This window comes from Eulemur rufifrons, chromosome 10 (assembly GCF_041146395.1).
Source record: "Eulemur rufifrons isolate Redbay chromosome 10, OSU_ERuf_1, whole genome shotgun sequence".
NCBI lineage: Eukaryota > Metazoa > Chordata > Mammalia > Primates > Lemuridae > Eulemur > Eulemur rufifrons.
Genome location: NC_090992.1, coordinates 35935415 through 36007146, shown reverse-complemented (window position 1 = coordinate 36007146; position 71732 = coordinate 35935415). Strand labels below are relative to the sequence as shown.

Sequence of the window (71732 nt, the reverse complement as noted above, 5' to 3'; positions counted from 1 at the left end):
ATTTCATCCCTAAATCTGTCCCAGGAAGGCTGCCATGTTATCCCTCTGGACCAAGAGAATCCGAGGGCCAGCACGACGCCGACATACTGGTGCGGCCGTGGAAGGGACTCCACCCTGGCACCCAGGTTCCCGGTCTGCGGAGCTCCCCAGGCCCTGCTCAACAGTGCTCATGCAAGTCCGGGCCAAGGAGGCCAGGACAGGAACCAGAATAGTTCCAGCCCCTGCCTGCGTGGAGCCTCCTGCTGCACCTGGGTCCCAGCCATCCCGAGTCAGCCCTGGCTCGACCTGCAGCCCGGTGCTGGGTTGTGGGGTCTGCCACTTGCTCTCCCTCCTTCCGGGCCAGGCTGGCTGGGCCCTGAGCTGCAGGGCTGGCCCTCACATGCTTCTTACTGCCCCAGGAGTGTCACTTAAAGGGGGATCATGATGTCAGCTATGTTGTAGCATTCCCCTGACGCCAATCAGAATTTCAAGAAGAAGAAATTGAATATTTCAATGATACACATGACGAGATCTTTAAAAGCCTAAAGTTATTAAAGGTTTTCAAACTATAGATGGAAAGGTCCCTTAAGAATTGTACAGGTTTAATTTTCTAATAAAGTAAATATCAGTGTCTATAACTATGTAAACAAAAAACACTTGCTTTCTTTAAGGAGAAAAATGTTCCTGTGACCACAAAATGAAAAAAAAAACCACTGTAGGTTTTACCCAGCTATGATTGGCCCATTTCTTGCTCTGACCTCATACAGCGCCATTGTTACCAAATTCCCAACCCCTATATAAGCCCCTGGCTGGGCCTAGGATTTTGGTCTTATTGCCCAGGAAGCTGTGTTTGGTGACCTGTGGACCTTGACCATAGCGCTACTGGTTTGTCTTCGTTAGTGAACATTGTCAGTGTAGTTAGTATAGTTAGTGTTGTTGGTTAGTTGTGTTAGCATAGGATAGTTAGTAGTTTGTTAGTTTTGTTTTCATATTATAGTTAGTATTGTTTGTTTTGTTACTGTATTATAGTTCGTATTGTTTGTTAGTAGCGTTAGTATAGCGTAGCTAATATTGTTTTTTATTAAGATAATATACTTAGTATTGTTCTTTTGTCGTGTTAGTATAATTAGTATTGTTACCCTATTTAATATTATCTATTATTGTCATTAGTGTAGTTAGTACTGTTCTTCGTACCCTCACCCTACTTAATACAGTCGAGAGTGTTCATTACTTAGGAAGCACAGTTAGCGTAGACTTAGCATGGAGTTGCCCGTGGAGCCTACCCAGGCCTTCATTTTATCCATGAAGCTGCATCATGGTTACAACATCATCAAGAAACTTGGCTGTGGCGCACATGGCCACGTGTTTCTGGCCGAGCACATTCCCACTAGGACCAAGGTGGCCATGAAATTGATGCTCAAGAATCTCTGCCCCAAGCTAGAAGGTGTCCTCACAGAGGTGAGGGCAATGAAGGCCCTGAAGCATCCGAACATTGTCAAGCTTCTAGATGTCATCGAGGATGAAGAGATCATCTGCTTGGTAATGGACTACGCCAGTGGCGGGGACCTTGAGGAGCATATAACGAGACACCAGGGCCTGAGCGAGGAGGAGGCCCGTCCCATATTCCGCCAGCTGCTGGCCGCGGTTCAGTACTGCCATGAGAACCACATTGTCCATCGCGACCTGAAGCCTGACAACTTTCTACTGGACGAGCAGGGGAACGTGAAACTAGCCGACTTCGGCCTCTCTGCGACTTTCAGCGAGGAGGATCACCTGGCCGAATTCTGCGGAACTCCTGAGTTTAGTGCCCCGGAAATGTACCTGTGTGAGGAATATGTGGGACCGGAGGTGGACGTGTGGAGCCTCGGTGTGGTCCTCTACTATATGCTATCTGGGAATGTGCCATTTCCTGGTGGCAACTGGAAGAAACTGAAAGATAATATCACGCAGGGAAGATATATACCACCTCATTTCCTTTCAGAGGACTTGAGGGCACTTTTGAGGAAGTTCTTCACAGTTAATGGCAAGTCGAGGCCCACCCTTGCTGAAATTCTGGATGATGTGTGGATCCAGGGTCAGAAGACACCAGAGACGACCCAGAAAGGACCAGTGCCTGCGAGTCCTCTAGGCAGTGGGCAGAGGGGTGCCAGTGATAGCATAGCCCCCCAGAACAGCCGTGTGGCCTGGCTATCCACCCACGGCAGCAGCAATGAAGAACAAGGAGGAGATTGCCCTCTCCGTGCTGGGCAGCCGCATTGGGAGACCGAGACCCCTCCCTCGGAAAAGGGCCAGGGCCGGAAGAGGCTTGCCAGGAGACTTGGCAATTTCCTATTGAGAATGTTCTGCATCCTGCTGCCCAGAGAGACCTGCTGCACGCGGTCGAACAAGGTGGTGCCAGTGCAAGAAGACAGCTGAAGCGGCTAAGGGCAAGTATCTGGGGCGGTCTAGCCACCCTTCCTGCATCTTATGTTATTTAATATGGTCTTGCTGACATTATTTTTAACAGGCAAGTCATAGATGTATACATGCATGCAGTACAATGTGAAGTTTAGGTGTATGTGCACTATGTGGAACGGTGACATGAAGCTAATTAACGTATCCGTCACCTCAGAAAGGCAAACGCAGTGTGACGTCACTTGCTGAACCTGCAAAGCTGACCTCATGGAAGCGGAGCAGCTTGATGGTGATGAGAGGCTGGGGGTGGCAGAGGGAGGGCACGGGTCGTTGGTCCCAGGCACAGAGTTTCAGACAGACGGAAGGGGGAGGCCCTGACATGTGCGGCACAGCAGGGTGCAAGAGTCAATGAGAATGTCCTGCACATTCCAGAATACCTGAGAGTCCCCTTCACATGTCCCCCTGCCTTTAGAATGGAGAGCAAGACGACCGACCCTGAGCTCCCCGGATCCCAACACAGAGCGGGAGCTCGGCCAGGCGTGGACTGACAGCTGACAGCTCCCAGCCACCGCTGTCACCCGAACCTGTGAGTGTGTCGCTTGCTCTCTGCTTCAGCATTGGCCGCCACCACCACCTCGTTTGCCTGTTTGCGGTGGGTCTTTTGGGCTGGCAGGAAGGGGTGTATTTTCAAGGTGACAGCGGCGAGTCTCCTGGTGAGCTTCTGCGGCCCGTGTTCAGAGGGAAGGTTGAGGTCTTCCCCTCAGGCCATCCAGCCTGGTGGGAGTCGGCTTCCCTGGATGTTTCCTGGGGACAGGTCCCTCCTCCTGGCTCTCTGCCTTGTCGGCAGGGCACCGTGCTAGGACAGAGACTCATGTGCAGGCAGTCACTGTGGTTTCCTGGTCTCCTCTGGCATCTGCTGCCCATTCACCCACATGCCCCTCATCACTGGAAGGAGCCTGGGCCTCTGCCGGGGGTCAAGGGTCAGTTCTCAACCTTGCAGGTGTGATGTTGCTTGAAGATTCCCCCAGTTCTCTCCATGCAGTGGCAGAGTCCTGGCTGTCATGGTGTAGAGGACTACCCAGCCTCTGTATGTCCACCGCTGGTCCCATGTAGTCCTCGTTGGGGAACTTCTAGGGCACAAAAACGAGGACTTCCACAAATGTGCCACTAAATGTGGCAAACCCAAAGTCGGCTAGTTTCATCTTGTCATTGTCATCAAGTAGGATGTTTTGGGGTTGTAGGATGTAATGTGGTTCTCGTGGCAATACTGCATGCAGCCGGGATTTTCTGTCATTCCGCAGCGGGTGTCTTCAGCCTCAGTGACATCCGCCCGCTTCAGGATGTTTGGATGAGTCAGGTGCCTCTGGCTTTGACCTCCATTTTGAGGAGTTCCAGGCTATGGAGGCTCTGATTGGACATTATTTTGATGGCCACCTTTGTCCCATCCATCGCTGCACCAGCCACTTTTCTTCAGGAGGGTGTCATTGTTTAGTGCCTCATTGAACAAGTCGCAGGTGGCACCCTGCTGCTTGGTCACGTCTATCCGTGCGAACTCTGCCCTAGCTGTGCTAGGTAACTAGCGAACACTGCCAGCTACACGACCTAGGCTGGGGACACTGACAATACTGCGATACCAGCTACATGAACCAGGCTAACAGTACCAATAATGCTAACTGTCCTGACAATACTGACTGCACTTGCTGTCGCTACTGACAGACAGTCGACTGTACTGTGCCAGCACCGCCAGCGAGCCGCACCGACTGTGCCGGGTGCCACTGCTGACAGACGGCACTGACTGTACTGTGCCAGCACCGCCAGCGAGCCGCACCGACTGTGCCGGGTGCCACTGCTGACAGACGGCACTGACTGTACTGTGCCAGCACCGCCAGCGAGCCGCACCGACTGTGCCAGGTGCCACTGCTGACAGACGGCACTGACTGTACTGTGCCAGCACCGCCAGCGAGCCGCACCGACTGTGCCGGGTGCCACTGCTGACAGACGGCACTGACTGTACTGTGCCAGCACCGCCAGCGAGCCGCACCGACTGTGCCGGGTGCCACTGCTGACAGACGGCACTGGCTGTACTGTGCCGGCACCGCCAGCGAGCCGCACCGACTGTGCCAGGTGCCACTGCTGACAGACGGCACTGACTGTACTGTGCCAGCACTGCTGACGACGACACTAACTGCACCGACCACACCAGCACTGCTGACTGACGAGGATGACACGGTGTTGCTGCGGTCAGACTGCCAGTTCTCCAGCACCTTCCTGATCCATAAGCACTGCTTACGGCTTTACTAACACCTACGCTCAGCCTAGGTCTTAGCAATTCTGTAACACTGGCTCTTTCTGATGTCAGAGCAGGGGAGGGGGAGGGGGAGACCCAGAGAGAGCCAGACAGCCCACTTCCTGGGGAACTTTTACTCCAGGGAGCCAGAGTTGCCATGGAGGCAGGGCTCAGTTCCCGTAGAAGGCTGTGGTCTTGTCATCTTCCTGCCTGGGACCTTTCTCAGTAACTCTGGCTCTGGTGAAAACCCTTTCCCAGTGGCAGCCGCCATTTGAAAAGCTTTTTCTGCTTTCTGGGCCGCTGTCAGTGCCGCCCTGTTTCCTCTCACCTCTCCCATCCCGGTTATCAAAGACCGTGAGGGCCAGGTTCAAAGTTCCGCTTGTGGAGCCTGAGGCCCCTTCTCAAGTTTTGGAGTTTGTGCCAAACAGTGGGGCTGACTGGGAGATGAAGTCCATCGCTAAGAGGCATTGTTCCTCCCTAGTGTCAGGATGTAGATTAGCAAAGAGGAGAATGATTTCAGACAGGAAAGGGGTGGCATTTCATGCTGGCTTCATCCATGTGGGCACCTGGTTTGCAATGCCTCTGACCCTGCAGCCTGCCAGAAAGGGGAGCAGGGGTGCAGGCGGGCGGGGAGTTCTGGAATGGCTGCTGCTCAGGTGAGGAAAATGGAGACAGAGAGGAAGCAGGAGGAAGGAGGGATCCCAAAGAGAAACATCGTCCAGACAGTGAGGCAGTGAGAGAGACGCAGAGGTCAGAAGTGACATGAGGCAGGCAGAGTGAAGACCAGGAAGTCTAACAAGTTTAAAGAAAGTCTGAAAGTAGAGGACGTTAGACTCTTCGCTGCCAGCGGTGATGGAAATTCAGGTAGCATCAGGCAGAGATTCATTCTTGGGCCAAATTTCCTGGTCCTTTAATTTACTGAACATTTGGGATGGGGCTCAATGAGTCCCAAAGTTCCAAGCGAACGTTGCCATGGTGGACGTTTTTAGGCATGGTCATGTGTTGCCAGAAGTCTGAGTGGGCAACCCCGACTCAGATGACCGTTGAAGGTCTGATCAGACATCTGGCGTCCCCGAAAATCTGAAGTGGGAGTGCTGGGTGTTTTCCTGGACTAAGGAAGCCAAACCAAACTGACAAGCCACCACTCTCCACATTGTGCCAGAGACCCAGTGACTCACCAAATCCCGAACCATTTGAGGGCACTGAGAGGGATGTCCTAGGAATTGCAGAGGAGGGAGCAGTGTCAAGACTGAAGCAGCTCTTCTTATATGAAGGAGAAATAAAGACCTTCTCAGACAAGCGAAGACCGAGGGAATTCATCAAGGCAAGACCTGCCCTCCAGGAAGGACTCAGGACAGCGTTACACACGGATCGGCACAATAAACACTCACCAGTGTAAAATCGTCCAAAAGGTGAAGGTCAAAGGCCAGGTACCACAGTGGCTCCAGAGAGAATACAAAGTTACAAAGTTCAACTCAACAGGATGAACAGGAATCTGCCCCACTTATCAATTCCTTCAATAAATGTGAATAGCTTGAAGTGCCCACTAGAGAGACACAGGCCGGCCGAATGGATAAATATGCACAAGCCAGGTATCTGCTGTCTTCAGGAAACACATCTAAGCCACCAGGATGCATTCAGTCTCAAGGTAAAGGGATGGAAAAACATATTCCACGTAAATGGAAGCCAAAAGAAAGCCAGCTTAGCAGTTCTGATTTCAGATAACTTAGTCTTCAACAAAAGTAATATAAGATAAAGATGGTCACTATATAACTGTGAAGGGTACAATTCAACAAGAAGACATAATAATTCTAAATATTTATACACCTAAGTCAACTGCAGCCAGATTCATAAACCAAATCCTGCTTGATCTAAACAAAATGATAAACAGCAGCACTGTAATAGCTGGGTACTTCAACACACCTCTGACAGAACAGGACAGATCCTCCAAACAGATAATAAAGAAACAATGGACTTAAACAGAACTCTAGAACAAATGGGCCTGACTGACAGTTACACCACATGCTACCTGACAACCACTGAATATACGTTTTTCTCATCAGCTCATGGGACATTCTCTAAGATTGATCGTATCCTAGGCCACAAAGCACGTCTCAACAAATTTAAAAAAACAGAAATCATGCCATGCATCTTCTCAGACCACAGTGGAGTAAATTTAGAAATCAACTCCAACATGAACTCTCATCTCTACACAAAGTCAAGCAAACTAAACAAGCTTCTGCTGAAAAATTCTTCAGTTAAAGGAGGAAATTAAGATGGAAATCAAAAGACTCTTTCAACTAAATGATAAAGAAGACACAAGTTGTCAAAGTCTGTGTGACATAGATAAAGCAGTCTTGAGGGGAAAACTTATACCCATAATTGCCTACATCCAAAAGACAGAAAGATCACAGATCAACAATTTGATGAATCATCTCAAAGGACTGGAAGAGGATGAGCAAAGCAACCCCAAACCAGGCAGAAGAAAAGAAATAACAGAGATCACAGCAGAACCAAATGACATCGATAATAAAAAAACTGCATGGAAGATTAATAAAACAAAGGGTGGGTTCTTTGAAAAGATAAACAAAATTGACAACATCTTGCTCGATTAATGAGAAGCAGAAAAGAAAGGACTCTAATCTCAATCAGAAATGAGAAAGGATAAATTACAACTATTGTCATGGAAATGCAAAATATCATCTATGAATACTATAAAAACCTCTATGCACATAAAGTTGAAAATGTGGAGGAAATGGACAAACTCTTAGAAACACACAGCCTCCCTAGGTTCCATCAGGAAGAAATAGAATTCCTGAACAGACCAACATCAAGTATCAAAATGGAAGCAGCAATAATTAACCTTCCTTAAAAGAAGATTCCCAGACCAGATGGTTTCACACAGGAATTGTACCAGACCTACAGAGAACTGGTACCTGGCCGGGCACGGTGGCTCACACCTGTAATCCCAGCACTCTGGGAAGCCAAGGCTGGAGCATCTCTAGAGGTGAGGAGTTTGAGACCAGCCTGAGCAAGAACAAGACCTGTCTCTACTGAAAAATAGAAAAAAATTATCCAGATAATTAAAAATAGAAACAAACAAAATTAGCCGAGCACATGTAGTCCCAGCTGCTTGGGAGGCTGAGGCAAGAGGATCGCTTGAGCCCAGGAGTTTGAGGTGAGTTAGGCTAATAATGCCAAGGCACTCTAGCCCTGGAAACAGGGTGGGACTGTGTCTCAAAAAAACAAAACAAAACAAAAAACAATAAGTGTCGGTGAAGATGTGGAGAAACTGGAATTCTTGTGTACTGGTGGAGGGAACGTACAATGGTGTCACTGCTACGGAAGATAGTATAGTCATTCCTGAGAAAATTAAATAGAATTACTCTGTGATCCAGCACTGCCACCTCTGGGTTTGGGATTCAATACCCAAAGGTATTGAAAGCACAGTCTCACAGAGGTATTTGTCCTCTCACGTTCATAGCCGTGTTCTTCACGACAGCCGAAAGGTGGAATCAACCCAAGTGTTCACCAGTGATGAATGGGTGAACCAAATGTGGTCCATACACACGGTGGACTATTAGTCGGCCTTACAAAGCAAGGAGATTCTGACGCATGCTACCACGTGGATGACCCTGGGGACATTGTGCTGAGTGAATACAACAGTCACAAAAGGTAAATACTGTCTAACTCCACTGATCTGAGGCATGCAGAGTAGTCAAATTCATGGGGACGGGAAGTAGAAGGGTGGTTGCCGGGGGGATGGGAATGAGGGAGTTACTGCTCCTTGGGGACAGAATTGCTGGATATGAGCTGAGCTGCGTGGATACACGGTGGCGATGCTTGCACAACGACGTGCGTGTCCTTCACGCCCCTGAACTCTACGTGTAAAAGTGCAAAAGTGGGAGATTTTTTTGCTATTTGTACTTTATGAGAATCAAATAAGGTTTTAAAAATTTAATAAAAACATGAATGGAAAATAAAAGCAGGGATGTAGTGAAACTGTTAGTAGCATTTTCAATTGATGGAACCACTTTGGGAAAGATATTTGGCAGTAACGATGTGCACCCCATGGCCTAGGAGTCTCATTATTGGGGATACACCAAAAAGAAATGCCCAAGTGTGTCCCTAAAAGGGAAGGTGCACAGATGTTCTTGGCCCTGTGCATCAGAGCCCCACACTGGAAGGGGCCGAAGCGTGCACAGTCGCAGGGGCAAACCCATTGCTCTGTGTTCACACATCGCCCAATGCACAGAAATGTGGGTAAAGGATGCACAGTGTGCAGCAAATGAGGAATCCCGTGAACAACACTGAGCGGAGGACGCCAGATACAGAGGAGCCTGTACCCAGTGATTCCCGTTGTAGAAAGTGCAGCATCAAGCAACACTGAGCCCTGCTGGTAGGAGTCAGGGTACTGGTTTCCCCGGGGCAGGGGGTAGGCATCAGATGGGGCTCCAGGAGATCTTGGGGTGCCGATAATCTGTTTCTTGATCTGGGTACAGGATACAGGATGTGTTCAATATGTGGGAAAAAATTATTGTCAATTTTATGTCTGTGTGAATTATACTGAAATTAAAAATCTTTAATTTAAAAACATCAGATTGCAGATCAAGCCCAGGATGAAAGAGGAACCCTCAGCCTGTCCTGCCTTCCCCAGCACAAGCAAGTTCACGGTGACCGTGTGGTCCTCTTGGTGTGGAGAGGCTGCCACCGGGTCTAGGCAGCGCAGCATCCTCAGGGTGACAGCCGAGGCCCAGGGCTCCAGCACGCTCCTGGTGAGCTACAAACAGGGCCACGTCCACCTGCGTGCCAGGATCACCGTCGGGGCCTACCTGCCCTCAAGGTGAGCCAGGGGCCCTGCCCTTCACCACCCACCCTGCCCAGTCCTTCCCTCATGGGAATTACTCACTTGCTCTGACAAATCTGTATGAAAACCCAATGGTTCAGAGGAGCTTTTGGCATAACTCCGTCTCCCTGTGATCTTCCGGCTGAAAGCAGGAACTGCTGCAGGAGGAGCAGAGCCTCCCCCACGGGGACAGTGGCTGCTGACATGCATGTGATCACGCGAGACAGCGCTTGGCAGGCGTGGCAGGGTGCTGACCTGCCAGGCTCTTCTGACGAAGGCAGGACTGTGGGCTCCAAAGGCTTCGAAATGTTTGCAACAGGGGTCAGAGCACAGGGGCGCTTCTGGCCCCCTCCAGAGTTACCCTTCCGAGTCCTTACAGGTCCGCAGCATTGGGACAGTGGCCTTTGGTGTGTTCGATTCCAGGCCCTCCCGGGACCTGCGTGCGGGGTGGATTCTGCCACTTGCCTGACGTCTGTGAATCCCTCTTCCCACCTGAGGAGGGAGGCAGTCGAGGCGTGTGTATCCGAGCACACGGCCTCAGCCTCCACACCGGCCTCCCGAGCCTGAGTCCAGGGCTGATGCACAGCCGCTCTGTACTCTGCTCATTTAACGTCTCTGGCCTCGCGTTCCCGCCTGTGAAATGGGGCTGGACAGCACCTGCCCCATAGGGTTGTGCTGAGGGTGAGCTGAGCTAACAAATGGAATGGGCTTAGCAAGCAGCGTGGGAGGGAGTCCGCGCTCAGCAAGGGTTAGTTAGTAAAACATGACTAAAAACAACTGGGCCTTCCTCCGAGGGTGGCTGTGAAGGCTTCGCAGAAGGGCCACACACAGTGGGCTGCTGAATGCACTTGTCACCGTGTTTGAACCCCGCCTCCTCCACAAGAGGCCAGAGCGGGTTAGTTGGTGGGGAGTTCCTGCTCCTGGAGGAGCCCCCACCCTCCCAGGCTGGGCCAGGCAGCCCTCGCATTTCCTGCCACCCAGGGTCAACCTCGCAGACAGCGCTGGTCCCTGTGGTTTGTAATATTCTTTTTCCCTCTCTCCCATCAGAAGCATGCTCAGTGACCTTAGGATCTTCCATCTCTGCCCCTCTAGCCCTGGGCATCGTGCCTGATACAGAGCAGACACCAACCAAGGGTGGTTTTGTTTGGAATGAATGAGTGAGGAAATGTGCCCAGGGTCACCCAGCCAGGCCTCAAACCGAGGCCTCCTGACCACCAGAGCAAACACAGCAAGTCTTGCAGGTGTCTGCCCTGTCCCTCCTGCTTCAGCCATCCAGTCACGCAGCACCTGTCTATGACACCTTCCTGGGCCAGTGCCTGCTCTAGGCCTGAGGTGCAGCAGAGCAGAAAACGCGCAGAAACCTGACATTCAAGCAGAGGGTGGGGCGAGAGAGGGTCCCTAAACCACCTAAAGAACTAACGTATTTTGTCTCTGCTGGCCATGGAGAAAGGAAAGCATTCAGGGGTGATGGGGGAGGCAGTTTAAAATGAGGAGGTCAAATCCCTTCCCTGAGAAGAGCGCTGGAGCAGGTGTGAGTGTTCTGAGAGCAGAGGGGAGGTGACAGAAATCCCCAAGAGGACAGCAGGCATTCTTGGGGACCCCCTGCCACACCTTCTAAGAGAAGGAGCATTTCACCAGGAGCCGGGGGGGTGCGGGGGGTTCTTCAGGGCCCTTCCTGGCTGCTGGGCTGGAGCAGCAGAGGCCAAGGCTTGAGCTGACTGTCATGAGCTGGGATGTAAGGTTGAGGAAATGGTAGACATGTCGCTTAGCAGGGTGGCTACCTGATTGGACAAATGATAGAGGAACATGAGCGTGGGTCTCATATCTTTTAGTTTTTATTTCTGCACAGATAGCAGTTGAGGTCAAGGTAATTTACAGAGAACAAAACCCAAAATGACAGGAGCTTAACCAGTAGACTAGTTTATTTGTCTGTCACACATGAGGTTTCATGCAGGGTTAGTCTGGCTGGTCTATATTCATAAGGGATCCGGGCTTCTGTCTTTCCACTTCATCATTTTATTATGTGGCCTGCATCCTTTAGGTCGCCCCCCCACTCCGCCCCCCGCCATGGTCCAAAATAGTTGCTGCAGCTCCAGCTGTCACATCTGGATTCCACATACCCTGAAGGGGAAAGCGCTCACCTCTCAGCTGACCTAGTTTCCTTTATTAGCGTTATCAGAAGTTTAGAAGAATAATTTCCACCTACATCTCATTGATCAGAAGTTTGCCCATTAGACACACTAGCTGCAAGAGAAACTGGGAAATATTTTCTCTGTGCAGTTTGCCATGCTATAAAAAACCGGGTGTCTTTGCCTAGGGAACAGGGGAGTGTGGGAACTTGGAGGGCAGCTGACAGTCACTGTTGCACCCTGTGTTTGCTAGTGCGTGCGTCAGTTCACTCTGCAGACAGTCGTGGACACTGTTGGGGCCAGGCCCAGGCTGGGAGACAGGATCTAGGGAGAGTCCCACCCTCTGCCCTGGGGGGCTGCCAGCCTGTGGGGAAGCAGGCTCTGGGACAGTGCAGTGAGCGTGGTGGAGGCCACGAGTCCCGGGGGGCAGGTGGAGGGTGAACAGAGTAGTAGCAGGAGAAGCCGGGGCAGGGCGCCTGGCTGGTGGGCACTCGAGGCCCGGTGTTGTGGCTGCTCCAGGGGGACAGCTGAGCCTGTGGGGGTTCCCCGCTGAGGGGCAGGAGGGTTCCGAGTGGTGTCGTAGGACTTGGGTGCTCTCCAGCAGCAGTGAGCAGCCGGTGCAGTCAGGGCAGCGCCAGTGTCAGCTCAGCACACCAGCCCCCTGCAGCTGGCGTGGGAGGTGGACAGGCGCGTCGTGAAAGTCACTGGAACACAAGCACTCGGGAGAGAGACCGTCTTCAGATCCCTCTGCAGGAGCTGCTGTGCCCTCCCCGGGCCAGACTACACCTGACCCCTCCGTCTGCTTGGCCACGGGGCACTCGTGCTTGCCAGACACCTGCTTCCCGCTGCAGTCACCGACCCCAGTCTGTCTGCTGCAGATGTGTGGCGTGCCTTGTACCACCTGTGGGTCACTGTGTGAGCCCGTAAGCCCATGAGTCTGGGGCCCAGCTGGCTCCTTCACTCCGTGGGTGTCCGTGTAGACTGTACACTCTGACCTGGAGGCTCTGGGCCAAGCGGGTGTGAGCGGGGCCCTCACCTCCGACTGTCCAGCCCCTCTGGCTCCGCCGTGTCATCTAGACGGAGTGTGAGTATCGCTGTGAAGAGGCGTGTAGGTTCTGCGTCTTTCAAACACCAGCTGCCGACACTGGGGGTCTCGGGGGTCAGGCCCAGTCTGCCGTTTCGCTACCCGGGACGCCACGTCCAGAGAGGAGAAGGCTTGTCTGAGGCGCGTGGGGCCCTCCCCTCTTCAGCTCTGCTGTGGGGACATTTGGGCTTTGACACCCACCGTGGGGCCGTCACAGTTCCTGAGTGTCCTCCAGCAGCATTGCTGATCACTGGTCACTGACCCGTCTCCTTGGCACAGGGTTCCAGGTCGCGTCTGTGCCTGGCAGGGAAGGGAATTAGACAGGAAGGTGGGAACCGCAGTCCTCCGGGTGTTAATTCCCGGACACGCAGCCCCTGCCCACAACTCTTTCCCTCCGGGCTGGCCACGGAAAAGTCTTTGGCGAGACGCGCGGTGGCCTGCTTTGCCCAGCAGAGTCTCGCTGGCTGTGAACAAGGGACGTGGGTAGGAGCAGGGGATCTGGGGCCAGAGCAGACCCAGGCCCCCCAGCTGGGCGAAGGTGGTTAAATGGCCCTGCTTTGCTCATCAAGATGAGCCCTCTGCACCACAGGGTGGCGCTGGGTGAGAGAGGACACAGAGGCCACCTGGAGGCAGGAGCGCTGAGCCCTACGGTGTGAATAGGGGCAGCAGGGCAGCCTCTGTGAGGGCCTGGGGACGACAGGGCCTGGTGCGCTGGAGGAGGGATGCCACTAGCCTGAAGGTGGGACTGGGGCCAGGCTGGGAAGGCGCGAATCCCAGGACAGACTCTGAGCCTGTGTTCTGCAGCGGCCTGAGCAACAGGGTAGTTCAATGCAGCGGGGACGTGATCGGGTCTGTGTCGTAGGAGTGACATCTGGCAGCTCTTTGAATGTTAATTAGGATGAGCCAGTCTCTAAAGTGACCTCATGTGACCAGTATTTAAAACAGTGTCCTAGCAGGTGGTTTCTATTGTGCTTCCCACATCGCAGCTGGGAAAAGTAAGGTTTGGGGATGTTCCTGGGGTTCAGCCCAGGCTGTGGGATCAGACGCTCAGGCTCTGCTTTGCTGCCCTCCCCGCCCTGTCCCCAAGCCCTGTGGTCAGAGAGGGAAGGGACAGACCCCAGGAACGATGAGGCCTAATTCAGCCTGCGTTCCCAGGGCAGAGTCTGCTCTGGGTGTGAGAGAGAATGGCACAGTGGTGGCTTTCAGGGTTTGGACCACCCCGTGTGTCTCCCATCCGGAATCTCCTTTGAGTAGTCCCTTGCCTGCCCGGGCCTCTGCTTGCCCATCCTGGCACGGGCGACCCTCCCACCTCGCTGGGGTATGGAAGGAGCAGGCGGGCACTCCACCGGGAAAGGAGCTTTGCACACCCAGTGCCTCTGGGCAGCTCAGGTGTTGTAACCTGCGTTCCCACCAAAGCACCGGGGCGGCCTTCCTGGGGGTGCTGAGGTGCCTGGGGTGGAGGGTGGTGCGGACTGGGACAGGTGAGGGCAGAGGGAAGGACAGCACCTGCCTGGGTGGGGGGTCTGGGTGGAGGTTCCCGTCCTGGCACTGTTGGCACTTGGAGCCAGTTTCTGTGGGGCCATCCTGTGTATCGTGGGGATGTCAGCAGTGTCACTGCCCTCTACCCGCTAGGTGACAGAGGCAACACCCCTCTCAGTAGTGACAGTGAGAAATGTCTCCCAGTGTGGCTGAAGGACCCCTGGTGGGGAAGGGGGTTCTCATCCCCCATTAGGAGCCACGGTCTGGACGCAGAGCCGGCTTGGGCTGGGCTGGCGGGGCACGTACCGGGCGGCCGTGGTGGAGATTGTCACTCACTCACTTCCTCAGCACAGCCCTGAGCCCACAGCGCAGCCGCCGGCTTCAGCGTACACTGCGTGGTCAGCAGTGGCTGTGACCAGTGCTGGGCGTGATGAAGGCTTCTCACCTTTGCTTCTTGCAGGTTCCAGTCTCCAGCCACCGTGACCCCCTGGGGGACCTGGCCGCCTACGACCAGCAGGGACGCCGATTCGACAACTTCAGCTCTCTGAGCATCCACTGGGAGTCCACCAGGCCGCTGCTGGCCAGCATTGAGCTTGACCACCCACGTGGTTGGTGTCCCAGGACGATGGGAGTGGCCAAAAGAAGCTGCATGGTGAGCAGGCTGGCGAGCACGATGGCCCGGGGCAGGAGGACAGAGACCAGGGAACCATGGCCAGACAAGAAGTGTGCCAGGGCAGGCTGGTGCCCGTCGGGAGCTCAGCTGTCTGGGACTCCCCTTCATCCAGAAGTAAAATGTAGGGCACACTGTGAGCTCCTGCTCTTTTTCAGTCCTGCACGGACACTGAGGTAACAGGGACAGGCTCAGGCCCCACGGCAGGGGAGTCTCCAGTGCCAGGGTGTGCAGCAGATCTTTCCAGCTCCATCACCTGTGCTACTTTATGCCTAGGTGCATCCGAAATCCCCGACAGCCAGAAGTTAAATCTCTTTCCCCAATTCATCGCAGCTGCTCCATGAAGCCTTGCTCAGGGCCTGTTGACTCTCATAGTACACACAATTTTGACCGACTCAGTTATTGGTTTTCAGATTTGAAACTGCAAATCAGAAGGAGGAAGGGGTTGCTTCATCGGTGGCGATGGGGAGACATCCAACATCATTTCCCTCTTCCTCGACTCAGTTTTGTGGCCATTTCAGTCCATGAGGCGTCGGGAACCACAGCCGTCACTGCCACCATGGCTGGCTACCAGCTGTCCCACCTCAGCACGGCCAGAGTGAAGCAGCAGGTATCTCCCAGGGCCCAGCGGTGGGAGAGGCCGTGGGCAAGGCCAGGAGATCTGATGCTGTCTGAATTCTGCCCAGATTCCACCTGGTGTCCACGTGTCCTGAGAGCCCTCACTGGCCACAGCCCTCAGTCCCCAACGTGCTCCCTGAACTGGGAGTGTGCTCACTGCCTCGGATCTCCCCTGCCCCACACCCCTTCCGTGTGGGCTCCTGGAGGGATCCACTGAGAACTCAGACGGACCCTGTCACCTCTGGGCTCCAGCATGCTCCTAGTCGCCCTCAGACCTTCAGGAGGAAGCTCTCCCCACGCCCCCGCCTTACAGACCACCCAGTGTGCCCGTGGGGGTCACACCATCAACGCACGGTCCCTGCTGCCGGGAACGCCCCCTCCCTCCTCTGACTCTCCTCCACTGGGTAACCTCTGTCCTTCCAGTCCCAGCTAAGATGTCAGCCCCTCCGGGGAGTGTCCCTAAGCCCTGGACACAGACTGGCTTTCTGCCCCAGATCCCAGAGACCTTGTCCCTCCTGCTGTCACAGCACAGAAACACGCCCCCAAACACGCTGCGCACACTGTTGCCACCATCAGTGGACACAGATCACCGCCCACTGGCCCACCCCTCTCAGCCCCAGCATCTCATGGGGGCTCCAGGCAGGGGTGTTGCTAGTGGGGCCCAAATGGGTGCATCTGAGGTAGGACTGTGAACGGTCCTTCCTGGACGACAGCCACCCCATGGTGGGGGGCGTCAGTGACCTTGTGTTTCGGACAAGGTAGAGGCAGCAGAGAATGGCTGGAAAGGGAACGTGCGGCCTGATCCCTGGGACCGTAAGTGCTAGGATGGGGAGCTTCCGTTGTCACCTGGCTAGACAGCTTTGAAAAAGGCCGGGGCCCCAGTGGGGGCCGCACTGAGGAGCCTGGCCTGGAGGGAGTGGCTGCTGAGGGGGCTCACCTGCGCCTGCCCCTGGTGGCTGCGCCTCTTCCTCCTGCATGCTCACACCTGGAACCCCTTGGCCAGAGCAGGGGCCTCCTGGCCTCCTGGCTGGGCCTACACACCCCGACAGGATCCCTCCAGGGCCTTTGCACTCACGCTCTGTGCCCTGGGGCCTGCCTGTCACTGGTGTGGCTCAGGTGTTCCTCAGCTTGAGGTCTGTGCTCCCTGAGAGCCACGCTCCCTGTCAGACCCTGCTTGCCTGTGGCACCCACAGTGCACCCGGCACCTTCCTGCCCTTCCCTCACTTTTCCCTGAGGGCGGGTGCTGCACCCCAGTGCCTTGCACGTGCCTGGTGCACAGTGGGTGCTCAGTTAATCCGACTGGGGGAGTCAGATCTGGGCCGGGTCAGACAGTGTCCCTCGAATGACACCTGGCAGGAAGCAGAGCCATGCAGTGTGCCGCCCAAGGTAGTGAGGGCTGTCCTTGTCCTCTGGGGAGCCTGCCGTGAGGACTCTTCCACAGGACCCTCCCCCACGGCTCGGCCTGGCCAGCGGCTTTCCCGGTTGCCCAGCCCCCATCCACCCCCCCAGCGCAGGATCTGCCATGTGCTCCGAAGCCGGCCATCTGCTCTGCGGTCCCGAGGGTCAGGGTTGTGTGTGAGTCACCCACCCAGTGGGGCCTGGCAGGGGGGGCTGGGGCCGTCCTCTGAGCAGGACTGTTGCTCACCCAGCCTCTGTGTGGAGTGGAGGAGGCAGCTCACTCCGCCTTGGGTGAGGGAGGCCTCAAAGGCGACGTGGCCATTTAGCAGGGCTCAGGAGCACCACGGTTTTATCAGGGTTTGTGTCCCAGACGGAATGAGTGGCCAGGACCTGGGGCTTCTAGGCCCGCTCTTCCCCAGGGACACGCTGCAGGTGGGCATTGCATTGGCCTGTAGTTGGCCATGGCCTCATGGATCTGATGGTGTTGGCCTTGTCCCTTCAGCAGGACCCTCCGGTGCCCGTGTCGGCCTCCATAGAGCTCATCCTGGTGGAGGACGTGAGGGTGAGTCCGGAAGAGGTGACCACCTACAACCACCCTGGCATCCAGGTACGGCCGTTGCCCTGCCACAGTCCTACCAGTGAGACCCACTGGGGGGGCCCTCGCCCTCTGACATGCAGCCCGACCCCTCCCTGCCTCTGCCTCCTGCAGGCGGAGCTGCACATCAGCTCGGGATGTTTCTTCCTCAACATGAGCACCGCAGACGTCGTCAAGGTGGCCTACCAGGAGGCCAGGGGAGTCGCCGCGGTGAGTTGGCTTTAGTTCCTCACCCGGGCCACTGTGTGGTTAGTGGGTTGACTATTTGATAAGCTGGCACTTAGTCACACCAGCTAGAATTAGCAGGGTCTGTAGATTCTCCACTCCATTCGGCAACTTTAGTCATCGCCGTGCTGCCCCTGTGGGTTTTATTCCACACCCACACACTACTCACGCCCTTAGTTACCCAGTGGTTTCCTTCCAGTCACTCTTTTAATCAAGACTAAAACATTATTTTATAGGCAGCACTATAACAACCCCAAAGAAAATTGTTTTTAGAGGCTGCATCAGCTTTTTCTATGAAGACTTTTCCCATGTTTCTTTCCTGACACTCTCCCTGTTCTCACACGTACTGACTGAGCTGTGCCCGTGGGATGCAAGGATTCAGCACTCTGCCTTTTCCAGTGAGGTCACCCTGAGAGTTTATATTTCTCCCTGCGGTGATACAGGCCAGGTGATAACTTTTATGCTGTCATTTTCACTGTAGCCATTCTCTTTTTGTAGAGCATGTGGGTTGTTTAAAATATTTTGTTTTTAAAAAAAATATAGCAAAGAATAGGATAAAAAGAGCAAAAACAAACGCCAACGTCCTACATGTCTGCACATCTGCAGGATGGATCACTAGGGAATCGTCAAAATTGAACTCACCTTTAAAGGAAGCTCTTACCACTGAATGTGCGGTGAAACCACTCCCGTAAGTCACAAATGCCGAGGCTCGGCACTGACAGCCACCCCTGTGATTTCAGTGGAAGTTAGAGCTGGGCACCAGGCTGCAGGACAACCTGAGGGACAGATTCTGTGCTGCACCGCAAAGTGCACAAAAGTGCTTGGTGAATTTTACATACGAAGCACCATGTGTCACCACAGTCCAGATCAAAATGCCGAGCGTTTTCAGCACCCCAGAATATCCTACTGTGCTTCCTCCTAGCACGGCCTCCCCACGCCCAGAAGTAATGAAGGTGCTGATTTCCGCCCTGGTGGATCAGCTGTGCCGGCTCCTGCACTCTGTGTCAGTGGCACAACACGACATGTGCCTTCTTGTGTCTTTTCTGTGTGAGACTCACCCATGTTGTCACCTGCAGCTGTACTTTGTTCTATTTCCTGGCTGTGCAGTGTTCCATTCCTTGCAGATGTTACCACTGATGTTTCCATTGCTTTGCTTTGGTGGTTACAAAGTGTCATTTTGTGGGCATGTGCACTTTTTAAACAAACAGACTTTATTTCTTTAGAGCAGTTACAGGTTCACAGCAAAATCGAGCTGTGTGAAAGTGCAGAATTCCTGCGTCCCCTCCCCCCACAAACACAGCCTCCCCCACTGCCCACATCCCCCACCAGAGAGACGCATCGTTCCACTCGGTGACCCTACGCTGCCACGTCATTGTCAGCCACACTGACTCCTGTAGCATTAGGGGGGCTCTGTCATAAATCCCTGATGACTTTTCTTGCTCTGACTCTGCTGTGGTCCCCGCTTTCTCTGATTAGTGTTAGCACGATGTGTTCTTCTCCATCCATTCACTGTTCATCTGCCGCGTCTTTGTATGTAAAGTGGGTCCTGGTGGGCAACCTGCAGTCAGGGCTTGTTATCTGACGCACTCTGACAACCTCTGTGCTATATTTTAACCATTGACATTTAAAGTAATTATTGATAGAGTCGGATTACTATCTGCTACACTTGTTAACTGTTTTCTATTCCTTGCCCTGGCTCTTTGTCCTTATTTCTGAATTCCCTTCCTTTTCTGCCTTTTGAAATTTTAATAATCATTTTTCTATGATTCTATTTTTTCTGTTTCTTAAGTACTTTTTTTTAAAACTTTTTTTAGTGGTGGCTCTAGAGTTTGCAACTAATCCGGATCAACTTTCAAATAACACTGTACCCCTTCATGGGTGGTACAAGTACCTTATAATAAAAAAAAAATCTTCTCTCTTTCTTCCTGTCCCTTGTATCATTGCTGTCATTCATTTCATATAGACATAAGCATAGACACACACACACACACACACACACACACACATCTACTTACAGTGAGTGTGTTGGTACTATCATTTTCAATAAACTTATCCATTAGATCAATTAAGAATAAGAAAAATAAAAGTTTGTATTTTTCCTTTACTTATTCCTTTTCCAATGCTCTGCTTTTCTTTATATAGATCCCAGTCTCTGCCCTATGTAATGTTCCCTCTCTCTGAGGAATTTCTATTAGCATTTCTTGCTAGCCAGGTCTACTGGCAACAAATTCCCTTCATTTTTATTTGTCTGAGAAAGTCTTTATTTCTTCTAACTTTTTAGGAGTGATTGTGCAGAGAATAGAGTTCTAGATCGGTGGCTATTTTCTCTCAGCACATCCAATATTTCACTCTACCCTCTTCTTCCTTGCGTGTTTTCTGAGGTGAATCTGACATAATTCTTATCCTTCTTCCTCTATTGATAAGGGATCCCTCCCTACCATGGCTTCTTTCAAGATTTTGTTCTTTATCTTTAATTTTCTGCATTTTCAATATGATATGTCTGTGGGTATGTATCTGTGTGGTTTTTTTTTGCTTTTTGTTTTCTTTTTCTTAACAATTATCCTGCTTGGTGTGCTCTGAGATTCCTGGATCTCTGGTTTGGTGTCTGACACTAATTTTGGAAATTCTCAGCCATTATTGCTTCCAGCATTTTTTCTGTTCCTTTCTGTCTTTCTTCTCTTTCTTGTATTCCCATTATTTGTATGTTACACCTTTCGTAGATGACCCGCAGTTCTTGGATATTCTGTCTTATTTTTTTCAGTCCTCCCTCCTCCTCCTCAGGGTTGGAAGTTTCTGCTGGAGAATCCTCAAGCCTAGAGAGTCTTCCTCATCTGTGTCCAGTCTTGGAATGAGCCTGTCAAAGGCATCCTTCATTTCTGTTGCCCTGTTTCGGATCTCCAGCATTTCTTTCTTATTCTTTTTGGAAGTTCCATTTTTCTTGCATTACACATCTATTCCTGCATGCTGTTGGCTTTTGTCATTAGACCCCTTGGCATATCTATCCTAGTATATTTAAATTTCCAGTCTGATCATTCCAGCATTCCTGCCATATCTGAATCTGGACCTGATGCTTCATCTACCTTTTGAAACTGTGATTTGATTTGATTTTACTTTTGCCTCTTAGTATGCTTCATGAATTTTGTTGAAAGCTAGACATGATGTCCTGGGTAAAGGGAACCCAGGACAGGTAACAGCCTTTAGTGGTGTTACCATAAGGTGTTGGGGGAGGGGAGGCATTCTTTAGTCCCACAGTAGGTCTAAGTCTCTTGGGGACCCCGTGCCCTGAGCTGTGACCTTCCCGTGTGCTCTCGGTCTCCTCCCCCACCCCGTTAGGTGGAACAGGATGGAAAGAGTGGCAGGAGTTGGGAATTCCTCTTCCCCTGCGACACTCAGGCTCTGGTAAAGCCCAGTGGGTCAGGCCCTGGTTAAATTGTTTCTCACGAGGGGCCTTGTTAAGAAGAGCAGAGTGCTCTGGCTTATTTCCCAGCCCCCTGTGGGAGGCACCAGGGGGATTTTTCTCCAAAAGTCCCTGTAAGAGCCTGGTAGGATTCCTGGAGGTAAAACTCACGAAAGTGTGGGGCCTTCTGACTGGGCCTCCTTGGAGTGTGTAACTCTCAGACTTGTCCCCACGGAGCCCCCGGCAGTGTGTCAGCTGCAGGTTAGGTTTTCCTGAGCTGGTACTGGTTCCTGGGGAGGCTTCTGCGCTTTGCTCTGTTCTGGTGACTAGTGATCTCCGTATTTGCCTGTCTGTCTATCTCTAGTTTGGGGGCAACACTTTGCCCTGTCACCTCACTTCTCTGCCAGACGTAGGAAGAGTTGTTGGTGGTTGTTAGTTCAGGTTTGGCTTATCGTTAGGACAGAGTGATGACTCCCAACTCCTTGGACTGGACGCTGGAATGTGCACTTACTGTTACCCAGGGGTGAGACTGTGGGATCATGAGGTATGTGCATATTATGATGATACTGCCAAGGAATTTTCCAGAGTGCTTGTACCAATTGACATCAGTAGCGTATAAGAGTTCCAGTTACTCCACAACCTCACTAGTGCTTGGAACTGCTAACGTTTAATGTTTGCCATTCTGCTGTGTGTGCTGGTACCTCATCGTGTGTCTCCCTAACGATGTTGAGCACATTTTCATTCCATGCTGTATTTAACTTCTCTTCAAGTCCCTTCTCTTTGGATTTATTTCCTGAGACTCCTGTTGCCTTCTGCGGTTAGCGCTGGTGGTATTTGCGTACATTTCCCCTTTACCTCGTGCCTGCTGCCATTTGCCTCCTCTGCCCCGTGAATCCTGCCCCAGCTTCTGGGACCTCAAGCCTCCCTGTGCTCCAACTACCTGTGGGAGTAATGAAGAAAGTACCAAATTCCAGCATGGTCTTCCTACATCTCACTCCCTCTCACCTGCCACCGAAGCTCCTTGGATGCTCATGTGAATAGACCCTTAGGAGCCCAGCTGGGTCTCTTGACAAATCTGACTGTGCCCAGGGCTCATGGTGACTTCAGCACCATCTCAAGCTGGGGCTCTGCTGTGCTTTAGTGAGTCGAGGCACAATCAGAGTATTTCAAATTTTGATTCTGTGGATTTTTATTGAACAGAAAACACTAGAGAGAGAACCTGACTCCTCTTTGTCATGGCTACAGGTTTCTTCTAAAGGTCAGTCAGAATTTGCACTTCACAAATACCCCAAACCAGAATGTCACTATGGAGTGACTTCATCAGCACCTGACAGGGAGGGCTGCTTATTGTGAAGGCACAGGCTTAAGACCTTTAGATGATTGAAGCTGTCATGCACCTTTGTGGTAATAAAAATATATGTCTTAACTCCAACAGAAACAATCAGCTCTACACAAAGTCACGGAAACAAAACAACCTACTGCTGAAGGATTATTGGGTCAAGGAGGAAATTAAGATGGAAATCAAAACATTCTTTGAACTAAATGAAAAAAGGGACACAAGTTTTCAAAATCTGTGGGACACAGCTGAAGCAGTCCTGAGGGGAAAACTTACACCCATAGCTGCCTACATCCAAAAGGCAGAAAGATCACAGATCATCAATCTGGTGAATCATCTCAAAGAACTGGAAGAGGATGAGCAAAACAATCCCAAACCCAGCAGAAGAAAAGAAATCCCCAAGATCAGAGCAGAACTAAATGAAATCAGCAATCAAAAAAATATACAGAAGATTACTAAAACAAAAGGTTTATTCTTTGAAAGGATAAACAAAATTGACATGCCTCTCACTAGATTAACCAGAAGCAGAAAAGAAAGGACTCTAATAAGCTTAATCAGGAATGAAAAAGGAGAAATTACAACTGATATCATAGAAATACAAAATATCATCTATGAATACTATGCTAATCTCTATGCACATAAACTTGAAAACATGGAAGAAATGGACAACCTTCTAAGAAACAGACAGCCCACTTAGGCTCAATCAGGAAGAAATAGAGTTTCTGAACAGATCAATATCAAGTATCAAAACTGAAACAGCAACCATAAACCTTCCTTTAAAAAAAAAAGTGCCGGACCAGATGGTTTCCCACCTGAATATGACCAGGCCTACAAAGAAGAACAGGTCCTATCATGCAGAAATTATTCCACAGCATTGAGAAGGAAGCAGTCCTCCCCACATGTTTTACAAAGCCAGCATCACTCTGTTATCAAAACCAGGAAAGGACTCAACAAAAAAGGAAAACCACAGACCAATATCTGTTATGAATATAGATGCAAAAATGCTTGATAAAATCCTAGCAACCTGAATTCAGCTGCTTATCAAAAAAATAATTACAACCAAGTGGGCTTCATCCCAGAGTTGCAGGGATGGTTCAACATTTGCAAATCTATCAATGTAATTCACCGCATAAATAGAAATAAGTGTGTCTGCAGGAGCGTGAGTGAACCTGGAAGGTCCTCTGAAACCAGGTCACACTGAAGGACCCAGGGCCTCTTACAGCAGAGGGAGACGAGGTTTCAAAGTCCAGACTTCAAGTCCCAGCTCTGCCATCTCCTGGCTGGGTGTCCCTGAGGACATCAGTCAGCGTCCCTGAGCCAGGTTCTTCAACAAGAAAAGCAGAGACTGAGAACAACCACAGAAACCATCTCAGGACGGCCGTGTGGCTACCTGAGGCAGAGGATGTGAGGAACTGGGCTCACAGAGAAAGCCAACTGGCTTGGGGACGCAGAGAGTGAAGCTGGGTCTCCCCAGCTAGTCCTACGGTCAACTCCCAACTCAGACCATGAAGCTACGGAGTGGACTTCCCAGAAGGTATTGAGCTCCCTAGCACCAGAGGTATTCAAGGCAGATTTAGATCTGCACCCTCCAAACCAGGAGCCACCGGCCACATGACTGCTTGAAATGTCACTAATCTGAACTGCGATGTGCTATAAGTGTAAAACAAACACCAGATTTCAAAGACTTATTACACAAAAGAACTGTAAAATATCTCAGTAATTTATATAGATTACATATTGAAATGATACTATTTGGCATAAACTGGGTTAAATAAAATATCTTATTAAATTTGATGTCATCTCTTTTTCCCTTTTTGATGTGACAACTGGGAAATGTTATGTGACAGGTGTGGCTTGTGTTATAGAACATTTCAGCTGGACGCGCTGGTGGAAACCCCGGGTGCTCCGAGTGTGGTTCCTGGAGCAGCGACGTCCGCGTCTCCTGGGAACTGACTGGAAATGCAGAATCTCAGGGGCCGCCCGGGCCCCACGCACGGACTCGGCAGCTGCATTTGCACACGCTCCCCACGTGACTCGTGTGCACACTAAGTGTGAGACGCCTGCAGAGCCCTGGACTGGAGGCCTCAGAGGGGGTCCCATCCTCAGCCAGAGGGGGTGGGAACACCTGGCCTGAAGCCCCGCCCACACCATGGGAAATATTAAGTAACTGATGCCTTTGTCCCTTAGTCACACACTCATCCGGGATGTCCTTTAAACCCAGCTCTGTCACCAGCAAGCAGCCACACACTGTAAAGAGAAGAGGGCAGCTTTGCAAGGGATTCGGCTGTCTTGCTTAGAAGTGAGCACTCACAGAATACACCGACAGCTGCCCCGCAACCCTTTAAGGGCTGGGAAACAATCTCCGAAAACAACTGAAAAATAGGTTGTGTGTTTAAAACCAAAAACACAACACAAAATTTAACAATCTCAGAAAACAACTGAAAGATAGGTCTGTGTGTTTAAAACCAAAAACAAAACACAAAATTTAACCAACTCCCCGCCCCTCAATTTCTCCTCCTTTTTCTCTCTGAAAACTTGGCCAGCGAGCATTAGTGGCACTAAATATAGAAAGGGTGAGCAAGTAAACCACTCAGAGGTGCCACATGTTGCCCAGGGCCTGTGTTATGGTTGAGTTGTAAACCGTGGGGAGCTGGGAGCCGTAATCCAAATGCTGACGGCCTCCCAGCTGTGAAGCAGCCAGGAGGGAGCAGGGCCAGGAGCGCATCCCCCTCCAGGGGGTGCAGGGAGGTGGTGCCTTTCCAAAGGCAGATCAGCCCAGGTTCAATGTCCTCCATCACCCTGCAGGACACGGCCAAACCCAAACTCCCCCCTCCCCAACACACCTGTCTGTGACCTCATCTCCTCCCTGAGAGCCGCACTGGCCTCTTTGCCTCTGGGCTCTCTGACTAGCTATTCCCTCCGACTCAAATGCTGTTCCCTAGACGGTCACTTCCTCACTGCCTGTTCACAACTCACCTTCTCAGAGAGGCCTCTCCTGACCACCCAAAATAAACTGCCTCCTCCTGCCATCTCTGCCCTCTCATCTGGCTTTATTTTTTCATCATAGCATTTATTACTCTAGGACAACAGATTCTACATGCATTCTATTATTTGTTTGTCATCTGCCTTCCCCTGGAATGTCAGATCCATAAAGGCAAGTACCATGTCTAATCCCAGAGCCGGAAACGGTACCAGACACACCAGTAGGTGCTTAATATTTGTTGAATGAATGAATGCATGGATTTCCAACCCTTTCTTTGAGCTGGTGTGGTAATGTCAGTGGGAAAATGTCCAAATTTCTAGCAATGACCTCAGCTTTTCACTCATCCATTCACCCAACCATCCTTCCAAATAACTATTCATCCATCCATCCATTCTTCTGTCCATCCAACTAGCCAAGCATCCATCCACACAGCTGCTAATAGCTATTTGTCTAACCATCAGTCCGTCCATCCATCCATCTATCCATCCCTATAACCATTCATCAAACCATCCTTCCAAATACTATCTACCTCTCTACACTTCCGATATCTATCCGGCACCCATCCATCCACACATCCACCCATCCGTCCTACCACTCAGCCATCCACGCATCCAAACCAACCCCCCAATTCTTAGACCTTCTATTCTGGGGCCCACAGTCCCTACACTGTCCTCCACCAAATCCAGTTCATGTCGCCATGTTTGCGAGCAGTGATTCACTCTTCTCCCTCCGTCACCAGAATGGGAGCCCCTCACAAGCAGAAACCGTGTCTTAGCTATCTCTGATTTCCACACCTACAACAGCTGACATATAGCAGGTGTCAGTCAGCACCTGTCTGCCGAATGAGTATGTTTCTCCCTTTCCGTTATTTACTTCAGCATTTCCTCCTAGATGGCCATGGTGCCATTTCTTGGTCATCTGTTGGTCTCTAAAATCTTGCACCTGACACAAAGAAGACACTGTAAATATTTAATGAATGAATGAGTTAATGCACAAAGAGAGGAAGGCTAGCAGGTGTGTAGACTCTTGGAGCCAGACCGCCTGGATTCATAGCCTGGCTGTCTACTTATTAGCTGTGTGACCTTGGGCGAGTCAGTTAGCCTCTCTGTGCCTTGTTTCCTCATTTGTAAAAGGGACATAAAGTGCTTCCCTCATTGTGTTGTTCTGAGAATCTTATGAATCAATATATATGAAGTACTTAGAATAGTGCCTAGAGTAATACAAAAGCTACATACAGGCTTTAAAATAAAATATTCATTCACTGCTACCCACTGGAGCAGAGTTAGGAAGGTGGGAAGGAGCTTCCGTCTGAGCCTGTGCTGTCCCGCAGGAGGCCTTCCGCAGCAAGCGCTCTCACTTCTCCCAGCCATGCCAGGATGACTTGGCAAACTACCAGTAGCATGTCAGGTGGTCACGAGGGCTATGCAGAACAATAAAACATGGGCAGCAACAGGAAGTGGTGAGACTGGTGGGAGGGCAGCTTCAAATAGGGTGGTCGGGAAAGGCCTCTTGGAGAGGTGACATTTGGGCACAGACGTGAGGAGGTGAGGGGTGAACGTCTGGGAGGAGAGCATCCAGGCAGAGGGGACGGCAAGTGCAAAGGCCCTGAGGCAGGGACATAGCAGTGTGTGTGAGGAGCCGTGAGGAGGCCCCTGTGGGTGGGACAGTGAGCAAAGGGGACTGGCAAGGAGAATCCTCCCACGGGCCATGCCACAAACGCCAGAGCCTCCACTACCTCCTCCCGCAGGTGGCTGCTAGGAAGATCCAGGTACCAGCGGCCCTGGGCATCCCTGCCTGTGGCCCGCAGGATCTCCCACTCCCGTGCCCCCAAGTACCCTAACCGTCTCCCCTAAAACTGATCTCCTCGGCCCCAGGTCCCCATCCCAGTGAGGGCCCCCCTGTCGCCCAAACACACCCCCAGCTGGGTCCTGCCTGTTCTGCTTCCTAAACTGCCTTCCGCACACACCCCAGCCTGGACCCCTGTGGGGTTTAGGGACCGATCGCGGCCATGGCTCCTTCACTCTGTCCTCCGCTCTGTCCCAGACAGGCCCAGAAGCTGCCCGCACGCTCCTCACCAAAGCCGTCTCCGGGCACCCCGGCGTAGGAGGAAGTCTTGCTCCCGGCCTGGCCCTCAGGCCTTGCCCTCTCTGCAGCCTCATCGCCCTCGGCCATTCGGGGCCCCCACGCCGTGCTGCGTTAGTGCTTTGTGGTCTTGTCCACGCCTGCGCCTGCCCAGACTGCCCTCTTCCTTCTCGCTGCCTTGGCCGTCTGGAGGACGCCGGCTCCTCCTTCAAAGCCCTGCTGAGAGGTCCCTTCCTCCCCTTAGCAGTCCTTGCACTTCTCCGGGAGGAAACCGTTCCTCCTCTGAGCTCTTCTCTCTCCTTCTGGGTCGCGGTTCTCCTGCACTGTGTCGCCTGAATCCCCACCTGTGCTGCTCCAGCCTGACTCTCGCGCTAGGCCGAGCGTCTGGTCTTGAGGGCAGAACCCTGGGTCGTTCCTCTCCCCGCTGCGCAAAAGCCTGGAAAGAACTGATTCAGCGCCACCAAGATTCTGCCGTCCGCGGGTTTCAACACACGCTGCTCTCCCTCCTCCCCAAGGATGCTGCGATTCCCAGCCCGCAAGCTGCGATGTGAAACTAATATTCTACGACCTCGGCCTGAACACTCTGTGATTTCACCCCAGAAGTATCACGGCCTTAAAACGCCAGTCGGGGAAACCACAATTCCAAAGTCACCTCTCTAAAACATGTTTGCACCCTCCACCGCTCTCTTCTAACCTGACCGTTTCATGATTGACCCTGCACGGCACAAGGAGGGACCGGGAAAGCGATGCCTTTGCCTCCCCCGCCCCAGGGCCCACCCCCGCCGGCCAGGGCCTGGCTGTGCCTGGGCTGGGGCCCAGCTGGAGACCTGTGAGGCCAGGACACCCCGAGGAGTTTATTCTCCCTCATCTGCCAGGTGAGGCGGTGGGCTCCCCTGCAGCCCTGGGGACAGTCCCTCATCGGGCCCGCAGGAGGCACGTGGTGCACCCCTCCCCGGCTCCCCCTGCCCCCTTTTCTCTCGCACCAGCTGCCAACAAGCCCCAGGGCCTGTGGTCAGGTCGAGTCTTGTCTCTGCACGGCAGGAGTGAGGAGCGGGTGGCGAACACGTCTGTGAGCCTTTCCAAGACGCCCGGCAGCTTCCTGCAAACGCAGCTCCACACGACTGTGTGTTTTCCTGAGCCACGGGGTGGGCCTGGGGACCCCTCAGTGCGCACAGGGAAGGCTGGGCAACCACCAGTGCGGCCCCTTTGTGCGACGGGGGTGGCCCGTTCTCCTGTCGCTTCCCCACCTCCGCAGGGGCAGGCCCATGGCACCCTGGTATTTTGGGGGGGGTTCCTGGATGGGGCCCCATGCCTCCAAATAAACGTCAATCTGCAGAAGCTGCCGGGCACCTGGCGATCCAGAACAAGGCCAGGGTCACAGTCCCAAGTGACAGATGCAGAATCTGAGGTCCGCAGTGGGGATGGAACCCCCAGCAGCTGGTGGCTGTCTTCGCGCCTGCCCAAGTGGATCCATGTCTGGGTATCGGGGTGCCCTGCGGCAGGGAGGGAGGGCCTGGCCACTGGGGCTAGGCTGGCCGAGCTGTGCAGCCACTGACCTGAGTGCCAGCTGGTCCCCTCCCTTGGCCACCATGTCCACCCCCGTCGCACAAAGGGGCCGCACTGGTGGTTGCCCAGCCTTCCCTGTGCGCACTGAGGGGTCCCCAGGCCCACCCCGTGGCTCAGGAAAACACACAGTCGTGTGGAGCTGTGTTTGCAGGAAGCCGCCCCCACGGGGCCTCCCTACCAGAGGGGGGCTGGGCAGGCAGGGGCACGTATGTCCCTCCGCTGGCTCTCCCTGAGCTGGGGAACTGTTTCTGCTCAGAGACACCGGCTCGGACCCTGCTCTCCACCCAGACCGCTCCGCTGACCCCGCTCAGCGCCTCCCTCTCCTCCCGAGGGTCTGTCTCTATGACCTCTGCCCCCTCCTGCTCCAGAACCACCGGTGGCTCCCCAGGGACCGCAGGCATTCATCCATTCACCCCGTCCATGAATATGGAGTGGCTAACATGGGCTGCTCTGGAGCGCAGCTGGGACCGAGACACCAGGGTCCCTGTCCTCAGCAAGCTTTCGGTCGAGGGGGAGGAGAAGGCCGTGCAACAAGGCACCCTCCGAGCAAGGTCCAGGAAGGAAAGGAAAGGGAAGCTTCTCTGAGCAGGGGACATCATGGCTGAAACTTGGGTGGTGAGGAGAAGGCACAGGACGACCTTGGGACAGAACACAGGCTCTCACTCCTCGTGTCACCTGAGAGGCCACCCCAGCTGTGGTTACCCTGCCAGGGAACCCGAGACCAGCCAGCGTGGGCCCCTGGCCTGGTCCCGTGCCCCACCTCTGGGCCTTTGTCCACTCCCAGCCCCCAGACCGGGCTTGCCTTCACCTCTCTCCTCCGCCTGCCACACCTCACTCATCTTTTGGGCCCACCTCCTCCAGGAAGCCCACTGATGTTGGTCCATGGAGGGAGCTTTCAAATTAAAGCCATGAGGGGACAGGACACCAGGCCTTGGGCCCGCTGAGGCAAGACATTGGAAAAGAGATGGAACTTGGTGGACCGACACCATCCCCATTGCCATCATCCCCATTGCTTGGCTCCACAATGGCTGTCATCACTTCCCTCTCTCACACATGCACGGGAATCTCCCATTATGAGGTCGTGTCTGTCCTTCCACCTACTGGGTCTGGCCTGACCTGTAAGTTCTTTGGCAAAATATGGCGAGAGTGACACTGGCAGTTTGGGACCTCACCATGAAGACATCCCAGTTTTTACCATGGTCTCTTGTAATTCTGAGTCACCATGTAGAAGCTTCCACCACCCTGCTGGAGAGATCTCACGCATTGCCCTTAGGCTACTTGGAGGAGAGCAACTAAAATCTACCTGCTTAACAAAAATCCCCGACATGATACAATTTCATTCACAGTAGTCCTGGTGTCCTGCATTAGATCTCCAGACGTGCTCCTCCCACGCATCTGCCATTTGTTTCTTTTGACCTGCAACTCCCTGCCCCGCCCCCCATGGTGACCACTGTTTCATTCTCTGAGCATTTGAGCTTTTTTAAATACTTTTGTCACACAAAAAGTAACTGCATGAGATGATAGATCTGTTCATCTGTTTCACCACAGTGAGCACTTTACTATCACTATGTATCCCAGAACATCGTGTCACGAACTTCAAATAAGAGGGCTGTCGGGAAAGTACCCAGCCATTGGTAAAATAATGAGAATGTTTAACATGGCTGGATTCTTTCAGGACAGCCCTCGTATACACAATAAAATTTATTTTTTCTTTAAAAAAGACTACTTGGAGAGGGACAGTGGCTCGGCAGAGCCCAGCCTTCTAGTTGTTCCCATCAAGGCACCAGCTATGTTAATGGAACCAGCAGAGGCCTTTAAGACCAGCCCAGATGCCAGCAGGAGCCACCCAGCGGGTCCGTCTGAGCAGACCTCCGTGAGCATGATGTGTGATACAGTCATTGCTAGTTTAAGCCACGAAGTTGGGGGTAGTTTGTTACACAGCAGTGGATAATCAGGACACTCCTCAGGCTCAGTGTGTTACGTCTTCACTGTCATTTTGCAGACACTTTCCAGGGCCGGTGTCCCATGGCACGCGCTGAGACAACCTGCTTTTGAGAGTGTAACGCCATGGTCGCAACTTAACGTTTTTATTAATTTACAAAGATTATACTGCAAATGGTCTAAACTAGTGAGGTTTAACCTGGTAATAGTCATTTTATCAAATACCGTCATAGGTAAGGGACTATGTCAGGTGTAGTACAGCTGCAGAAATAAGATAGCAGCCTAAACCTCTGAGCCCCTTAATCTCATATCTCCGCCCTGTACCCTCTTCCTAGGAGTAGAGGGTTTCAAAAAGCTAAACTCTGCTGAGTAAAATCTCTTCGGAGGGTCATGAGATCACAAGGCCTCTCCAAAGGCACCAAGCCCAGCCCACAGCAGACCCTCAGTGACGGCACCACGTGGGTGCTGATGTCAAATTCAGGAGGGCATCGCTCCTTCACTCCTAGATGGCGGATACTTTCTCCCGTTTGTAATGATTCTGCCACGTGAGTCCTGGGTTAGCGACAGGGTACCCTGATGGCCGCTTCAGCTTGTCACACTCCTGATTAGAAGTCTTTAGCACCCCCTGTCTAGGAGCCTCTCATTTCTGCCGCTGTGCACGTGTGCCCATCCACAGCGCCCCCAGCTGGCTCATCTCCCCATCTGCTGCCTGAACCTTAACGTCGTTGAATTTTTCATTGTTCCCGGCACGCACCACATCCTGTCATAACTCCATGGCTTTGCCACGCTGGTCCCTCTCCCTTGCATTCATGTCCTTGCTCTTCCACCTGGTCCATGTCTTCCCACCATGGCACCTCCAACTCCTTCGTTTCTTCTGGTAAGTCTTTCCGACCCCCCCAGGGGGAGCGTGCCAGGCATGTGTGCCTCGGTTATACCTCTGCTACAGCGTTCACCGCATTTGCTCACGATTTATCTTCCCCACATAAGTTTTGCTTTTCTAGGCTCCAGTTTTCAAATCTGTGAAATGGGTGCCCTACTGCCTACCTGCAGGCTTGCCGTGAAGATTAAACGAGTTGCCGCAGGGATGTGAGCACCTGGCACCTGGCACCTGCGGAACAAAAGGCCTCTGGGAATCTTCGCTGTCTGCACTTTCCGCTTATGGCAGACGGTTCCCCTTCCCCACCTCCTCTGTCACATTCTGAGCTGCTCAGGGGCAGGCGGGACACCTCTGTCACTGTCCCGGCCACGGGGCCTCGCACAGGCACGTGCCTGGCAGGCAGCTACGGCACAAGTGCTTCTTCCCAGTCTCCTGGCTCGTCCCGACTCGTTACCGTTTCTGACCAGGACGCCAGCCACCTGTGGGGGCAAATATTTAAACAGAGCGGAAACACACTTGCAAAGTCCCCCTTTAAATTTTGGGACATTATAAGGTGGAGAGAATACCATGGTAGATGTGGTCATCTGTCTGTCCCTGCTGGTGGCCACCACGAACAAAGCCCTTTCTTCTGTGAGTTCCGTGTTCCCGGTGGAGGCCCAAAGACCACTCTGGGGCCGGTCCCGGTTGTCCCCCCAGATTACTCAGTGTGTGCCTTGCAATGAGAGGGACAGTGGGGACATACTGGACTCACAGTGTCTGCAGGTGTCTGAACAACCTTCCCTGCGGTTTAGCCTTTCTTGTTGTGTAACCCCCACCGACGTGGTGTGTGTTGGAACAGTAGACTGACGTCCAGCTTCATTTAGATGTTCTTGCCTTCCGTGCTGATTGATGTTGAAGTGCTCTGTCTTTTTCTTGATGTAATTTATTGTGAACTCAGCCGAGGTTTTATTTGTGGCATTTTTATTGTCTTACGGAATGACTTGGCGTGAACCCCCATGAGAGTCACTTGGTACGAGTTGACTCTGGGCAGAAGATAGGTGGTTTGCATGAGCCTTGTGGTCCCTCAGCATCCTGCAGGGAGGGGTGGCTGGGCCAAGGTGCAGCTGGGGGAGTCACGTGGCTGTGCAAAAGCTGAAGGACCTGCGTCCTGCTGGGGTCTTTTGTGTTGTTTGGGGGATTTGTGTGTGTCTGGGGGGTGTTTGTTTGTTTTCCTCCTTGGGCCAGAGGCCAAACTGTTTGGACTCCAGGCAGCCTACGCTTAGGTGGCAGATGTGTACGGGATGCTGGGAGACACCAGCTGCAGAGCACGGGGAAACACGGGCCGAATGTCCTGCAGCAGGGAGCCCCGTTAAAGCAGGAAGGCCACTGAGGGGCTGCAAGCCCTTGGGAAGGCGACCTTGGCCATGGCCCCCAGGCTGGGTGGGGGAACCAACATCCCACAGAGCTTGTTGCCAAGCAACTGAGAGAAAGAACCTGGGGTCACTCACTGGACAATCCCGCCTGTGTCCAGAAGCATTTCTGTTCTTATTGTTGCACCCCACCATTTGTATCCGTAAATCCAAAGTAAGCGAGTTTCTAATAATCTGATCTTATAAACACGTATCATAAAAATCAGAGTCCAGCTGGCTTGTATACAGAAGAGTAAAATGCGAATTTTAATATTTCATAGCTCAACAGGTAGCACAAAGTTTAGATGTGATAGACGGGAGTTGGGGGGGACATCCCAGTCTTTGAAAGTCCCTCTCCCGTTTTCTTTCCTTTTTATTCTTACTGTCCATGGCTGTTGTACTGCCTTCAGTTTCTGTGATGCAGGAGCAATAGTGCATCAGTATGGATTGTTGAATGTATATATCACAAAGCAGGATGTTATTCGCAGTGGATGAACACACACGGCTACAGCACACATTGACCTCCACAAACAAGCTGAGGTGATGTCAGCGGAGTGTTAACGCTAACCGGAACACGCTGTAGCAGGAGAGACTGGTGCTGGGCCCACATTCTCTGGGTGCTGCCCCCACAGTGCGTTTTGACTGACTGCAGCTGCCGGCACGTGCTTCTCTGCAGACAGGATTTTTCTCATGGCCACGCCCGTTCTGCTTCTGTGCGCGGCGGCAGAAGCACCAAAAATCTGATGTCTCCTGAGACCAGCCCCTGCAAATGAGTGATGGGGACCCCCTTGCCTCTGAAGGGACAGTTCTGAGGCACAATTCTGCACTGGTTCTCAGAGATTCCTAGTGAGATTATGCTCCAGTTACTCCTGGTTACTCCTGCTTTTCCTCTGAGAGCCTGGAATTCCAAGGGCTGTGGCTGGTCACGCAGGCAGAGAGCACCTGTGCAGTCAGTAAAACACTGCATTGAAAATCCGGGCCCTGAGCCACAGGAAGGCTTCTCCGGGCTGAACCGGTGCTCACGTGCTGCCTCATGTCAACGCTGGAGGAAGGTGCGCGTCCTGAGGGGAGAACGTGAGCAGCCTGTGTGTGGATTTCCTGCGGACCCTGGCTGGCTCATGGGGCTTTTTCTCTTGCTGGTGAAGCAAATAGACCGTCCTCGTGAGCGTGACTGCCCCTGAGTCCTTCCAGTGAGTCACCGAATGTGCGGTGGTCTCAGGAGCCCCAACACAGCGGTTCATACGGGTTCCGTCTCAGCTACTCAGCTCCGCCTTTGCAGCACTAAAGCAGCCACACACGACGTGTAACCACAGAACGTGGCTATGTTCCAATGACACTTTATTTATAAGAACAAGCAGAGGGCTGGATGCGGCCTGAAGGTGGCAGTTTGCCAACCCAAGCTCATGGAAAACCCAGGGCTCTCCACATCCACTTTGAAAACCACTGACTGAATTCAACCCGTTCATGTCATCAGTGGAGAAACTGAGGCCCAGACGGGAGAGGAGAGAAGGAAGTTGCTCAAGGTCACTCAGGGTCAGGGGAGAACCAGGGAAGTCCCCGTCCCAGCAACAGCCCAATGTGCTCTCCACTAAGCCACTAAGTGGCTGCTCCGTGGCCCAGCCCTGCAGCTGAGCACTGGCCTGGTAGCCAGGGCCTGAAAGGGAGGAGACGGTAGGAAACGGGGATGACTGGGGCAGAAGATCCGAATGGTGAACTGTCTGGCCTCACCTCGGGGGTGTGTGTGTGTGTGTGTGTGTATTTGTAGAGCTCTGAGGTCGTAGGTGCCAACCAGATTTTCCCAAACTTTTTCCATCATCAGAATTTCCTCTGAAACTTCCTGATGATACTTACACCAGGGGCCATCTCAGTCCCACTGAAACTGACCCTCCAGGAGGGGGACCTGGCATCTGCATTTGTGACAAGTTCCAAGGTATTCTGATGGTCAGCCAGGTCTGGAAACCCTGGGCGACGCTCAGGACCTCCTGACTGACCACCTTGAGCAGAGGAGAGGACGGGAAATCTGTCCTGGAACAGGCAGCATGTGTGGGCCTCACAAAAATACACACACCAGTGACTTAGCGAACACGTTTTCCAAAACTGCTTCCTCAACGGAGCCTTTGCCATCAGGGGCCAGAGCGGGCAAGGCCAGCAGAAGCTAATTTGCTTCTTCCCAGGGATTCTGCCCGCAACTCAGGACGCAGTGCAGGCGCCGGGGGTGCCCTGGGCCTCCGAGCCCTGCGAGGCGTGGCAAACCGAGACAAAATGAGCACTTTGCACTCCACCATCTGCTCCCTTCGCTGCGGTGAGGGGCACCTGAGCCGCACTGACCATCCCGCCGCCAACACTGCCCCCAGGCTCCCCTCACAGGGTGACTGGAAGGCACAGACTGCAGACGTGAGATTTCTCGCCAGCTTCAGGTTCTATCTGAAAAATGTAATTCCACGTGTTCTGTGTTGTTTTAATAGAAAAATGGGTGCGTCCTTGCCCACTCACATATCTTTAAGCACGTTATTTCGCACACTGGAATTACCTGGGGACTTTTAAAAGATATTGACGCCTGGGACCCACCCCCAGACAGCGTACTGTAATTGGCCTGGGCTGTGCTCTGGGAACTGGGATTTTCAAAAGCACTCCAGGAGGCTTTAACACCCAGTGGAGGTTGAAAACCGCCTTGTTGGTAAGATGCTCTGCTTTCACCTCTTGTTTAATTTGTAGCCACTTAGAGAGGCTTAGGCATAAACAGCCAGGACTTACTACTCAGAGCAACCAATGCCTGACCAAAGACAACCGACAGGCTAGCCAGCTTCTCCAATTCCTTCCCTCCTGTGAGCGACCTCGACAAAGAAAATTGCTCACCCATGGAGACCCAGTTTCTCTCACTGGGATGTTCTACTGCAGAGATCTGCGATTTGGGGAGGGATTTTTTTTTAAATTTTCACTAACTTCCAAGGGAAATTTAGTATTTGCTTCAATTATGAATGTAGGCAACGAACCACAGTACCGTCAGCAGTAGAAACTCCAGACGTTTTCGTATCACAGTGCAGCTATCTCAGAGCATCCTGTGTGCTCATTGCTGCTTTGAAACCGTGGACGTTACCAGGTCTGCTGCCGGACCTGTCTACTTAAGGTGCTGAGAAAAATAGAGCATATGTGACCATGTCACAAATCCGCCTTCTTAAATGCTTTGGTAACTGTACTTCAAAATATTTGATTTCCTACACATTTAATTTATGCATTTAAAATTGTCCTGAGAAGGAGCGCACAGGCTTCCACCTGTTCAACCGGCCAGTGAGCCTTGGTGGCCGGTGGCAGGGGCCCTGCAGAGGGCTTCCTGGTGGGGCCGGTGACACTGTGCATCGAGGAAGCAACTCTTACCTGCGGGTCGGAGAGCCGGGAGAGGTCGGGGTACAGGTAGAACTTGATGCCCTCGGAGGCCCCAGGCAACGTGACCCCTCGTATGAGGAGGATCAGAAGCATGATGTAGGGGAATGTGGTGGTGACGTACACAACCTGTCCAGGAGAGGAGAGGAAAGAATCAAGAAGGGGTGACAGCGACTGTCTCATTCCACCTGGCACAGCGTCCTCCGGATCCGTCCGCGCTGCCGCATCCTGCAAAGTCCCTTCTTTTTCAGGGCTGACTAGTACTCCACGGAATGCACGGACCACGTTTGCGTCGTCCACTCATCTGCAGAAGCCAGTCACGGAAATAACGCATGATTCCGTTTATGTGAGGCACCTAAAATAGTCGAGTTCATAGAATCAAAGACTGGAATGGTGGTTGTGGGGAGCTGAGGGAGGGAAAATGGGGAGTCGCTCAGCAAGGGGCACAAAGTGTCAGACAAGCGAGATGCACTTGACCTGCGGGACAGCGCTGTGCCTGGAGTCAGCGACAGTGCGCTGCACACTTGAACATTCGCTGAGAGGGTAGATCCCATGCCGAGGGTTCTTACCATAACACAGCAAAACGGAGATAGACTAGGAAGAAAGGGGATGGGGTGGGCCACGTGGCAAGCCCAGGGAGGAAGGGCTTCCCAGTGCAGCCTCCAGCCTCATCCTCACCACCGTCCCCTCGGGCTGGGGCTTCAGACCAGTGTCCTTTGGATGCCTGTGATGTGCTTGGTAGCAGCGCTTGTTCAACACCTTGGACCACAACCCATGGAAGGAAACGTGTATCACAATCCAGTACACACAGAGCTGAAAAGGGAACTTTGTAAAGTAACACTCAGTGTGTAACGCACGCTAACATTTTCTACCACACTCTGTTTTGGTGTTTTTTATAAAAGCTGGTCATGATCTTCTAAATCCATTTCAGAATTCACTAATAGGCCAAGGCTCACATTTTTGAAAACCACTGCTCTTAATGAAATTCAAGTCGTCATAGCCAAAGATAGGATAGGATAAGATAATGAACACGAGCAAAGGGAAAGGAAGGGGAGGGAGGGCGGAAAACTGGGCAGGAAAGACCCAGCGTTTGCCCGGAATCCGTTGGGCCTGGCGCTCTCAGAGGCTGGTGAGGACCCAGCGAACCCGACAGGCCCTTTCGGCTGGCGGATTCTGGGTAAGAATCGAGACCGTGAAAGACACAGAGACCTTCCCTGAGCTTCCTCGCTCACGAGCTGCCGGGAGGAGCCGGCGAGGCCTGCACAGACTACAGGAGCTCCCGTCCCGGGGTTGCGCACATGGCCACGCCCCCTACTTGAGGTCCCTGCAGGACTCGGTGTCCCACCAGTTCTGATTTTTTCTCCTTTGTCACATCCTCTCTTCCAATCACATAGTTCTGTCCTTTCAGTGGGGCCTGCCTAGCCCTTCTGTTTAGATCAGCAACTTGTCAACATTTAGGGGCCAGGGACACTCCTGAGAATGTGACGACAGCTGAGGACCTCCCCCCAGGACGTGCACAGGCACAGATACGTGCCAGCGTTTGGATGGTTCCGGCTCACATTCACCAGGTGAAGGACCTGTGCTCGAGACCTGTAGCTCTAGGCCAGCCTCACACTCCGTTCAGCCCGTTCTTTGACCAGGAGCCCCGGCCTTCACTCCACTCACTCATTCACTCAGCCGCCCACGCCCTCCCTCACTCACACGCCACAAACACTCCTGGGCAGCGAGCGCCGAGCCAGGCCCCGGGATGCACAGACAAGACGGCACCACAGGGCGGGCATCTCTGTGCCAAGGGGCTTCCAGCTGGTGGGAAGGACACACCTGCAGGTGGGCAGATCACGCGTCATGTGATCAAGGAAGCGCAAAAGATGGCGGGTAATAGGGAGGGAGCCCCTCGCTGCAGGGCAGTCGGGGAGGGCTTCTCCCAGGAGCTGTTGGCCCAGAAAGGACGACCGGGAGTTCAGAACATGCAAAATGGGGATGGGAGGAAGAAGGCAGCAAAAAATGCCTACTACCTGCCCAGCCCTTTACCCATGATGAAAACAATGGCCACGTCTATTCAGCACGGGCATACACCAGGTGGTCACTCTGTGATTAGGCATGGTCACCCTCTTTTGCATATGACAAAGGACAGAGAGGGCACTTGTAAGTTGCCCAGGATCACCCAGCAAGTGAACGGCAGGGGACGTGGGAGCCACGGCGAGGCCTGGCCACCTGCATCCGACCGCCAGGCCGGCCGCAGGGCAGCCGTGCGAACGCTGCTGCTAGTCCCCATCTCAGAGGTGAGACGCTCAGAGAAGTTAGGTCATTTGGTTTGTAAATGACAAAGCAAAGATGTAAACCCCATCCTAAAAACAGGCAATTAGAGCCCGCAGGGCGTGGTGACAGGGGGTCTGTGGACACAGCCTGGAGGGCTGGATGATTTTTCCCAGAGGATGTGAGGATGTGACATCTCTAATCTACGGTGACGGCAGCCTCCCCAGCACACTCACGGCCCTGCCCCACCGGTTCCTGCACCCCCGTTTCCAAATCCACCGTGGGTGCCGCAAACAATCTCTTGCTGTCATATATAATGTAATTCAGAGAAGGGGACGCAGGTCAAGTATATGAGAGACCAGCAATCAGTATTCATAATAATAAAAACTAAGAAGAGGCAGCAACCAGCAGGGCTCGACGGTTCCTGCACAGAGCTGACAGTGCTATGAAGTCTCCAGTGTCACTCGGTGTCACAGGCAGCGTCTATGACAGACCTTCAGCATTTCACATAAATTCTTTATTCTTTGCCTCCAAGATAAACCCCTCAATCAGCTTAAGTCTATAAAAAGTCAGGATGAAGTTGTCTGCTTTCATTTGATAATTTCCACTTTTGTCTCTGGTGAGTGTCAGAAGATTAATTGTCTAGAATGCCCAGGAGCTGACCTGTTTTGGACCCGTGATATTTCTGGAACTTAGCTACCTTCACTCCTAAAGAACATTACCCTGTAAAACGTAAGAACAACTCAAAATCACAGAAATTTGTCCTTCACCTGTGGGACCAGTTTGATGTGACTGGACTTACTGGTTATGACGTGTCCGTCTATATGGAGTGGACTGGGCCACTGGTGTGTCATTAAGGGGCACACTCATAGCCTGGCCAGACCCACCCTCGCTGTGCCCTGGCACCACACGCAGCCACGGCTCTGCAGTTCCTACATGGCATCACGTATTAAATGGCTGGTGACGATTTTGAAGCAATTCCATCGTTTGAAGTTCTAAATCGACGCTCTGCTTCTACGTTAGTTACCTTTAGAACTACACTCCCTCCACTGCTGTCCACACCTTCGTTTTTATGTTTCTTTTATAAAACCACAAGGGAAATAAACTATTCAAATGACTTGCTCAAAGACCACAGTGCAGACAGTGAGTCGGGCTGCCAAAATGCAACCACCGGCTGGCAGGCATTCACCGAGAAAAACCATTTCTAAGCCGAGGTTTGAGAGCCTCCAGCCAGGGCACAAAAGGTGGTTTAGGGCATCACTGTGACAGTCCCACAAGTGGACAGTGTGTGAAAGCTGACATGCAATGCTGAGGACAGCTGTCATCTGTCCGTGGTCCTGGCTCTCTAAAACCTTCTAGTCTGTTTTCCACCTCTGGCCGTGCCAGACACTGGGACGTCCTCTTTGATGTTTCCCGAGAACAGCTATATACTGTCAAAACTGTAAAGATCTTGCCTTCAAGGGATTGCACATAAATGACATACAGGCTGCCACCCTCCCCCCCACCCCCACCCCCGTGCTCTTGCCAGACATCACGAATTGATCACAGTACTCTTTGCAGCTAAGCCTGGGTGGCCACCATAATCAGCTGGGATGAAACCCAACCATCAGCTACGCTTGGTCTAGTTCACGTGTCGTTTATGCATTCTCAGGGTCTCCTGCAGGTTGACAGAACGGTAAGACCTAGGTCTCGTCCTCAAGGACGTGTACGCATGCAGGAATGAGACTCCTGGGGTCACGACACCACACGAGCGGGGTCAAACAAGGCAACGAGGCCATAGAACAGGTTGGAAAAGTGCTTCCAGGGTCCCTAAGAGGGGACCCAGTCTTCTCCTGTCTGCAAAAGTGGGCTGAAGCTGGGTCTCCAAAGATAAGCAAGGAATGGAAGAGGCTGACTCAAGCAGGGGAGATATGGAATTAGCCAAGGAAGCAGAAATAGGCACAGAGTATTGTCCCCTGGGACATCTAGGAGCCTCCAGGTTGTCACCCAGGTGCTCAAGCTGGAGTTGGTCTCACCTCTTCCCTCAGCTTCCCCCACATTCAATCAGTGATCACGTCCCGCCAATGGGATGTCCAACTATATTCTGAAATTATACCCCGTCCTCACCTCCCTCGCCAGGGCCCGTCACCACCACTCCTTGGTTCTGACAGCCCGCTCTGTCCACGCTGCCGCCGGAGGTTCAAAAGTGCTAAGCTGGCGTGTCTCTTCCCTGCTGCTCTGGTCTAACCTCCCGGCCTCACAGTCACAGTAGTGGGACATGTTGAAAGGGTTGGGCTTTGAGTCAGATGACCCCGGGTTCAAATCCTGGCTCTGCCTGGGCTTGCCGTGTGACTTGGCCGGTCTCCACCCGTCCCCAGCTACCAGGTTCCCTGCTGTGGGGAACGTGCCAGGCTTCTTAGGCCTCTGTGTCTTTTCTCGGCCTCCCCTTTGTCCACAGCGTCCATCCCCAGCTCCTCGGCCACCCAGGGTGTTCGTCCTGCATCTGAAACCCCGCAAGGCTCAGGACTCCTCCAGTCGAGAACTCGTCGTCCGATCTCCCTTGACGTCCGAGAGCAGAGGCTCAGAGCGGTCCATCTGACATCCTCTGTCTCCCCACAGGGGCCGCCCTCTGACCCTATAAACCACATCGTCCGCCCAGATGCTGCTCGGAGGATGAGCTGCCGTGTCTTCCCCGACCCCCACCCCACACCCATCACCCCGTCATTCCTGCATCCTCCCAGCACCTAAAGCTGTTCTCCTGCCTTGCAAGTTTAAGATTTATAAAGTGAAAGGAACTCTTTGCCTTTTACTCTCCCTGCTGTATCCACAGCGCCCAGAACAGAGTAAGATACATAAGACTTGTTCAAGACCTATTGGTTGGATGGAGAAACAAGCCAGCAGGCCGAGATCTGGAACTCCTGGGCTAGAGTGCAGGCCTTTGGGGACAGTGCTTTGTGCTGTGTCCAGATGAGACGCTGGAGCCACATAAAATGGGATTCAGAAAATTGGATCCGATTTTAAGAGGCAGGCTTTTAAATAAGGACACAAGAGATGTGGTTTGAAAAGACGGACCGGGTCAGATACAGAAGGCAGGGAAGTTCAGCTGCCAGGTGCTTCCTGGCACAGTCCAGAGTCCCTTTCAAGACATCTGAGGTCCCAGATTTGTCTGAACGAGGCAAGAGGCCACAGCAGGGCTCGGGCATTATGCCAAATTATGCAGCATTTGGTGATGGGCACAGTAAGGCCTCTGACAAGGTGCCATCAAGCCTGGCTCTTCCTGGCCACTGCCAGTGGTGGCTCAGACCCAGGAGGTGGCGTGGGGAAAGGAGGGCCCAATCCGTCAGAATGCTCAGGTCCCTGAAAGGAGGCATCACCACCCAAAACACACCCTTGGTTAAGAAAGAGTTTTTTAGTATTGTTTGATACCTTTCAGCAGGTCAAGACCTTCTGAATATAAACGTTAGCACAATTGGTAGTAATTGTACCGTATCCTGTTTTAATTGACCCTAATTGCTCACTTGCATCCCAATACTGGAATTGTGGGGTGTTTCTCTCCCTACTTCCAGGACACAGCTGTTTATTTCCTAGCAGGGAGATTGTCTGATCATTGGGAAGGCCACAGCAGTTTAGAAGGGCCACCCCACCCTAAGTCTCCAGGACAGTGGGGTCAGCTGGGAAGCTGAGTGTTACTCCAAAGGCATTTGGAAAGCAGCGCAGCGCGAGGGCAAGAACCCAGGACCACCGGGTCAGACGACCCAACGTGCTGGGCAGCTGGGACAAGCTCTGTCCCCTCTCTGGGCTGGCATTTCACCATCTACAAAGAGGCAGGGATAGCAGAACCAAGCTTCAATCACTCATACGTTTTCCCCAGGTTTTTTTTTTCCATATACATGTATCAACTTTGTATTATTTACTTATATTTTCTGTAAATCAGTATACTACCTTATATCAAATAAATATATGTAATGAGAAAATTGTGAATTACCACCATAAACAAAAAACTATTATCTGTTACAGCAAATAGAAAGTAACCACAAAAATAAATGTAATGAAAATAAAATGTGATTAAACTCTAGCCAAAGGCTCTCGGTCTGAGCTGTGCTCTCTTTGTTCAAAAGCAAGAGTAGCAAGTTCCAGAGAGGTGCTGAAGATAAACCAGGACCTCACCATATCTTCCACCCTCAGAGACATGAAGAGGGAATAACTGTCTCACTATGTGATTGAATAGTCTTTAATCTGGGTTCACGTATCACTGAAATCGTCCTGTGGGTCACCAGTGGAAAGAATTCTTTCTGTATTTGTGGGAAATACCAGATGGATGATTTCTGAGGTCCTTCCCAGCTCTCACAGTGTTTTCTAGGAGAACAGTCCATTGTCAACCACAACCCTTTCTAAAGGACCAGGACTCTCTGGAGCTATCCAGGGTCCTGACCTGGATTTGGGCTGAACCTTCTGTGAACTGGCTACCGAGAGCCATGGAAGATGCTGCTGTTAATTGAGCACCTACTGAGCGCCAGAGATATTTCACATAGTTTCTCTAACTGATCTTTATACCATTTGAGTAGTTTCTTTCCCCCATTGCAGAAAAGCCCTCTCCCCACCCCAGCCCCACTGGATCCTAGGAAGGGGAGTGGCTTGCTCCAGGACACAGCTGAAGTGCTTGGAAGTCTGCTCTCTCCACCACACGTGCTGCACTCTTGGCTGCACACCCAGCCAGACGTTGCCATCCTGTCTTCTCCAGCTGCTCTTTCCCCCAAGTGTCCAGCTCGCCTGACTTTTGGTAGCAACTCATCGTCACCCACTACCCCAGCCAGGGGGACACCGTGCAATCCCAGCCCTCCCTCTTGCTCTCCCAGCTGGCCTCGCCTCTGTCTCTGGGGCACATCTGCCCGTCCCATAGGGCTGGAAAGCCCAGTAGTGAGCAACCTATCCTTACATAATCACTCTTTCGAATATCAACAGATTTTCCCCACTTTGGCTTTTTAAAGACCACTACCTGAATTCCCGGCAGTCACCAAATAGTGCATCATAACCTACACTAAGATATTATTGATCTTTGGGATGAGATGCTAGGAGAAAGTAAATCTGAGGAAGGCGGGCCACCACGGACATATCTGTCCTCCCCATGATTTTTACTGTCATTAGAGGGGTTGTTCTAGAACATTCTAAGAGAAATAGTAAATGTAAGGAAAAACTTTCTGCTTTAAGTAACCAATTTCTAAATAGGTAGAGTCATATTTTCACAAGAAAATAATGGTATTGCTTCAAGTAGATTATGGTATTTTAACAATGCAGCGGTATTTCCATGTGGAGCTAAAGTTATAATTCTTGTGCAATGACAAGTGGTTTATCATTAGCTGTCAAAGTTAGCCCATGTGTGGAGCCTAAAATAACATAGCAAAACGGCGGCCTGCCTTGGGATCCGTGCTTCATGGCATCACCATGAGTGGAACAGGCCGGTCCCTGTCCCTGTTCCACCTCAGCTAAGCACCCACAAGCCTGGATCTACTCTCCCTCTCCTGCAGTAACGAAACCCCCTTTTCGACGGGACCCACGGCCACCTACAATGAAGACAACATGGCCCGGGCTCTCTTGCAGGTGCTATGGCCGTCTGACTGCGTTCCGGCCAACAACATGCAGACAAAGGTGCCAGATGCAGCTCCCAGGTGATGTCCTTACAGGGAATGGCTGTCTCCCATCCTTCCTTGCTTGCCCTCCCCACAGGCTGGAATAAAGTCAAGGCGACACCACATGCTGAGGAAGGCAGAGCAACAGAACAGGAGTCTGGGTCCCTGAAACCAGGCAGCTCACACCGGGACTGCCACGCGAGGCAAGAAGAAACCATCCTGTTTATCCGCTGCTCTCCGAGGTCTCCATTCCAAGGAGTGGAACATGGAACCTAAATATCCAACCAAGAATTGCCCCTGTGGTCTGGGGTAGGACCTGTTCTTGCTCTGAGTCTGCATCATTTTTTGTTAAACGAAGGCACCAGCCCAAATCATGCCCACTGTTCCCTTCCTCAGCTGTGAAGAGAAGATTCTGAGGACGCCTTGAAGATCTGGAAGGTGGACCATCGAGAGTGACCATCCTTCTATGCCTGGAGTCAACCAGGAATGGCAATAGAGTCACAGTCTCCAGAAAGGTCTAGTCCAGGAGTTAACAAAGCAGTCAGAACAGATCTGCCAAAGATATCACCATGCCTTGGGAAGTCACAGTTTTAACCATCTCCGTCACAATTTAGAAAGGGCCTGATGGGCCGGCCCATTCTAAACGGGTGCGTGCGTGGTTAGAAGGTCCGGGAGCCCTTCCTGAGTTTCCGTGTCCCTCACCTGTGAAGTGAGGACAATGCCTGTTTGAATGATGACGTGAGCATGGCTAAAGATCATTCAGCCAAGCACGTGACACGAAGTCACTGCTCAATAGCTAGAAAGACTGCGATGGCCTCTGCTCACCCTGCCCGTGCAATAAGCAACGCTTCTCCAACCCAGCCAGCGAGCGGCCTTGGCCGGCAGAGCACCGCGCGTCCGAGGGTCTGAGACTGCAGGCGGAGAGGCTGCGGGCAGTCCCGTCTCAGGATAAGGGGGAGCGGGAAATGGCTCCTGAAATCCTTGTGGGCCCTTCTCCCTGACAGGTGGGGGTGGCTGCCAACGTGGCGGCAGCAGGAGGCTGGTGTCAAAGGGCAGTGATTCACTGGCTGGGAAAATCTGGGTGAGTAGAGCCCGAGAGACAAAAACCTCAGGACAGAAAGGAAGCACACGCGGCTGCTCTGCGGAGCTGCGACAGCCAGGCCCTGGAACGAAGGACGTGGGAGGAGAGAAGGACGGCCAGGGCCAGCCAGCGTGGCCACTGGGGATGAGACCCCTCTCTGGAGTCCCCACGCCAGCCAACAGCTGTGGCAGCTGGGGGCCAGGGTGCAGAGAGTGCCCAGATGGAAGGGAAGAAATTATACCAGGAGGAAACCAGGACAGACCGAATTCCAACTGAAAAGGCTAGAAGGCACTCACAAGCTGGGCTGAGGGAAGGATGGGACCCCACTGCACCACCGCAGACAGCACATGGGAGGGGCGAGTCTCGTAAAGGGGGACGCTGGGCGTCTGGGAGAAGCCAAGAACAGTGGACACCTCCAGCCTTCGTGACACACCAGGAACCTGGCGGGGAAGGAGCTTGGGAGCTCTCCATTGAGGGGTCTGTGGTTGCTGGGGGTCAGGCACAGCCAATGGAGGGAAAGTTGCTGAGACTTCTCAGACCCCAAAATGCCACTCCTGGCCCAGAGGGGTCACGGAGGAAGGATTAGCCCATCTGGGCATCTTCAGGGGCTGGGGCACTGTGGGCAAGAAACCAAACAGGAGCCCCGGGAATGGAGTCACTCTTTCTTCTCACTGACAGATGGGACAACAAAGACCACCCATGGTTCATTGCAACCCCCAGAATTCCAAGACTCCGTTATTTGGCAATCAGGGACTTCCTGGTTGGAAGCAGAGGGCACAGCAGGGAAGAGTGCTTCGCTCAGGAGAAACGGAAGATCAAGGGACACCTAATAGTAACAGGACTAACATTTATTGCCTGCTCTACGTGCTTTATTCTTATGGTATCCAATGCTAAACCATAGAAATTATTATCATTCCCATTTCAAAGGTGGAAACTGAGGCACACAGAAGTTGAGCATTTGACCCAGGGTTGCACAGCTAGAAAAAGGCAGGGTTCAAGCTCAGATCCATCCAACTCCAAAGCCTGCACTCACCCCTGCACTCACCCCTGCACTCACCCTGGGGAGTTCCAGTTCCCCTGTGATCTAACCAAGCTCATCTCACACCACATCTTCCTGTGTTCCCTGAACAAACCCTGCACTTCCCCACCTGAAAACCCTTGCTGTTGTCCCACCCTTCACCTGGAAGGTCCTTTCTTCCTCTCTACCTACCCAAATGCCGCCAACCTGCAAGACCAGTTCAATCGCCACGTCTTCCAGGACTCGGCACTGGGCCACACTGGCAGGATGAAATGCTCCTGGTACAGCCCGCAGCACACTGCCTGATACGGCACACAGATGCAGGCGCTGCCTTGACTTCAGGAATCCGAAGGTCAAATCCAGCCTCCGGCCCTTGCTATGCATGTGACTGATTTGTGGCAAGTCACTCTTCCCAGGTCTCGGTATTCCCTCCCGCGAAGGGGCTAATAACACGGCAGGTGAACGTAATCCCTTCGAGCCCAGGTTCCTACTCTATGAAGTGCGGATGACAGCTCCCACCTGTCACTGTGAGTGAGAATGTCTACACGGCACCAGGCACAGTGACCTGACACACCTGCCCTGAGGACACAGTAGGTCCCCTCCCTCCTTTTATGTGGCCCCATTTCATTCTACCTTGTCACACCATCTGGCTCTCTCCTGGCGTCTGTGCAAGGGGAAGGGCCTCACCCATCTTTGCAGGCTCCAAAGCCTTCTCATGAAGACCCACGCAGACTGGGAAAAGTTGATGAATGAATTAACACAGACCTTGATGACCCAGTAAGACTGAATGGGACAAAACCAGACCGAGTCCCACGTGTCTGCAGTCGGCTTTGCAGTAAACAGTCCATGTTGTCGTTTCAGCCTCTCTGGCTGAGAGTAAAGAACTGAATGTGGAATTCCATTCTCCAGCCGTTCACGGAGCCCGCTGTGCGCCAGCGTCCAGGCGGATTCTGAGAGCACACTGATGAACGAGCCGGGTCCCTGCCCTCAAGGGACATGCGAGCTGCCCCTGGGACAGATGCTCGCGATCTGTGGCTCAGTGCACAGCAGCGGGGAGCTCATCCTCCAGTGTCGTGGGAGTGGGCAGCTCAGGTGGCCGTGGTGTGCCAGACAGCTCCCCTGGAGCTGGGCCTTCAAGGGGGAAGAGCCTGTGCCTGCTGCTCTAGGGTCCTGTTCTAGAACAAATTCCGTAAAGCAGGAAGGACTCGGGACACAGAGCAGGCAGAGTGCTTCAGCCTGGGAAAAATCACCTCCAGGGAAAGACACAAGCCCTGCACGCAAGGGTAACAAGATACTTAAATAGCAACCGCGCTCTTTAAGATGGCCAAGCCCAATTTAAATCCTCGTCCACAGGATATCTAAAAATCACCAGGTGGGGGAGTCCGGTGTTTAAGCCTATTTCATGGTGAATTAAGATTAGCTAGGGAGTCAATGCTATTGATTTTTACATAGCTCCACCACAAAGACCACAAAAAATGAAAACAAATCCCCAAATAAGCCCAAGCAACATAAATATTCCATGCAGCGCCCAGCCAAGCTTACACTGGTATTAGGAGCTATTATTTACTGCCTAGAAAACACACTTGGTACCTTGGCTAACAATGATTTAAAACCCATCCATCTCTCTCAGTCTGGAGGGCTGGTGTCACCATGGTGACCAAGGGCACCTTAAAGCACATATTCCCCAGGTGAGGGTTTGCCCGCAGGGGGGACGCTGCCTGATGAGAAGCACCACCCCGTGTCCTCTTACGCTCTTAAACACGCTCATGGTGACGGAGGTGTGGAGAGAAGGGAGCCGATACTCAGGACCGCACCTGCAGCCACACAGAGCAAGGCGCTACGTGGCTGCTGGAGGCATCCCCTGCTCCCAAAGGCAGACTCTGCTCCCATCCAGCCCATCGGCCAATGGCTGGAGGCTCTCCTGGGCCCCTGCTCTAGAGTCCTGAGTAACACGGATCCCCCCAGGCCACCTATGCTGGTGGCAACACGCTCCTCCCAAAACCTCTCTTCGTTTCTTAGATGAGGAATCGATGCTCACCCCCTGATCTGACCTCGTTGACAGCAATCTGTCTTCTGCCTTTTACCTCTCTACTCTCTGCTCTCTACTACAGAGGACAGCAGGGCCCCTAAACGGCCAAACCTAAGGGATTCTTGGCACTTGCCCTTGTATCTTCACAGCTTTAAAAGTTGTCTTCATTAGACTTTTCTGCATCTTTTCGCCATGATTTTTTTTGTCTCTTTCACAGGTTCATTTCTTCACGCGTTCTTTCAATCAACTAATCAACCAACGAATCAACTGACTTCAATGAGCGTCTATTACGTGCCAGATGCTGCGCCAGGCGCAGGAGCAAGCCCTGCCCTGCAGGCAGCTCGCCCGGGGGTTGCTCTCTGCAGACTTCCACGCTGTTTCCCAGAAGTCTGTCCTCACCCCACTTCTCTTCTCTCTCTAAACACTCTTCTGGGGTTTCCCACCTACTCCTGTGGTTTTGGGAGCCACCAATGTGCTCCCAATGCTCTTCAATCCTCCTTGCTAGCCTGGTGGTATCTCTTGAGTTTAAGACTCACATTTGCAATTTCCTTATGTATGTGTCCACCTGGATTTCCTGAGAAGACCTATAATTCCACATGCACAACACCTAAACCATTACTTTCTCCCCTAAATCCACTCCTCCTTCTGTGTCTACTTCTTGGATAATGATGTCACACAAGCTACAACCCGCCATGTCCTCTTTGATCTCAGCCTGTCTCCCCACTTCACGAGTAAACCTCTTGAAAGACAGAAGTCACAGTCCAGCACCGCTTCCTGGAAGCCCCACACTCCACGCTCCGCGGAAGCTGCTCTTACCGAGCACGGCCAGCTCCGACGGACACTCGCCATGCGCGTCTCACAGCCCTTGCCGCCTTCTCGTCTTGAGGCCTCCCTTTCCCTGCTTCTCAGAGAACTTCTCCGTGTCCTGTCCGCACCTTCCTCCTCCTCGCAGCCCTAATATTAGCGCTCCCTGAGTCCCATCCTCACCCTTCCCACCCTCCTCTCGCGTTCTCTCCCTGGCCACCCCACCTGTTCCCAGAGCTTCCTTCCATCATTTCTAACATGCGTGTTTTTAAAATTGTTCACTTTATTATCTCTGAAACCAGGCTGTCTCCCACGCGGCAGCTGCAATGTCGTTTCTGCTGCCAGAGTGCTGGGGACCAAGGGTAGAGCTGTTCCTATCATCGTCACTACAGCTGAGCTACGGGCTTTGTTGGTTAAATATTTTAAATTAATCTAAATTAATTGCTGTTTGATATTTAGGATGCCTTTGAAAAAGATTACACTATGTTTCTGCAGAAAGGCACATAAATATCTGACGGGGTGAAATTTGATACTGAAAAGCAAATATAAATCATTAGAGATTTGATCATGATTCCATATTTTCTTGCAAAGAAACAACCAAGTACTTTCTGGGTCTGAGAAAAGAAGATGTGGCCAAGTAGAAGAAGCTACGTTAGGTTCTGAGGCTGCAGCACGCGAGAACTGACCGCCAAACGATTCTCCAGACACCGCAGCTGAGGACGGAATCTGCGAGTCGTCTTCAAGAGAAACAAACTTCAAGGCAACAAGAGTCTGGTGCGACTGTTTCATGTGTCACACAGGAATAATATTACGACAGTGGACAGCAGATTAACTGGAAGTATTTTAACTTCCGGCAAACGTCCTTCGTCACTGGAGGCATCATGCACCTTTCAGTGTGTAAAACGATGGCGTCACGTCAGACGAATGTCGCACACCGGAGGTTTCTCATTTTGCAGGGGCACAAGTCCCTTTGACAATCAGATGGTATCTATGGGCCCTCACCCTAGAAAAATGTACGTATCTACACAATCCCATGTTTTTATACGATTCCAAGGGCTTCGTGGACACCTAGAGGCATCCGCGGGCCCCAGGTAAAGAAATCCTGGCATACATGCTGGCAGCCCCCTTCTCGCCACACGCCTCTCTCAGCTCCGACACGCCCACCTGCCCCCAGACGTCTCCACGTCAGTCTCGCAGGCGCCGCAGACCAGATGGGCCCCCAGGGCGTGATCTCCCTCCACGCCAGCCAAACCTCTGCCTCCTACCGCGTTTCCCCACCTCACCCCACGCACTGCCACCCGGCACTCAAGCCCGGAGCCGGGGCTCCACCTGGGATGGCTCCGTCTCCTTTACACTGAGTCCCCGGGGGACTGACCCACACTCTTGCATGTTTCTCAAACCCATTCTCTTCTCTCCACCCCACAGCCGCCACCGTCTTCTACCTGAGATACCACGTGTTCTGGCCTCGGATTCCTCCTCCCCGTTCCCCCCACCACAGTCGCAGTGGCCTTTTTATAAAGAAAACCTGGCCGTAGCGTCCCTTGCATTTGAGCTCCTGGTGGCTCTCCTCTGCTGTCAACTTCTTAGGAGGCCCCCACACGCCCTGCACAGGCGGGCCCTGCCCACCAGTCCAGCCTATCTCTCCCCATGCTCACTGGAGGACAGCCCGCCCTGCACCCCCGACTCTTCCCATGCCTTCCCTGAGCCGTGTCCTCTCTGTCTCTCTGGACCACCCCCCATGCTACATGGGACCAAGTCTTAGATATTTGCCTCTGTGTCTCCTTGACTTACCGGGGTGCCTGGAACCCAGGAGGTGTTTAACAAATGCACGTTGAGTTAATTTGAAGGCGCATGGCTCTGTAGAGCAACAACATGGTGTTAAAGCCCACAGGGAAGTAGAAACACAGAGCGGGTTCCAGTCCCAGCTCTGTGACCGCCGTGAGCAGGTCACCGCGCCTCTCAATGCGTCAGTCAGTGTGTCCGTCTGTCAAGGGGGAACAAAAACGCCTGCTTCGGAGGATTGTTGTGAAGATCAAATGACATCGCATAAGTCGGTGGTCGCAAGGAAAGCAGTGCTGTCCTCCGAGGGGCGACCTAGAGACACGTGGGGTTCCAAGCCGTCACAAAGACTGAGGTGCCGCATCTAACGACCAAGGACTAGGCATGCCGGACTGGCGCAGCCCCACACAGCAAAACGCCCTCCTGCTTCTCAAGGTTTCCTAACGTCCCGCTTCCTGGTGTGTGTGTCGTGGGGGGCTGAGCATTCAACCTAGACTCTAACTCCGTTTTACAGATAAACTCACAGTGTTTTTACCTCGTTTTCACATAAACCGAATTTTCCAGAAATGCGATTACCATGCGAACTGAGGCAAGGCCGTACTCTCTCGCAGTCAGTACTTTCCCGAGCACCGTTCCTCACTGCAGCAGGTCGTGTCACTAACGGCAATGCCACAGGGGCGCGCGAGTGCGCAGCGCACACTTGCCGCCGTGGTGTGCAGGGCGACTCCGAAACAGCACGTGCGGCCAGCCGCCACTTCAGGATGTAAAGCGCACAGAAAGTACTGGCGACTTCAGCGGAGCAGCGGGCCTCAGACTCGCCTGGCCGCACCCCGGTCGCCAATTCCTCCGCTCAGGCTCTTCCCCGTCCCTCCTACTGGCTCTGCTGCGACAACCCCGACCGCACAAGCTGGCCGCTGCCTGCAGGTGACAGGTGACGGCAAGCGGATGCCTCTGTAGCAGGCCAGCTGCGGCTCAGCCATCCCCTCCGAGGTCTGCCCGGGCTCACGTCATCTCTCGCTGCTACCTCAAATGCCCCTTTCTGCCACATCTGTCAGAGCTGGCCCATGAGTCGCCCTGGCCTGGAACCTCATGGCCATGCTGACCCGGTGGCCAGGTTCACGGGACTCAAATATTCCCAGCCTGCGCTCATTCCCTCACCAGTGACCACACCCTACCTGCCACTGCACATGTCATGCTGATCTTGACAGAAGAGGAAACTGAGGCCCAGAGAGGTAAAGAGGCGTGAACGGTCACAGCCGCAGAAGCCCAGGGTGGCCTGTGCTAAATCCCAGCTGGCAAGCCGGGGGTGGCGGGACTCCCGGCTCCAAACTGCTCTGGCTCTGCTTCCCTTCCTGCCGCCTGTGTCTTCATCTGCTTCCCTCCCTTCTGGCGGGCAGGACGCGGAGCCAGTGATTCCTTTGCCACCTGCCCACTGTGCCTAGCACAGTGCTAATACTCAGCAGGCACAACACAAACACCTCACTCATTTCTGGCTTAGTTTTCCACAGCGCTGTGCTTGGCCTGGCGCTGAGAGCAAGGCCACTGTAATTATCTGGTGTCTGCCGCACGGGAGGGTGGCCCCCCGTTTCCCAGGGAGACCTGGGCACCGGGGACAGCTCCACACAGTGCCAGGTGCCGGGCGGTGCTCGGTAAGAGTTAACAGAGCCCGCCTCCCCCTCCTGGCCCCACTCCACGCTCCTCCAGGCCACCCAGCCTGGCAGAACCCCTCCCACCCGCAATCACTCGGACTTTGGGGGGCCTTTGTGCTCCAATAAAGCCGGTATTACTGAGTCGCAAAACTTCCCTCCTTTCCAAGCTGCCTTGCTGCCAGGGTTCCCACTAAAGGTGAAGCCCTGTCATTCAAGGCCAGAGAAAGGGCTGAATCGAGATGCTGAACTCTTTTGACTTCCTGTCACAATCTGCTGCTCAGCACTCTGGAGGTGCTGGGGAGCTACTGAAGGCTCAGTGTTTGTTGAATGTGTGGGTGGACATCAAAAATGGAGAGGACAGGATGTTTTGGGGGCTGTTTGTTTGTTTGTTTGTTTTTTAAGAAAAATAGACTTGGTCAATAATTGCATAAGAAGTATCCAAAATGGCTTGGTAGTTTCAGGCCTAAGAAACCAGGAGGAGGAGAGGGTGGCAGGGACAGAAAAGAAGAATTTGGTTGATGAACAAAATAAGGACATAGGAAAATCACAATGATATTGCCACACTCTGGTCACTAAATTTCAATTATCCCCGTTCCAAATATGCAGAGTGAAACTGTTCATCCAGAAGATGTCAAGTTACAAATAGCCTGGAAGTTTGGAAGCTTCCTCCTAGAGAAAGCAAGTGCTTTGGACTTCAGAATCCTGTGTTTTCCCAGGACTTAATATACAATTGAGAAAGGTGGGGGGTTTTGTCCACAGGAGATTTCTGGAATTGCCAGTAGTGTCTAGAGAGAGGAAGAATAACTACATAGAACTAACACTGACGCTATCTTACTAGAGCAGGGAAGTACACTGCTTGATGAGTACCTACTGTGTGCTCAGAAACGTATCTATGTGTTTGCACTGAATCTGCACATAAACTCCACGCGGGAGGATAGAACAGAGGAAGACCAGGCTTACAGAAGGCAGGCAGACCCAGCTCTGACTCCTAGCTCTGCTCCTTCCAAGTGGGGTAGCCTTGGGCAAACTTTGGAACCTCTCTGGGACTTTAATTTTCTGGCCCCAACTCTCAGCCATTGGAATTGCCAAGTTGTTGTACTGTTTAATGCTAGCACTGATACTCTGAGTTACAACCTCTTGTCTGGGCCCCACTCTAGCAGGCTGCACGCGCTGTGGGGACAAGACTGTCCACCGACCTCTCCCTTGTATTCCTGGCACCTTCCCGGAGGACCAAGGCACAGGTGGGATCCGTTCATTCCACCAGTGGCCATTAAACAACAGGTAACATGGCAGGCATCTTGCCGCACTGAAGCTGGGACCTGGGCAGTGTAGCATCTCTCCAGCTCAGAGTAGCTTCTTCTGAGAGTACAGATTGCTCGTGTGACCCCGGGAAGGTCGTGCATGCCGGCTTCTGTGACAGAAGATCGTGAGGCATGTGAGGAGGGGTCCAGAGGGGAGGAGGAGAAGAACACGTGTGGAAGCTGTCCCTGGGGAGATGATAACGCCAGTGCTGCTGGGACGTCACCTGCGGTGTTGGAAATAGGAGGGGGCCGGGAGTCCTTCCTTGCATTAATGAATGCTTATTATAAACAGAAATTTCTGCTGAGGTCTGAGCATAGGAAGCAGGCTGGAACTTTCAGGAAGGGGATGAAGGGAAATGCCAGCTCAGTCACAGCTGGACGGCAATGGGGAGACGGGTTTCTTCCTCCTTGAACAGCCTCATGACAACGGCTCTGGCCAGGGTCTCCCAGGCAGGAGGCAGGGGTGACCTCAGCCCACTCAAGAAGTCTCAGATGACCCAATGTTTTATTTTTAGCTATTTTTGTACAGGACCCAGAAACCTTTGGACGCTGGGCTCGTCTCCAAAGTGGAGCAAGCAGTAAACAGGAGCAAAAGTGCCAGCTCCTCCCCTGAAAAGTCCACCTGCCCATGCAGGGACCCCTGGTGTCTCCCTAAACTGTCAGATGTGACCCACAGAACTGTGTCCTTTATAAAGAGCTGGGGAACGGGGGCACCAGGCACTCATTCCTGGCCCGACACTTACTCGCTGTGTGGCCTTGGGCAAGTCCCTTCCCTTCTCTGAACCTCAGTTTCTTCACCCATGAAATAAGGGAAGGTGGACCAGATGGCTTCTGAGGACTCGCACAGCTCCAGCAAACCACGTCTCACGCTGGGTGCTAATGCTGGCCCTGGGCATGGGACACATGGAAGAGAGGCCCAGTCTTCAGGAAAATGCTTCACTGGCTCATCTGATTTCAGTGTTTCTCTTAAAAGCACCATTTAGGAAAAGCTGCAGCTAACAATCACTGAGCACCTACTATGTGCTAAGCGATCTCATTAACCACTCTTCATAACTGGCCTGTAAAAAAATTGTCATTGTCCCCACATCGCAGAAGACAGGCATGACAGTACACCTATCCACAACACGGGCTATGCAGTTACAATACTCAGAGTGCATCCCAGTCTTCTGCTTCCTACTGGAGGGTCCTTGAGCAAGCCACTTAATCCCTCCAAGCCTCAGTTTCCCCATCTGTAAAAGGTGGATAATGACAGCCCCCATCTCATGGGTTGTCCCAAGCCCTAAACGGAATAGGCGTGTGAGTGCAAAGGAGGCACTCAGTAAATATTAACTGTCACTGCCAACTATTGCCACATTCCTGCTGGCACTACCACTGCTACCAGCGATGAGGAGAGGGGGCTCAAATGACATCACTCAAGACACCACAACGTTCTGAATCTTCATCACTAGTCCAAGGAGAGGTGAGGAGGGAGGAGCTCTGGGGTCAGCATGGAGGCGCAGGGTCGCCATGGAACCGTGGCCAGGCCACGCGCCCTCTCTCAGCCTCAGGCTCTCCATCTACAAAATAGGGGCAATAACTCCCCAATTTGTGAGGACTTGATGCACTAATTTAGGTAGAAAGCCCTCAGCAACGTGCCAAGTGAGTAGAAGGCAGTGGATACGAGCTCTCTCTCTTGCCTTCCCCGTGAGCCTCTTTTAAAATCTCCCAGTTTGTAGCTGTCTGCCCTTCCTTGAACCCAGTTCCTGCACTGGAACCTCTAACATGCCGGCCCGACAGCCCAGCCATTGGCAGATGGCCCCAGCATGGGCCTGAGCTTCCTCCCAAGGACTTTGCTATGGCCACGTCCTGGGCCCAAGTGCTCCAGGTCATACATGGGCCTGGACATCCCAAGCTTGTGCAGGCACAACACCTTGTCCAAGTAGCCCTCCCTGCAACCACGCACAGCCACCACCCCACCAAGCCCCACCGGCCTCTGCGTCAACTCCCAAGAAGTGGTAATCGGAGTAGAAATAACAGTAATGCCCGCCATGATGCCTGCTTCCTTCTCTTCGTGGTTCACGAAGCACTTGCACGTATGATCTGGGCAGGGCGGAGGCTACCTTGAGACAGCCACTGGATAATTCTAGGCATATAGCAGACACTCAGAAACAACTTCTTGATGAATATGTTTTATCTTTATAAGATTTTTTAAAATCACCATTTACTCACCATTTACTATTAGTTACACTCTCTGTTAAGCACTGATCGTCTTGCATTTCATCCTCGCAACCACCCCATGGGCGAGCACACTTACAACCCTCTCACAGAGGAGGAAACTGAGGCTTACAGAAGTTGAGCAACGTACCCAAGGTCACTGCTAGAGAGTGACAGACCTGGGATTTGAGTCCTGGTCCCTGCGCCCTCCAGTCCTTCTTCTCTTCTTTAGCCAGAAGAGACTGCAGGGAGGGGAACGGTGTGTATGTAGTCTGAAGAAGTATATCAACAATGCAACAATTTTAAACTTGGAAAAACAGAAAAATCCTATTGTCTTTATGATACAAACTAGAAAAAGCAAAGATCAGCAAAATCACCTTGGCTGAAGGGACATGAGAGTTTCTGTTCTAATTTCTGTGGTCCCCCTGGCACCTCTATGACCGTCTTTAGTACACCCCAGCCTTCTTATCACCTGTAGCATAGTTTCTTGATCTCTTTGCTGTGTTCTCCTAACTTCCCTCCCGCAGATGCACCCACCTGAAACATTTCAGTAGTTTCTTCTTCATCCTACTCACCACTGTGGGAGCTGAGGGCAACAGCTTTTGCGAAAGGGCCCCGAGGTGTTAGGTTCCTGTTTCCTTGAGGGCTTTATACAGCCCTGCCCCAGCCAAGAACTTAGAGCAGAGTTTACGAGCAATTGCCTACAAGAAGCAGGCAGGCAAGCTGAGAGGTAGCCAGGGTGACCTCAGCATAAGAAATGCTCCATTTTCCTATTTTCCATAAGAAAAAAATGAGTAGCAGAGATGAGGAGCTACTGGCGCTGGCTCTCAGCCACAGGATTGGGGGCAATCGGGACGGGTAGGACTGCGGCCAACCAGCGTCCCCTGGAAAGAGACGGCTGCAGCTCAGCTCGACCGCACGCTGCTGTGTGGGTACACAATCCCAGGGCTGCCAAATCTTCTCACTCTCCAAGCAATGCCAGAATCAGATTTCTTTTTTCCATGCGAAATCTCCTGATTTCTAAATGTTGGCGACGAATTCCTCCCCTCCCCTCTCTCTGTTTAAGTAAAGCACATAAGTGAGCCGGATTTGGCCGTGAGCCACACATTTATAACCTCTGCACCGATCCTTGTGTGAGCCCTCCGCTTCCCAGCTGCCCTTGCAGCGAGGTGAGACCATGCCACAAGTTCTGGCCAGCAGCCTGAGTGGAAGAGCCACGTGTCACCTCCAGGCCAAGGCAATTAGGAGCCGGCTGCCTGTTCCTGTTTCTCTTCCCCTGGTGAGGCAGTGACCCTAGAGGCCACACGGTGCAGGTGGCACGGCAAGACCACAAGACAGAAGTGGCTGCTGCTCCTGCCACAGACTCCAGATGTGCGAGAAACACATCCCTGAGATCTCGGGCCTGTCAGTGGACACAGCCAGTATCAGCTGCCCTTGCACGCACCTGAACCACGTCACTTACACGTGAATCATCACAGGATCCCAGCACCTCCAAGTTTTCAAAGCCCTTTAACCCACTTACCTTGTGTGACTCAACTCAGTAAGACAGACGGGGCAAGGCTTTATTATTTCACAGACGAGCAAACTGAGGCTCAGCAGGCAAAACTGAATCATCCTAAGGTGTGCAGCAAATGCGTGGTGGAGCTGGGTGGTGCCAACTCTGGGCCTTGAGTGGACTCCCAGTCCAGTGCTCTTCCTACCTCCCAGCCTAAGCACTGGCCTTTACAACATGACCTCCCCCCACTCCCTGGGTCCCCTGTGAGCTTGAGCAAGAACAGCTCATGCCCTCCCCTGCCCGAGGTTAGCTGCTTGAAGATCTACCTCTTACCTTTCCTGTAGACTTGGTCCCTTTCCAGATACAGAAGTAGCAGATAGTCCAGGCTGCCAGGAGACACAAGGCCAGCTCCCAGCGGAGGCTCCCAATGTGGTCGATCCCATCAGAGATGGCCAGGACCCGGTGCCTGCAGAAGGCAGTGGGGAGAGTCACTGGGGCTGGGGACAGCCCACCACAGCCCACCTTTGGCAGAGCCAGTGCTGCAGAGAAGCAGGGATGGGCCCATGCGTCCATTCACTCTCCCCCACCACGGGCCCACACACATCCTCATGGCCAAACCCTGGGCTGGCCAAGGGGCCTCCGAGAGGAGCAAGACCCACGTCCCCAGACCTTGGATCACGGATTCACTCTCTGGGGGAGAAGACGCACATGTTGTCAGATGCGGTACAAGGACAGCAAGGTAAGGGCTCCAATGGCAGGTGCACCTAGCCTGCCTTGGGGACCCCAGGAGACCATATTACTGTCCACAAACATCTCATCTCCCTCCCCGAGGGAAGACTGCACATCCCTGCCCTGTTGAACTCAAGGGTGGTGACAGGACTTGCTCCACCTATTGCTTGGCCAACAGTGGGGCATGTGTCACTTCAGACAGAAGCTTCCAGGGCCAGGTGGCATGGGTCTGCATCTTCTCTTCTCCCCACCTCTGCTGTCGCTGTGGAGGCACATGTCAAGACGGAGCCTCTAGAAGCCTAAGTTCCCGAGTGACTGTGCGAGCCCCCTACCACCCGTGTCAGAGATGTACCGTGAGCAAGAAATAGACATCGATGCTTTAAGCTCCTGAGATCTTAGAGGGCATTTGTCACAGCCCGTAACCGACCCACCCTGATTGCTGGGGGCCGGGGGCGGGAGAGCTCCCTGGGAGAAGCAATATGTGAGCCAGCTTTAAAGGATGAGTGGCGTTTGGCCAGGAGAAGAAAGGAGTGACGATTGTGATAGGTGGTTCTGTTTAAGGGGCAACTCAGTTTCATCAATTAACTCCTATTAATACTAAAGGTGTAATTAAAAAATTTCACATAACAAATAATCGAGCCAAGCATATTGTTTCTCACTGTCCCACTTGCCAAACAATTAATCAACCTAGTCTTCCTGCAGGTTAATCCCCAGGGCCTCTCACCAAACGAATTATGGCAAATGGATGTTACACACATTCCTGCATTTGGCAAATTAGTCGTTGTACATGTTACAAGAGACACGTATTCCGGTCTTATTATGGCTACCCATCCCCTGGAGAAACTGTTAGACTTGTACCTTCACACTTACACTTCTGTTTTACAAATATGGGAGTCCCAGCCACCATCAAAACCCACAACGGCCCTGCTTATACTATCGACTCTTTTGCACTAAGTGGATTAACAAACACATTACTGGCATTCCTTACAATCCTCAAGGACAAGGTATTATAGAATGTACTCATCAAACCTTAAAAATATGTTATTAAAACAAAAAGGGGGAGGTATACGGTCCCCCAGAGATAGAATAAATCAAGCCTTATTTACTCTAAATTTTTTGAATATTCATAAAGAAGACAATCTAACAGCAGTGGAGAAACATTGGAATTGGAGTCGACAACCAGACTCTTTCCCTCACCAGCCTATCTGGTGGAAAGATGATATAGAACCAATAAGTAATCGATCTATTTTTTCATTGCCAGCCACCAATGGACCCGGAAGGTTAGTATGAGATCTGATATGAGTAATAAAAAGTGGAAACTGGTGATTCCCTGTAATCAACTGAAGTTGTTGAAACATCTTGGAAACTTCATCAGTTTCTGTAATAGTAACTGTTTCCAAGGCAGAACTGCTTGTACAACATATTGTGAATCAGAAAGAATATTTAAAGGTGAAGTAGCGTCTTGTTAAAGCTGAGTAACTGCTTGCAGTTCCACTTTTTGTGCTGACTTATAAGGTGTTGTCCACACTTTAGTTAGAGGACCAGAATAACCTGCCTGACCATTGCTGCTACCGTCAGTAAAAAAGGTAGGGGCATGAGGTATAGGTGTGGATTTCACTATTTTAGGTAATATCCATTGAGCTAATTTTAGAAATTGGAACAATTTGTTTTTCGGAGAGTGATTGTCAATTGTTCCTACAAAATCAGATATACCGATTGCCAATCCAGGTTTTGCTGATAAGCCGTTTGAATTTGTGAATTAGTAAGAGGAACAGCAATTTTCTCAGGATCTTGGCCACTTAGTTGTTTTAGTCTTTGATGGCCTTTAAATATAATCCAACCAATTTTGTCCAAATATGTCATAAGAAGTTTCTGTTCCTTATGTAGGAGAAAAATCCATTGAATTATACCCTCTTCTTGAATTAAGGTAGCAGACGGAGAATGTTTTGATGAGTAAACAATTAAATCCACTCTATTTTCAAGATTCGCTCTAGAAAGTTGAGCTTGGTGAATATGAGATTGAATCCACACCAGTTCCTCTTGTGCTGCCTGAGTTAGCTTATGAGGACTATTCAGATCAGAGTTACCCTTCAGTATATCAAACAAGTTGCTTAAAGCATAAGTAGGAATTCCCAACATAGGTCTAAGCCAATTTATATCTCCTAGTAACTTTCACAAGTCATTCAGAGTTTGTAATTTGTCCACATGTATTTTAACTTCTTGAGGAACTGTTTTATTTCTATCAATGAGAGACCCTAGATAAGTAACTGGATAATCTTGTTGGACTTTATCTTCAGCAATTATTAAACCAAATCTAGGCAATACTTGTCTGGCCTGTTGGTATAGTAGTTTCAATTTTTGTTTAGATGAACATGCAAATAAAATGTCATCCATATAATAAATAATGTAACTATGAGGAAAACAGTTTCGTAGTATTTCCAAAGGCTGACCGACAAAATGTTGGCACAGGGTTGGGCTGTTAAGCATGCCCTGAGGCAAGACTTTCCATTGGTACCATTTAGTTGGCTGTTGATTGTTTAAAGCAGGAATGGTAAAGGCAAATTTTTCTTGAGCAGATATTTGTAAAGGAATTGTAAAAAAGTAGTCTTTTAAATCTACTATTACAATATGCCAATCTTTAGGGATCATAGTCAGAGATGGGAGGCCCGGCTGAAGAGTCCCTATTGGTTGTATAATTGCATTAATCTTTCTTAAATCAATTAACATTCACCATTTACCAGACCTTTTTAATAACAAATACAGGGGAGTTCCATGGACTGGGGGACTCCTCCATATGTCCTGCTTGTAACTGTTCTTCTACTAACATTTGAAGAGCACCCAATTTTTCTTGGTTCAGCGGCCACTGCTCTGTCCTTATAGGCTCTTGTGATGTCCATTTTAGAGCCAGTGCATAGTGGTGCCTTTCAACAGCAGTGGGCGCAATCCAAAATTTGGATAGCCTAAACCATGTCGAGAAGAATGGGCTTTTGGTGCCACGAGAGTCTTAGCCCCTTGCCCTTTCTTACCCAAACCAAAACAAGGATTATAATTCAGATTAAGACTTATTTGCTTAGCGGGAGCATATAGAGTAGGTATACTGATGTAAGCTCCCCATTGTTGTAACAAATCTCTTCCTCATAGATTAATAGCTATGTCAGCCACATAAGGTTTTAAGGCGGCTGTCTGTTTACCAGAGCCACAACAATTTAATAGTTGTTGACTTTGGAATATATTACTCATAGTTCCGATTCCAGTAAGTACCATAGGGACCTGTTGTAAAGGCCAAGCAGTCAGCCAAAAGCCTTTAGAAATAATTGTAACATCAGCTCCAGTATCTACAAGTCCAACCAAAGATTTGCCATTTAGTTTGGTTTCTAGTTGGGGTCTCTGGTCATTAACAAAAATTTGCCAATATAATTTGGTTCCAGTACTTCCAAAACCTCCCTGTCTTTGAACATTAGATTTTCCAATTTGCATATAAGGTAATAACAGAAGTTGTGCAATATGGTCTCCAGTCTGGATAGGATAATCAGAAGTGGAACTCATCATGACTGAAATTTCTCCTGAATAGTCTGAATCAATTACACCTAGGTGCGCTGAAATTCCTTTCATAGTAAGAGAACTCCAGCCAATGATCAACCCTACTGTGGCTGGAGGAATTGGGCTAAATATGCCTGTAGGTACTTTATATTTGTGCCAGCAGATGGCATTAGAAGACCACTATCACAAGATGGTAGCTCTAATGCCGCACTTCCCCTCGTGGCGGCCATTAAGTCCGCCACCTTTAATTTTGCGGGACCCAGGTTTGAAATTGTTGTGGGGGTTGCTGGCCAGGGCTGTCTATCACCACATTGTTCTCCTGAGTCTGCGGCTGCCAAGTCAGGAACTGTTGGACAAGGCCATTTCCCATGTTGTTTTTCTTGGGGCCCCAGGGAGGGCCCCACCCCCCTGTTTCCCTGGTGTGTAAGGGGGTGGCCATCAGCATGAAATTTAGAATGGCAGTTATTAGCCCAATGGCATCCTTTACCACAGTGGGTGCAAAGTCCTGGAGCAGGACCAGCCTGCTGGCTATTGTTGGCTGCTCCAGGGGGTTGTTTACAATCAAATGACCTTTTCAGCCACAATTAAAACATTTAGAGGCTGTTCTTTGTCCTCTGGGGCTTTTTCCCCAGATAGCCTCAGCCAACGGTTCCATTTTATAAGTGTCTGACCAGGCATCCCCACAGGCTTTTATATGTTCCTCTAACGGAGCACCATTGCACTTTAAAGGGCGGGAAAGCCGCTGACACTCTGAATTAGTGTTATCAAAAGCCAACATATGCAACATCATATTTCCTAAATCAGGAGGCCTAACCGTTTTTTGCACAACATCTTGCAATCTACTAATAAAATCCACAGAAGTTTCATTAGCAGTTTGTTTAACATTTACACAAGAAGACATAGTTTGTCCAGATGGGGTTATCTTTTCCCATGCTTTAAGACAGTATTGCTGAACTTGAGCAATAGCCTGATTATCATATTTCAATTGATCATCTATGCCAAACCATTTTCCTTGTCCCGTAATTTGTGCCACTGAAATATCTATTGGCAGATCTTGGGACTGTTTAAGCCAAGCCTGCTGACGGGCCTCATCCCCCCACCAGGTGGTAAACTGAAGAAACTCAGAGGCGGATAAAACTGTCAAGGTTTTCGAGTCCCAAGGAATTAATGATTCTGCTTGAGCCAATCCCTCAAGCAAGCCCTTGGTGTAAGGAGAGTTTGTACCACACGAGACACAGACTTGCTTTAATTCTTTGAGAGTTTTAAACAGAATAGGCTCACTAACATAGCTCCTAGGTGCTTGCACCACCCTGCCCTGATCATCAGAATCCAAGCTCGGCTTCCAGGTCTTTTAACTGTGCTTCTCTATTACCTCCTAGAACTTTTGTTTGTTTGTTTTTTAGGAACCTTATTTAAAGCCTTTCTCAAGAGAGGCTCATGTTTCAGGGAAACATCTGCATTAGAAAGCAGCGGTGCTGAGGGTGAGAGCTTGGAGTGGCTAAGGGGGAGGGAGCAAGGGAAATCTCTGGCTGCTGTTTCATCCTTTTTTCATCTCGTAAGGAGCAAAGGGAGAGGGAAGCGGAAGTTCATCTTCAGAATTTTTCTGCTCCTCTATTCTTTCTATAGATTCATATTGAGGCCAGCAGCCAAGTTTAATGGCTTTCTCTCATCCTGGCCTGATGCAAAAGGAAGGTCATAAATAATCTCCTCGTCCGTGTGATGAGCAGGCTCTGGGTCTTTCACTGTGTTGTTTTTAGGACGGGAGTGAGCCTTCTCTGAGTCTGATCAAAATGGTTGCAGAGCTTGAGTAATTAAGGAGCAGAGTTGCCACACAGGGAGAGGGACCTTCTCTCCTCTCCTGTACGCTGGCCTCAAAGCTCTCATGGCCAGCCACCATTGCCGCAGCCTGAGTGTATCCAGAGGGGGAAACCAACTACAGTGTTGGAAATTAAATGAAACAGTTCCTCGAGAGTTTTCTGTTTGGCAACTACTCCAGAGCTCTGTAATAGAGTCTGCAACAATTCAATGTACTCATTAAATTTAAATAAAATCTTCCCCATGTTTCCCTGACTATACTAATCCCTGGAGTTTTACTCATCCTCCCTGGGCACCATGGCTTGTAGCCTTCTCTGGGTCTCTCGGGATGCTGTATGGGAATCTCCTTCCCCTGCTGAAGCCTTCTGCCTTTAGGACTCTGCTCCCTGTGCCAGTTGCTGGGAGTTAGCTACGGTCCCAGGTGAGGATCGTCGCAAGAGATTTGGAAATAATAGAAATAGAGAAGTAATAGAGACAGAGAAATAACCAAGACAGAGACAAATTATAGTTTAAAGTGATGGGGAAGTCAGGGGTGCTCCAGCATTCCCGTGAGCTGTGAGGCTCCGAGTGAAGTCCTGTATCAGTATTTATTGGTGCAGCAATTAGTTGCCAGTGGTTACAGATTTATGTGTACAGATAATTCATTTAGGTTTTAAGGCTCCCCAAAAGTTTCTAGAGATCCCTTAATTAACTCTATCTACATGAGCAAACAGTTACAACATTTTTCTAAGATATGCTTATAAGCCCTAAGTTAAGAATAGATTTAGCTGAGTATACAAGTTAAAGATAGAATTGTCAATTAGCAGAAAAGCTAAACAGAAATATAGAGGCTATATATTTCTTTATCTAGTTTCTTATTAACTGAGACAAGTAGTCAGGAGTGAAGCAGGAACTGTCCTTGAGGTTAATTGGCTTTAGTTGCAGGTGTCTGCTGGGCTGGCATTCTTTGATTAGTCCTTAACCTGTGACTCAATGCTGAGCTCTGTCTTACACAAGCATCAGGCACTGGCCTCCAGCTCTCGAGACAGGCATTGCCTTGCATAGGCCTCTGACCGGTGAGACGCCCTCCTGTGGCTAGGCAGCTTTTGGTCTGTGAACTAACGTGTTCACAGAGTCCTTCAAGGCAAAGCCCTGCAAAACTCCTGAAACCTTCCTGTCTCCTATCTTCCAACAAAAGACAAACCTATCAAAAATAACTACGTCAACTTTTTGAGAGATAAGTAGTATAAAAAAATGGATGGAGGAAGAATTAAAAGTGTGGGAGGGGGTGGAGTTAAAGGGTAGAATTTCTGTTAGGTTTCTCTTTGCTTGTTTATTTGTTTGTGAGCACAGTTGTCATATGTTTAAAATAACTGGTCATAAAATGTTTTTTGCAGGCCTCATGGTAACCTCAAATCAAAAATCTACAACAGATACAAAAAACAAAAATCAAGAAATTAAAACCCACTACCAGAGAAAATTACCTTTAACAAAGGAAGACAGGAAGGATGAAAGAAAGAGAGGACCACAAAACAACAAGAAATCAAATAACAGCCTGACGGGAGTAAGTCCTTACCTATCAATAATAATATTGTATGTGAATGGACTAAACTCTCTAATCAAAAGATATAGAATGGCTGAATATATAAAAAAATGAGCCAACTATATATTGTCTGTAAGAAACCCACTTCACCTATAAAGACACACATAGACTGAAAATAAAGGAATGGAAAAAGATATTCCATGTAAATGGAAACCAAAAAAAAAAAAAAAAAGGCAAGAGTAACTATACTTCTTTTGTATAAAATAGATTTCAAGACAAAAACTGTAAACAGAGACAAATAAGGTCATTATAGGATGATAAAGGGGTCAATTCAGCAAGAGAATATATCAAGTCTAAATATATATGCACCCAACACTGTAGCACCCAGATATATAAACCAAATATTATCAGAACTAAAGAGGGAGATAGTTCCAGTATAATAATCACTGGAGACCTTGACACTCCATTTTCAGTAATGGACAGATCAGCCAGACAGAAAATCAGCAAAGAAACATCAGACTTAATCTGTACTATAGACCAAATGGACCACATAAATATTTATAGAACATTTCATCCAGCAGCTACAGAATACATGTTCTCCTCAGCTCATGGACCATGCTCAAGGATAGATCATATGTTAAGCCACAAAACAAGTCTTAAAAAATTCAAAGAAATTGAAATCATACCAAATATTTTCTCTGACCACAATAAAATAACAAAAGGAAGATTGGAAAACATACAAACACATGGAAATTAAATGATATGCTCCTAAATGACCAGTAGGTCAATGAAGAGATTAAGAAGGAAATTTAAAAATCTCTCAAAACAAATGAAAATGAAAACATAACATGTCAAAATCTATAGCATACAGCAATGGCAGTAATAAGAGGAAAGTTTATAGAAATAAGTGCCTACATCAAAAAGTAGAAAAGCTTCAAATAAACAACCTAATTATGCATCTCAAAGAACAAGCAAAACAAGAGCAAGCAAAATCCAAAATTAGTAGAAGAAAGAAAAAATAAAAATGAGAGCAGAAATATATGAATTGAAATGAAAAACAATACAAAAGATCAACAAAATGAAAAGTTGGTCCTTCAAAAAGATAAAGAAAATTGACACAGCTTTATCCAGATTAAGAAAAAAAGAAAGAAAACCCAAATAAATAAAATTAGAGATGAAAAAGAAGACATTACAACTGATACTGCAGAAATCCAAAAGACATTTAGAGACTGCTATGAACAATTATATGCCAATAAATTGGAAAACCTAGAAGAAATGAATAAATTCCTAGACACGTAGAACCTGCCAATATTGAACAAGAAAGAAATCTGAATAAACCAATAACAAATTATGAGATAGAAGCAGTAATAAAAAGTTTCCCTTCAAAGAAAAGCCCAGGACCTGATGGCTTCACTGCTGAATTCTATCAAACATTTAAAGAAGAACTGATACCAATCCTACTTAAAATATTCCAAAAAATCAAGGACTAGGACATACTCCTAAACTGATTCTATGAGGCCTATATCAGCCTGATACCAAAACAAGACAAAAGCACAACAAAAAGAGAAAACTATAGGCCAATATTTCTGATGAACATATATGCAAAAATCTTCAACAAAATGCTAGCTAATCAAATTCAACAACACATTAAAAAGATTATTTGTCAAGATTATTCATCAAAATTATTCATTCCATTCAAGTGGGATTCATCCCAGGGATGCAGGAATGGTTTAACATATGCAAATCAAACATTGTGATACATCATATCAACAGAATGAAGGACAAAAACCATATGATCATTTCAACTGATACTATAAAAGCATTCAATAAAATTCAACATCCATTCATAATAAAAACACTCAAAAAACTGGCTATAGAAGGAACTTACATCAACACAACAAAAGCCATATATGGCAGATACACAGCTAATATTATACTGAATAGGGAAAAACTGAAAGCTTTTCCTCTAAGATCGAGAACAAGACAAGGATACCCACTTTCACCACTCTTATTTAACATAATACTGAACATTCTAGCTAGAGTAATCAGAAAAGAGAAAGAAATAAAGGGCATCCAAATTGGAAAGGGAGAAGTTGAATTATCTTTGTTTACAGATGATACGATCTTATATCTAGAGAAACCTAAAGACTCCACACACACACACACACACACACACAAAACAGAACTGATAAGCAAATTCAGTAAAGTTACACGATACGAAATCAACATACAAAAATCAGTGGCATTTCTATATGCCAACAGTAAACAATCTGAAAAAGAAACAAAACAAAACAAAGAAAAAAGCAATCCCTGGCTGTGCAGAAGCTTTTTAGTTTGATTAGGTCCAATTTATTTATTCTTGTTGTTGCTGTGATAGCCTTTGGGGTCTTCTTCATAAATTCTTTCCCTAGACCAATGTCTGTAAGGGTTGTTTCCAACATTTTCTTCTAGAATTCTTATAGTTTCATGCCTTAGGTTTAAGTCCATTATCCACCGTGAGTTGATTTTTGTGAGAGGTGATAGGTGCAGATGCTATTTCAGTCTTCTACATGTAGCTATCCAACTTTCCCAGCACAATTTATTGAATAAGGATTCTTTTCCATAGTGTATGCTTTTGTCTGCTTTGTCAAAGATTAGATGGCTATATGAGGATAATTTTATATCTGGATTCTCAGTTCTATTCCACTGGTCTATGTCTCTGTTCTTGTGCCAGTACCATGCTGTTTTAGTTACTAGAGCCTTGTAGCATAGCTTGAAGTCTGGTAAATTGATGCTTCCCAATTTGTTCTTTTTGCTTAAGATTGCTATTGCTATATGGGGTCTTTTCTGGTTACATATAAAGCATAGAATTATTTTTTCTAGATCTGCAAAAAAAATGATGTTGGTATTTTAATAGGGATTGCATTGAACCTGTAGATCACTTTGGGTAGTATAGACATTTTACAATGTTGATTCTGATGATCCATGACCATGGTATATTTTTCCAGCTGTTTACGTCCTCTGCTACTTCCTTCCTCAGTGTTTCATAGTTTTCCCTGTAGAGGTCTTTTAACTCCTTAGTTAAATATATTCCTAGGTATTTTATTTTCTTTGTTGCTACTGTGAAGAGTATTGAGTCTTTGATTTGGTTCTCAGTTTGATTTTTGTTGGCATATAGGAATGCTACTGATTTCTGTACATTGATTTTATAACCTGAGACTTAGCTTAATTTGTTTATCAATTCCAGTAGTCTCATGGCAGAATTGTTGGGGTTTTCTAGACATAAGATCATATCATCAGCAAAGAAGGATAGTTTGACCTCTTCTGACCACTTTTGGATGCCCTTGATTTCCTTCTCTTGTCTGATTGCTCTGGCTAGGAATTCCAGCACTAAGTTGAATAAAAGCAATGATAGAGGGCAACCTTGTCTGGTTCCAGTTCTAAGGAGGAATGCTTTCAATTTTCCCCGTTCCGTATGATGTTGGCTGTGGGTTTGTCACATATGGCTTGTACCATTTTTAGGTAAGTCCCATCTATGCCTATTTTATTAAGTGTTCTTATCATAAAAGGGTGCTAAAAAGCTTCTGCACAGACAAGGAAACTATCATGTGAGCAAATTGACAACCTACAGAATGGGAGAAAATATTCACATGCTACACATCTGATAAAGGGCTAATAACTAGAATCTATATAGAACACAGAAAAATCAGCAAGAAAAAATCAACCCTATCAAAAAGTGGGCAAAGGACACGAACAGAAACTTTTCAAAAGAAGATAGACTAGTGGCTAACAAACGTATGAAAAAAATGCTCAACATCTCTAATCATTAGGGAAATGCAAATCAAAACCACAATGAGATATCACTTATCTCCAGTGAGAATGGCCTTTATCAAAAAGTCCCAAAACAATAAATGTTGATGTGGATGTAAAGAGATAGGAACACTCATACAGTACTGGTGGGACTGCAAACTAACACAACCTCTGTGGAAAGTAATATGGAGATACCTCAAAGAGCTACAAGTAGAACTACCATTTGATCCAGCAATCCCATTACTAAGCATCTACCCAAAGAAACAAAAGACATTCTATAAAAAAGACATCTGCACTAGAATGTTTATAGCAGCACAATTCACAATTGCAAAGATGTGGAAACAACCCAAGTGCCCATCAATACATGGGTGGATTAAAGAAATGTAGTATATGAATGGTATATGCATACTCAGGCACAAAAAACAATGGTAATCTAGCACCTCTTGTATTATCCTGGATAGAGCTGGAGCCCATTGTACTAAGTGAAGTATCACAAGAATGGAAAAATAAGCACCATATGTGCTCACCAGCAAATTGGTAATAACTGACTTAACTGATCAACACTTAAATGCACTTATAGTAGCAACATTCATCAGGTGTTGGGCAGGTTGAGGGGGAGGAGGGGATGGGTATGTACACACCTAATGGGTGCAGTGCATACCATCTGGGGGATGGACAAGCATGAAGCTCTGACTCAGGTGAGGCAAGGTCAATGTAAGCAACCTAAACATTTGTACCCTCATAATATGCTGAAATAAAAATAAATAAATAATTAAATAAAAAATAAACCAAAAAAAAAAAAAAACCAATTTCATTTACAATAGCTATAAATAAAATAAAATACTTGGGAATAAACTTAACTGAAGAAGTGAAAGATTTCTATGCTGAAAACTATAAAACTTTAATGAGAGAAATTGAAGAGGACACAAACAAATGGAAAGATATTCCATGTTCATGGATTGGAAGAATCAATATTGTTTAAATGTCCATACTGCCCACAGCAATCCACAGATTCAATGCAATCCCCATCAGAATACAATGACATTCTTCACTGAAATAGAGAAAATAATCCTAAAATTTATATGTAACCACAAAAGACCTAGAATAGCCATTAATTGACTTCAAATTATACTACAGAGCTGTAGTCACCAAAACAGCATGATACTGGCAGAAAACCAAACACATAGACCAATGGAACAGAATAGAGAGCCCAGAAATAAATCCACACATCTATAGTGAACTTATCTTCAACAAAAGTGCCAAAACCATACAGTTGGGAAAGGATAGCCTCTTCAATAAATGGTGTTGGGAAAAGTGGATATCCATATGCAGAAGAATAAAACTAGATCATTATCTCTGCCATATACAAAAATCAAATCAAAATAGATTAAAGACTTAAATCTAAGACCTGAAATTACTAAAGGAAAACATTGGGGAAACACTTCAGGATATTGGTCGGGGCAAAGACTTCTTGATTAAAACCCCCAAAGCACAGGGAACAAAAGCACAGTTGGAGAAATGGGATCACATCAGGCTAGCATAAAACGCTTCTGCACAGCAAAGGAAACAATCAACAAGTAAAGAGACAATCCACAAAATGGGAGAAAATATTTGCAAACTACCCACCTGACAAGGGATTCATAACTAGAATCCATAATGAGCTCCAACAACTCAATAGGAAAAAATCAAATAATCCAGTTAAAAAATGGGCAAAGGATCTGAATAGACATGTCTCAAAAACAGACCTATTATACAAATGGCCAATAGGTATATGAAAAAATTGCTCAACATCCTTAGTCATCAGAGAAATGCAAATCAAACTACAAAGAGATATCATCCCACCCCAGCTAAAATGGCTTTTATGAAAAAGACAGGCAATAACGAAAGCTGATGAGGATGTGGAGAAAGGGAAACCCTTGTATATTGTTGATAGGAATGTAAATTATTGTAATCACTATGGAGAACAGTATAGAGGTTCCTCAAAAAACTACAAATAGAACTACCATATGACCAGCAATCTCATTGGGTATATATCCAAAGAAGCGGAATTTAATATATCAAAAAGATATCTGCACTCACATGTTTATTGCAGCATTATTCACAATATCCAAGATTTGGAATCAACCTAAGTGTCCATAAATGGATGAATGGACAAAGAAATTATGGTACATATGCACAATAGATTATTATTATATAGCCACAAAAAAGAACGAAACCCTGCCATTTGCAACAACATGGTCGGAACTGGAGAACACCATGTTAAATAAAATAAGCCACGTGCAGAAAGACAAGTCTCACGTGTTCTCCCTCGTATGTGTGAGCTAAATACTAAGAACAATTGATTTCATGGAGACACAGAGCAGAATGATGGTCACCAGAGGCTGGAAAGGGTAGTGGGGAAGGGAGGATAAAGTGGGGAAGGGAGGATAAATTAGGGATGGTTAATGGGTACAAAAACAGAGTTAGACGGT

The 71732-nt window shown here is 50.1% G+C and overlaps 1 protein-coding gene and 1 long non-coding RNA gene across 3 annotated transcripts in view; one reads left to right on the top strand and one right to left on the bottom strand.

The window, feature by feature from the left end:
• Positions 1–485, top strand: part of LOC138392984 (uncharacterized) — a 13901-nt gene extending 13416 nt beyond the window's left edge. Inside the window, exon 7 of one of the 2 annotated variants that reach the window (XM_069483988.1) lies at positions 25–485. In XM_069483988.1, coding sequence (XP_069340089.1) covers positions 25–411 — 387 coding nt within the window. In that variant the 3' untranslated portion in view covers positions 412–485. The remainder of the gene's footprint in view (positions 1–24) is intronic. The other variant, XM_069483989.1, reaches the window with a different exon arrangement.
• Positions 486–34343: 33858 nt separating this feature from the next.
• LOC138393249 (uncharacterized) lies at positions 34344–58333 on the bottom strand. The gene is made up of 3 exons (XR_011235117.1): positions 58200–58333; positions 36650–36784; positions 34344–35698 (listed from the first exon to the last, which is right to left on the bottom strand). It is a non-coding gene; the product is annotated as an uncharacterized lncRNA (long non-coding RNA).
• Positions 58334–71732: the final 13399 nt, after the last annotated feature.